Raw genomic sequence first — 72089 nt, 5'->3', positions numbered from 1 at the left:
GGCACACAAAATTTGTTCTCCAGAGTTGCTGCTAAGTGAAATCAAACAAATCAAAACACTATTAAACAAAAACGGTTACCCACAAGCGTTAGTTAACAAAACAATTCATTTACATGTAAAACATTTGGATAGAATAAAGACAATAGGACCGGAAAAATGTGTAGTTACTTTAAAAATTCCATTTATTATTATTTTATATTATCTATATTAAAAGCTCAGAGATGTTAGAAAAGAAAATTAGACAATTAGTAAGAAATACTTACTATGCAGCGAACCCTAGAATTGTTTTTATTTCTAAACCACTAATAACACCAGGTAGTAAGGATCCAGTATCAAAATGAAATTAAAGTATGGTAATCTACCAGTACAGTTGCTGTTGTACAGTAAGTTATATTGGATTAACAACTAGACATCTTAGAAAGAGAATAAAAGAATACATACCAATATGTGTAGAGAATTTTTGCCTGTCAGATAAGAAAGATGATATACCGATTAAGGTTTTAAACGCATCTAAACGTTCATCTATTTCAGAACATTTAGTTAGTAATCCAACTTGTGCAAACAATTATAATATAGATAGATTTAAAATTATTAAAATTTGTAGCAATGTTTTTGATTTGATTAAATTAGAAGCCATTTGTATTTTGTTAAGGAAACCTATTTTATGTAAGCAAAAAGATTTTGACTATACTGTTTCTTTATTTTCGTAACACTTTATAAGAATTGCTTTCATTTTATTTATGTTTAGTTTTACTGTAGATCAATTATAACGAAAATGGACTTATTTGGTTTTAACTTTTACTAATTGCTTTTGTCTTTTATTAATATCTTGATTACTTGATTACTTGGTTATTATATAAGTGTGTAAAATCTTATCATTTGTTATCATTTTACTCTACTGAAGAAAATTGATCGAAATATATTTAGTGTTTTTGAAAGTGTGTGTCTTGTTTAACTTATTGTAATTAACATTTGTATTCATGCCAAAATTAAAAGACGAACTTAGAGAATTTGAAAATGAAATGTTCAATTAAATTAAACAAGTAAAATTTGGAAAAATTAATGACAACTTCTAAAACAAACTAACAAATGATTTAAAAATGATAAATAAAACCAAAAACATAATAACCAGGGTTGCCACTCTTTGAGCCAAAAAATCTTCCCTGAGTGACCAAAAATTTCCCTGAGTAACCTTAAATTTCCCTGAGTTTCTCTGAGTGTTTTTCAAATCTTAAAAAAACTTTTCTCTTCTAACACAAATTATTAATACCTCATTCTCATTTTTCTTCTTTAATAATAAAAGGAAGGTTGTATGTGTATGCTTCTGCATTAAATTTATGAAAAAAAACTGTTTTCAAAAACTCAATCTTAAAAGGTTTAAACCAATTTAAAATTAAAAACTAAATTTTTGCACAACTTTGTGTAAACTTGTTAGTTAACTTTCTACATAAAAGAATAAAGTTTAATTTGTTTGACATTTTAATTGACAAAATTTAATTATACTATAATAATAATTTCACATGGAGAACTCACTTAAATGCATACATAATAACTTCATTATGACTTGTATGTCTTTCCTAGCAACTGTTCTGAATGCAGTAAATAAAACTTAAAAGCTTAACATTATTGTAAAAAAACCTGCAAAAAGAAAGTTTAAAGAAATAGCTAAAGAAACATCTCATATCAAAGTACAACTTAATACCTAACAACTGATACAAAATAATCTAAAATTAAATTTATTTCTATGTCTTTTAGATGTTCATACACAATCTATTTTAAATAACTGAAAACATAATTTTGATTTTAAAACAATTTCACATTACCTAATAAAAAAGTCTTAATACTGTTTTCTTAAGTATGCAATTTCTAAATCAATAGTTTTAATTTTATTTTCAAGTTTATTTGCGTTGTCCTTAGCAGCTATTCCTTTTGCTAATAATTCTTTCATTGCTTCTAAATCAGACTGTTTGTTGACATCTGGTTAAGAAGCAAGAATGGTAGTGAATAAAGTGTTATTATTATCGCAAGAGTTTCCTGACCAGTTTTCTTTGGTACACTTGAGAGCCCTTAATTTTACTTAAGTAAATATAAATTTAAAACTTAAAAAAACTACAAAGTTAATACTAAGAATATTGAAGAACTAGCCGCAAGGCTAGAAAAATTCTAAATAACCACTTAAATAATAAAAATTACTACTTTTGAACAAAATATTGAAACTGGATTAACTAAACCTCATTCTAGATCTAGAAAAAAATTTCCCTGAGATTTTTAAAAACTTCCCTGAAATTTAGAGAAAAAATCAAAACTTCCCTGAGTTTCCCTGAGATTCCCTGAGTTTCCCTGAGATTTTCTACAGTTTGAAAATTCCCTGAGATTCCCTGAGTTCCCTGAGTTTCCTGAGTGTGTGGCAACCCACTGCAAGTGTTAATTTATCTTTTTGTCTGCAAGTATTAAATACTTGCAGATAAAACCACAAATTTTTACAAAATCAATAAAAAGAATACAACAAACAATTTATTTTTAAAAACGATCACAAAAGAATACAAAAAAAGTGACAAAAACATAGTAAATAACTTAAACAAAGAAGCAAAAGAAATTTTAAGTAATATTAAACTTAAAAAGAAAATATTAAACCATCTACCAAACAAACAATGCCACATAACTTAAAAAGACCCTAAAGTAGACTTTACAATAACCCAAAAACAAGACTGAAAATCCATGTTACTCTGACTTAGGACAAATAAGTAAAATTATTATAGACAAAATCAACAACAGCTTAAGAAAAACAAACCAATACAACCAATAGAAAAGTACACAAGAAGTAATCGAATGGTACATATTCTAGAAATACAAAAATACAAACTAATGAAATTTACATTGAAAACTTTTATCCATCAATAACAAAAAGATTACTAAAAGATGCTTTTTATTTTATCAACAAAACCACACAAATAACAACACAAGAAAAAAAATCCTTAACGCAACAAAATCTGTTTTATATAACCAAGAAGAAGTATGAATAAAAACAAAGTATAACAAATATTTTTTAAAAGTTTATTTTCTCACCTGATAAAAAAATTAAATTAGTTCGATCGAAATAATTATACTATTGTTATACAATTAGAAATTTAAGAAAAGACGAATAATAAAAGTTACAAGTTAATTTTGTAAGCCAAATTAATTCAACTATTTTTTCAATAACTGTAAGCTTTTTTTAAGCTGTCAAACTTTAAAAACAATGAAAGTTTGAACAATAGTTACCGGATGTCACGTTTTTTGACGTTTAACTTGAAATTGAAGTTTACAAAATTATTTGTTGCTTTGACTTATTTCTGATAAGCTGAAATGTATTTCAAAACTAAACAACATGACTAAATAAATTAGTAATAAAAAAACACAGTAAATTTAAAGTTAACAAAGCTTTAAAAACTTAAAACATTTTCCTTGGCTGTAGAGTTGAAAATTTTGCTGGTATATTTTTTTATTTTTTTACAAGTTTAACTATCATTTTAGTTTTAATTACCATCTGATTTATTTTTATATTTAAAATTCTACAACAAAAAGTGAAAAAATCATAAATTACTTAGATTGAATTAAAAATACATGTTTCTTTTTTTGTTTTTAGTTTTAGATTAAACTTAAAACTAGTATATTAGTGTTATAAAAGAACAAAAAGTAAAAATTTTTTTGAAACACGTTTTACTTTTTTATGGAACTTGATTTTAAAATTCTGACATGTTTATGCATTGGCATAAATCAAAATGAAAACAAAAAAAGTTTTATTTAATAATAATAGAATAACTTTTGGGTTAAGTTTTAAACTAGAATTTAGGTAAAATATTTTTATGTATTTATTATCAAATCTTGAAATTAAAGATGATTTAAGTAAAAGAAGGCTTAAGTAAATCTTTTTCAACATAAGATAAAGTACATGTATTGAATTACAACATTAAAGCTTTAATACCACAAAATATATTTTTTATTCCTTTTGAAGTAAATAATGAGTAGAAATCTTAAATATTAGTTATAAGAATTGTTTTTATCTACAAACTAGTTCAAGTTTTTGAATGTTGTTTTTATTATTAACATCCTTTAAAGTTTAATCTTTATTATTAAATATTAAATTAATAGAAATAAAAAAAACTATTTTTAAGTTTTACTAATTTATTGATTTTTAATTAATTTACAAAACTATTTGTTTTGTAAAAAATTTAAAAACTAAAACCCACAAACGTAGACTTTATAAATAAAAATAAATTTTACTGAAAAAGTAATTAATATATTGCTTTGAAATAGAGTAAACGGTACTTTTAAAGCTTTAAAATAAGCTAAAATAAACATTAGTTTATAACTCCAACTAGCATATTTCAGAATTTCTCATTTGTTTAATTATTCATCTTAAAGTATTTTTTAAGTACTTAAATTAATTAAAAACTAAGTTTTAAAATAAAAAAATCCTCTATAAAAAATTATTTTAGTTTTTTTAGATATTAACTTTGAATAGTCTTATTTTTCAAGATTTGACTTAATTAGAGACCAAAAAAGATGTTACTGATAAAGATTTTACTCCTGTTTTATAGATTTGTATATTAGAAATATTAGTCTTAAAATATTAATGTGAATGAAAAAATCTCACAAATATTAAAAAATTAAAAATTTATAAAACGTCAAAGATTCATAAATATAAACAACTTAAGCTAGATTTAAAAAAAATTCAAAGAACTTTAAAACAAATTTTAGAATATATTTTTTTTTTATCTGAAGAATGTTTTTTATGTACAAAAAAAAAACATTTCACTCATTCTAAAATAATTAATTGGTGTGTTCGTTTTAATAAAATAAAGAGTCATATATTTTTTAATGGGTTTTTTTGCTAATTTTTCAGATTTGAATAAGAAATATATTCATCTAAAAAAATATATATAAGTCATAAGAGTTCTACAAGGCAATAAATTTAGGTTTTAAGTTCAATACTTAACATCAAAATGTTTTAATTGTTTGAACATTTAGTTTATTTCACAGTTTAAACAGTAAATAGTTAAATCTTATGATGAAATATTATTCTGTTATTGTATACAATTATAATATATTTAACTTGTACGTAAACAAAAGTCTTCAGTATTTTAAAACTTTCATTTCATATTAAATATTGTAATTCTTAACAAAAAAGTTTATATTTTCTTAATTTAGCTCAAATTGTTTATATTTCATATACTTGAAAACTAACGTTTTAGTCATAAGCCTTTATTTTATAATTGAAAACTTTATTATATTAAGTAAAATACTATATTTGTAAAGGTTTACTTATCAACTATAATTTCAAACTCATAGCTTTAGGCTAGAAAAATATTTTGCTTTTATTTATTGAATTATTTTAATTAAAATTAGCTTTTTTTATTAAAATAATCAAGCTTTATAAACGTAGGAAGAAGATACAGAAGAATTTCCACACGATTGATAGTTTTCTAGATACCCTACTAATGGTAAAAGTTATATTTAATTGTAAAAACTCGTTCAAAAAGTTTTATTTAGTATTTTATTAGTGAAAATACGTTGAAAATTAACTATTGAAATTATTAATATGTTTATTACACGAGTAAGAATGAGTTTGATATACTCTTTTCATTTAAAAAACCTAAACATTTTAAAGTATCCTATAAAAGTCTGCTAGAACAACATAATAACAAGTTAAGTAAATATAAACTTGTAAAAGTAAAAGTATATCATAGTTTTTTATTTGATTTTAAAAATATTTTTAATTTTTTTGATTTTAAATGTATAGGTTTTATCACTTTGTTTACTTAATACATTTCAAATTAAAAGCTGTTCCTAACAAGACTTTTGATAGTATTTGATCGATTCAGTTTATTTAAATTAAGTATACACACTATTAAATACATAATGAATACTTTAAGATTTCAAAGCTATATTGAAAAACATAGATATGTAAGTATATATGTTAGCAGCTTATTTTGAAAATATAATATGGACTTTATAAAACTGTTGATTGAGTACAACTTATTTTCATTAAAATGTGTTTTAGATTTTTCTTACACTTATAACAAACTTTGAATATTTTTAGAAAAATCAGTATATAAGCAATTTTTTTCGAGAAAATTACGTTATATTTAAACCCATTTCAAATATCGATATTTGTAATAAATAGATCATTTTAGTTTGCAATTTCTATTTCATAAAAAACTCACTAATCTAACAGCTTATTTTTATTCTTTTGTTTGCAAAACAAACTAACAATCGTAAACCTTATTAGCATTAAAGCTGTAGAGACGGTTATTATTTTATTTTCACAGAAAGCTTCATAAACGTTTTATAAATATAAAGTTTTACACCTTCTTAATGTCATATGGAAAAAGCTTTTAAATTAAAAAGTTGCCTATTTGATTATTAATCTTTTTTTTTAATTCGCACGTACTTAGTTTTCTTATATATTAAAAATTTGGTTATAGTTTTTTTGTAAATTTAATTTTATTAACTAGCTTTTTTTTTTCATTATCCAAATAACTGTTTTTTTTACAAAGTAATTGTAAAAGTTCAAAGTATTTATAAAAACCAAAGAAAATTAAATTAAATGAAAAACTAGCTTGTTATTAATTCTTTTTAATTGAAAATTTTTTGATATAATTTGAATTATTATAGTAGTATAAAGACTTTTTGGTAAATTAAAATTTTTATCGAATAAAAAGACAAACAAGTTTTTTTTTTTTATTTGAGTACAAATTTTTTTAAAATCGAACAACATGATGTCACGTTTTTTGACGTTGTTGCTTTGAAAAGGAAGTTGGAAAAGATTTTGTTGCTTCAACTTGTTTCTGATAAAGTGGAATATATTTCTAAACTTAAGCGCAAAGTTAAAGAATTAAACTTTTAAAAGAAAATTTCTACGGAGTTTTAGTCTATCAAAGTTTGATTTCACTTTTAAGCTTTAATTTGTTTTCTTAACTACACAACTAAAATAAAGATAAAATACATATGCCGTTTTTATGCATGTAATTAGTTCAAACAAAAAGTAGTTTTTCAACTTAAACATTTGATAAAGAATTTTACATTTGGTTAAAAGTACACACAAAAATAAGTTTATAATCTTAATTAATGCACAACTTCATATTTTTATAAGTAAAATAATTGTAACTATTGTTATATACTATTAATTGTTTTTGAAACGAAAAACATTTGATCAAAATATTTGCTCCTAGGACCTGGTGCACGAAAAAACCTTTCGGTTATCAAATTGCACTGTTAGATACCTTTTAACGTCTTGTCTAGGACGTTATTAAAACTAGAAAAAACAGAAAAAAAAAGTTTGATTTAAAAAGAAAGTTAATTTTAAATCTTGACTAAAACTTTTAAACTGTTTTTTTTTTTTTTTTGCAAAAAATAAAAAAAATTGTATAATCATTTTTTTTCGTAATTAATTTTTAAAAATTGAACTTATTTGTATTTATAAAATGGGTCAAAATAAAAACCAAAAAGATGTAGTTTAAAAAAAAATAAGAAAGAGTAAATTTAGCCTTAAGTTTTAGAATTATAAAATTGAAAAGTTATCAGATAATTTTGAATTTAGCTTGTATTATAGCTTGAAATTTGCTTATAATTTCGATAAATGGAGCTTTTTATAAAAAAAAAGATTTTTTTTAACTTTAGATATTTATATATATACTAAATTAAAACACTAAAATTTAGTAATTAAAACTATTTCTCATAACTTTTTATATTCATCTTGAAGTTTTAGTAAAAAAATTAAAAAATTAAAATTTGTTAAAGAATTTTTTTATTGTACAAACTAATTTAGAAATATAAATGCTTCTTTTATTACAAAATAGGTTTTCAAAAATACACTACATGAAATATTTTGCTTAACTAACGTTTTTTTTATAGTAACTTTATTACACATAAAAGAGTTTGTTTATTTTAAATAGGATAAAACACTATTTTTTAAATAACCAAAAGGACAACAAAAAATAGTTTTACTCACAAACGTTAACTTTTCAATTTTAAATAAAAATTATTGAAAGAAATCATCATATTGTTGTGATGAAATAGTGTAAATTGTATTTTAAAAAAGCTTTTTAAAAAGCATAACATAGGTGGTCAAACAAGCCAATTTATAAGTTTTAAAAAATTTGTTGTTTTGTCTTTCCGTCAAAAAATATCTAAAATACTTAAGTCTATTACATACTATTTTTGAAAACTTGAAAAGCTTTATAGAAAAAATAAGATTTTTTAATTTTTTTAATTCTTTAATATCAACCTATTACAGAATATTATTAATTTTTTAAGGTTTTACCTTATAATTGAAAACGAAAAATAAGTTTTTTGAAGAAACATAATAGCCATAAGAGTTTTAAAATTCAATAAAATTAGGTTTTACAACATTCAGATATGTTTTACTATTTGAGCTTTAAACTTATACTAACACTAGAAAAACAAATGATGCTAACAAAAATTACAAAAATAGAACAATACACTTTTTTCAAATGATACTGTTTTAAGGTTACAAAATATTATATTTATTTTTTTTAATTACCATTAATATATAAAAACAATAAAATTTCGGTATAATAAACCCTGTTTTTTTACAAGCTGAATTAACTATAAAATGTATTTTTTTTATTACAGTCTAACTTTTGGTAGTGCATATTAAGTGATTTACTTAGACAAGTTATTTTATTAATTCAATTTTTTATTGTTTATTTTTTATACATATTTGATGAATTCGATATTATTTTGATTATAATTGGAACACTCTGCTTAAAATATTTTTGATTATTAATTTGAATTTTTTTAATTTTTTTAAACTTTAAAATGCTAAAATAAATATACAAAGTTGTAACAAGTAAGAAAATAAAAAATTTAAAAATGTTTCTATAAATACATAAAGTAACTTTTGTTTTACATTTTAAATCAAAAATTTCTTATATGCTTTAAGTCACTCCTTAATGTAAATACGCTACAAGTAGAATATTAACAAGTTTCATTAAAACATTAATTTTGCAACCATAAGTATATTTATTATAACTTGTTAACATTTTACTTTATGTAAAAGAAGTTTATTTTTTGCAATTATAAGCATATATCTTATAACTTATAAACATTATATTTCATATAAAAGAAGTTTATTTTTAAAAAGTTTTCTGTTTTAAATCTGTTGAAAATTGTTCAAAGTATACATAAAAATTTATTAATACATTGAATTTATAAAATTTAACGCACCAAAATTGATTTTACCCACAACCGCTTACTTCATAGTTTAGTATAAAATTTATTGAAATCACAACTACATTCAATGTTACCGCAAATCACTGATTGTGATTTTAAAGCTTTTTGAAAAGCTTATAAAATAGTGATATTTTGATCTTAAATTTCTAAATATAATTTATTTTTTCTTGCTCTTAAAAAACATAAGTTTTTAAATGTATTAGCCTAACAGATAGTATTATTAAATCTGAAAATTTCTTATTTTAACAAATTATATAATATAATTTCTTTTAAGTCTTGAATATTTAATATAAACTGAATATAATTATCTGTTTGTTAAAGTATAAACTAATTTAAAGTTTTGTATGTTTTTTTGTTTTACTTTTAACCTATATAACCTCTAATAAAATAAAAAGTTTTTCAAAGCTCCTATACTTTGCATAATTTTAATTAAATTAGCTATAAATCATCATTAGTGAGTTTTTATTTTATTAAAGAAAAAACAGTAATTTTTTTTAACTATCTTATAACATTGTTTTACTATAGTGGTTCATACAATAAAAGGTTTAAGAAACATGTTGAAGTATATAAACTATTAAATATACAATAAATACTTTAAAAGTTTTAAAGGTTTGTTGAAAAACATTAAGAAGTATATATATATATGTATATATATATATATATTAGTAGCTTATATTATTAATATAATATGCATTTTATTAAACTGCTGATATAATAAGATTTAGTTTGCTGTAAAATTTATTTTCATAAATATATTTTTTAGATTTTTCTTTTACTTGAAACAAACTGAAATATTTTAGAAAAATCAATTTTAAATTAATTGTTTTCACGTTAAATTCAAACACATTTATCGATATCGATATTTGTAAAAAAATATTTATTTTAGTTTAAAGTTTCTTATTTAAAAAAGTATTTATAAGCATTAAAACTGTAGAGAATTTTATTATTTTATTTTCACAGAAAGTTTCATAAACGTTTTATATTAATAAAATCTTACAGCTTCTTTATATCGTATGGAATAAAGTTTTAAATGAAAAAGATTGCCTTTTTGGTTATCAGTATTTTTTTTTAATTTGCACGTTCGTTAGTTTTCTTATAAATTTGAAATTTAGTTTTAACTTTTTTTAAATTTAATTTTATAAACTAGCTTCTTTTTTTTAATTATCCAATTAACTGTTTTTCTTTTTTCTTTTAAAAATAATTCTAAAGGTTCAAAGTATTTATAAAAACCAAAGAAAATTAAATTAAATGAAAAACTTATTTGTTATTAGTTCTTTTTGATTGAAAACTTTTTGATATAATTTTGAATTATTAGAGTAGTATAAAGACTTTTTTGTAAATTAAGATTTTTATCGAGTAAACAGACAAACAAGTTTTTTTTAAAATTGTAGTACACATTTTAAAAAAATCGAACAACAGGGTGTCACGTTTTTTGACGTCATTGCTTTGAAAAGGAAGTTTGAAAAGATTTTGCTGTTTCAACTTGTTTCTGATAAAATGGAATGTATTTCAAAACTTAAACGCAAAGTTAAAGAATGAAACTTTTAAAAGAAAATTTATACGGAGTTTTAGTCTATCAAAGTTTGATTTCACATTTTTCTAATAAGCTTTAATTTGCTTTCTTAACTACACAACTAAAATAAAGATAAAATACATATGCCGTTTATATGCATGTATTTAGTTCAAACAAAAAGTATTTTTTAAACTTAAACATTTGATAAAGAATTTTACACTTGGTTAAAAGTATACACTAAAATAAATTCATAATCTTAATTAATGCACAACTTCGTATTTTGAAAACTAAAATAATTGTAACTATTGTTATATACTATTAATTGTTTATGAAACGACAAAAAGTGCGCTCGAAATAAATGGTCCTAGGACCTGGTGCACGAAAAAACCTTTCGGTTATCAAATTGAATACCTATTTGATACCTTTTAACGTCTTGTCCAGGACGCTATTAAAACTAGAACAAACAGAAAAAAAACTTTTTTTTCGTAAATAATTTTTAAAAGTTGAACTTATTAGTATTTATAAAATGGGTCAAAATAAAAACACAAAAAAGTTGTATATTAAAAAAATTTGAAACAGTAGATATAGGCTTTACTTTTAAAACTCTACTTTTAAAAAGTTATTAGTTAATTTTGCATTTAGGTTGTATTGTAACTTGAGATTTGCTTATAATTTTGATAAAAATACCTTTTTATAGATAATAGATTTTTTCAATTTTAGAAATTTATATATATACTAAATTACAACACTAAAATATAATAATTAAAACTATTTCTTATAATTTTTTATATTCATCTTGAAGTTTAAGTAAAAAAAATTTAAAAAAAAAAACTGTTAAAGAAAGTTTTTATTGTACAAACTAATTTATAAATATAAATATTTCTTTTATTACAAAATAGTTTTGGAAAATAACATGAAATATTTTTCTTAACTAAAGTTTTTTTTTATAGAACTTCATTTAACTTAAACAAATTGATTTATTTTCAATTATGTTACAAAACTATTTCTTCTTATAACCAAAATGACAACAAAAAACAGTTTTATTCACAAACGTAAACTTCTCAATTTTAAATAAAAATTAATGAAATAAAAACATTTTAATGTTGTGATGAAATGGAGTAAATTGTATTTTAAAAAAGCTTTAAAAAAAGCTTAAAATAGGTGGTCAAACAAGCCAATTTATAAATTTTGAAAAGTTTTATTATGTTGTCTTTCTGTCAAAAATTATCTAAAATAATTAAGTCTAACACATACTATTTTTAAAAACCAAAAAACTTTATATAAAAGAACACGATTTTTTTTTTTAATTCTTAACTATCAACCACTTACAGAATATTATTAATTTTCTAAGGTTTTACGAAAAAACGAAAAATAAGTTTTGTGAAGAAACATAATAGCCATAAAAATTTAAAAATGCAATAGAATTAGGTTTTTAGAACATTTAGATATGTTTTACTATTTTAGCTTTAAACTTATACTAATAAATGAAAAACAAAATGATATTAATAAAAATTAAAATAATAAAACAATACACTTTTTTCAAATGATACTGTTTTAAGATCACAAAACATTATATTTATTTTTTTTAATTACCATTAATATATAAAAACAATAAAATTTTGGTATAATAAACCCTATTTTTTACAAGCTGAATTAACTATAAAATGTTTTTTTTTTTTTATTACAGTCTAACATTTGGTAATGTATATTAAGTGATTTATTTAGACAAGTTATTTTATTAATTCAATTTTTTATTGTTTTTTTATACATATTTGATGAACTCGATATTATTTTGTTTTTAAATTGAACAACCTGCTTAAAATATTTTTGATTATTAATTTGAATTTTTATAATTTTTTTAAACTTTAAAATGCTAAAATAAATATACAAAGTTGTAATGAGTAAAAAAGTAAAAATTCAAAAACTTATCTAGAAATACATAAAGTAACTTTTGTTTTACATTTTAGTTAAAAAATTTCTTATATGCTTTAAGTTACTACTTAATGTAAATACGCTACTAAGTAGAATATTAACAAGTTTTATTAAAATATTAATTTTGTAATCATAAGCATATATCTTATAACCTATAAACATTTACTTTATATAAAAGAAGTTTATTTTTAAATAGTTTTCTGTTTTAAATCTGTTCAAAATTAAAAGTATACATAAAAAGTAATTAATACATATACTTAATTAAACTTAAAGCACCAAAACTAATTTTACACACAACCGCTTACTTCTTAGTTAAGTATAAAATTTATTGAAATCACAACTACATACAATGTTACCGCAAATTACTGACCGTGATTTTGAAGCTTTTTGAAAAGCTTATAAAATAATAATAGATTGATCTTAAGTTCTGAATATTATTTCTTTTTTTCGTACTTGTAAAATACATAAATTTTTAAATGTATTAGCCTAATAGATACTATTATTAAGTCTGAAAATTTCTCATTTTAACAAACTATATGATACAATTTCTTTTAAGTCTTGAATATTTAATATAAACTGAATATAATTATCTTTTTGTTAAAGTATAAACTTAGAACTCTAGTTTATTTAAAAACTTGTAGAATTTTTTACTTTACTTTTTTAAGTATATATCTAAATTTAAAATAAATGAAGTTTTAAAACTTAGACAATTAAAATTAATTTTTTTGAACTTATTAAATTTATTATCAAAATAACTTTAGTTGTTTAGTTATAGGTTTTATAAACCAAAATAGATATTATTACTTAATTAAGCTAACAATCTGATTTTTTTTGTTTACTAATAAATATTAATAAAATTCTTACTTTATACTTTTTCTAAATCTTGTTAATGTTGTTTAAAAAAACACTGTATACCGTACTTTTGAAGTTGAATCTTACTGGATTTTTTACTTGTTTAAAAAAAAAGATAGTTTATGTATCAATTCAAAATGAAAATGCTTATATACTTGATAGGTTCATTTATTAGTGTACATTTTACAACTAGCTGCAAATATGAAATACGGACTTTAAATAAAAACTTTAATTCTAACAAATTTAAAATATCATAGTTTTGAGTTTAAAATTTATTTAGTAGATATATACATAATAACTTTAAATTTAATTTGTAATAAGCCTTGTAGTTTTTAAACAAAAATGTACATAGGTCAAGTTTTAAAATCGTTATATATTTTGAAAACAAAATGACCAACTTACAAACTTTTAAAACTATAACTTTTGAAACCACAGCAAGTGTTTATTTTTAGTGTTACAATTTTCATGACTAATTAAAAGCCACAAAGTTTCGTTTAAGAAAAGTTTTAGTGTACAAGCTATTTGAAATCTTTAAAATGTAACTTTTGTAGTGGTAACTAGTTTTTGGTAGTAATTACTATTTGAATTAATTTTACTATTTAGCTTCACTACTTTTCTTAGAAATTTGAATACTAGGTTTATAAACCAACAAGAAATTAGATGAATTTAAAGTATGCAATAGTTTTTATTGATAATATTTAGTTAAATGTATAACAGAAAAAAATGTAAGCTTAATAAAAGATTATTATTTTTCTACTTTTATTGTTTTGTCAAAAATCAACCATTTAACGACACTCCACGCGTTTGTCGAAAGCGAATATTTTTCTACAGACGTTACAAATTTCCATCATTATCTCTGCCGTCAAGTACGTAATCTTCACCTTTTAAACAGGTAGCTTTTGAATATTCCCTTCCTGCGACATTTGAGGTAAAACTTTTACATTATTCGAATTGCTTTCATCAGTTCAAATTATATTTCTTATAAATTCGCTTCTTTTACAATCAAAGGAAATTAGTCATTCACACGTTGGTTGCAACATCCGTTTGAACTGTTTCAACTGTGTTTTAAGAATTTTTCTTTTCTGATTAAAACTTTGTCGATATTTTCACACATTCATTGTTTTCACTGAACGTCTAAAAGTTATTTAAAAGTCGATCCTGAAAAAAAAAGGAAGACGAACTTTTAGTGACGTTCGCTTCAAGTATTTTCTTTATTCTTAAATGTTTCGTTTCAGCCAGGCGTCGGCTGCGTAGAAAACTTCAGCTTCTGAATTAATATTCAGTTTAGATTTTTTCAGCTTCTTTTGCAGCGAAACCAGCATCCATCTGCAAAAAGTAAGGGTTTTCCCCTAAGATTGAAAAGCAACGTTCGACATATTTCAACGCAACATATTAGCTAAACTGTAAAGCATGAGAACATTAACATTGCATACGTGTACATTTGTCTTTGTGTGATCAACCTTTTTCAGCATTAGAGTGTTTGTACTCAAATTGATTTTTTTCTGTTTCTTGGTTCCATCTTAGAAAACTAAAGTTAATAAAAATACAAGACAAGAGGTTGTTTTAAATTTGTTTATATAAAAGTATGATAAATATCTTTAACAGACTATGTGATAAACAAACAATTCGGAAAAAATATAACTAGTTAAATGTTAATATATTTAAACATATGAACTATTCTGAATACATAAAATGAATCTTGTAATTTTTTAACACTATCAAAATAAAACAAAGGATAAAAGTATAACATTTTTGTGTTTAATAATATTTTCTCAGATAATCTTTCAGGGTTTTTTGTGGAGCAATGATGCAAAAACCTTTTGTTAAATTGTAAATTTTACATAAACGATCTCAATTTTTAAATAAATAAGATTCCTCTGTTGCACTAACTAATGAAAGCTAAGTTTAATGTTGTTTTAAATTGGTCAAAGTTTAGAAAACTTACCAAGTGTATCTTAAACACTAAATTCAAACTTTAAACTTATATATAACAAACTTGTGGTTTTCTGAATTTAATCTCATAAAACTTTCAAAACTGTTATGCTAGATTACAATTCAAGTTTACTTTTTTTGTTCATTACTTAGGTTGGGCAACTTTTGACGGTAAACCTGATTAACAGAAAATTCTTTCGTAGGCCGTACAAAGCAAAAATTAAATTCTGCGTAACTTTTAAATTTCATACAATATATTTTAAAAGCCATTAAAAAAAAAATTAACAGATCCTAAACAGCATGTACCTTGCACTAAAAAAAAATACATAATTTTTTTTATAAATTAAGGTCAAAAGTAAAAAGAACAAGGTTAGTGTATTTTGTTTGCCGCGTAAGAATTATGCGAAGCTAGTTAGTAAAGTATAAAAAAGTGAACTTATTAAAAAGAGTTTATTTAGTTATCTATATAAACTAACAATTTTTAAAGCAATATTTTAAGTATATAAGCTAATGTTAATGATGATAACCTTTGTAGTTTTTTCATAAATTCAAAACAAATTTAATATTTTTCTCTGCTATAGCTATAAATGGGCGTAAATGTTTTTTGCATCTGGTTATTAACTGATCATATGAAAAATACGTCATGGAAAGCAAACAACATTTCAAAATTTTCGAACAAAATTGTGAAACATTCAGGAAGTTATATACAAAAATCGAAAAGTTCCTGATTAAATTGTTAATTTTTGATTTTGTATGTTTTAGTAGTTTAAAAATTAAAAGTTTTTTTTTTTTTTTAAAAACAAAATGTTTTCAAGCTGTTGAAACTAGAATCTATTGTTTAATATTTACAGTTAAGTAGTGAATTTACAATTAACTAACTATAAAAGTTAGACATTATTATTGTAATTTGCTTTAAATTAAACAATATTAAAGTTCTCTACTTGAAATCTTTAAAATGACTAATCTTACTTTATCTTCTCAAACAGAATGAAAACAATGTATCACTTTGATATCAAAACATAAAAGATCATCAGTTGTTAATAAACTATTATTTTATCTGAAAAAGAATTATTTTAACAGCTGATGATCTCTTATAATTTGGTATAAGAGTGAATCATTGTTTTGTTTGTAATAATTTTTGACAATAAAGTATAAAAGTTAACAATAAGTGTAAAGTTGTTTATAAATAGACTTGATTCTAACAATATACCTAAGAATTTTTAAACTATTAAATACTTATTAAAGTTTTAAACAAACCAGTACACTCTTTTAAAATTTATCAAAAAAAAACTGTTACATAAGTTTTTGAAAATTGCTGGAAACATTTGATAACTAATTGGAATCTTTAGCTTAAAAATAAAGCAAAATAAAGAACTAAATTCAAGTTTTACATTTTGAAAAACTTAAATGTAAAATTTCTAGTCCATACATTTAAATTTGTAATTAAATTTGAATTACAAAACAGGTTGCACTCAAATGGCTGTTAATGACCAGCAAAATTAATATATATTTATAGAATCAGAATTACTGCATACATGTTTAAATTGTAACAAGGTTTCCATACACTCAGGATAACTCAGGATATTTAAAAGTCTTTTAAAATCTCATTTTAGCTCTTGATATTACAAAAATTTTCAAAAATTCAACCTGACTCTGGATAGTTTTTTTTAAATACAGAATAGTTTTAATGTTTAAATAAGATTTTAAAAATATCAGAATAGCTTAAGAATTTTTGTAGTGGTTTACTTTCAATTTTTTGTTATTCATTACTATTATATTGTTTTTTTTATGGTAATAAGCATCAGTCTAAAATTCTACCCCTTACAACAATAAATGTTTTCTGGGGAATTAAACAAAAATGTAAAAATATATGCATTTTATAGCTTTCAAAAAATTTTTTTTAAACAAAAATGAACATTAGGTATGTATAAGTATTTTGTACAAGCAAAATACTTTTTTAAGGATTTAAAAAAAACTCCGGATGACCTAGGATACTTTAAGGTCACTCAGGATAGTTTTTATCACACAAAGAGTGGCAACCCTGTTTTAATGTACAGCTTGGTTGGCTTTTAAAAAGTTATAGAATAATTCAATTTGGAAAAAAAAAAAAAAAAAAGTAAACTTAAATAATAAATAAAATGTTGTATATGAGAACCATGAGACAAGCTCAAGCTAACATAAAGGTTTGATCTTATTACTTGGATCATCAGACCACAACTAAACATGATATTTCTGGTCCATGTATTTTTTTGTAAAAAAAAAAGTATATCTAAAGGTTTTTAAAGTTTTTATAGTTTGTAGATGTGATTTACAGAATTTAAGCTTCTATATATGGACAAACTTAAATTTGGTGTAAAAAATATCTTAATCCCAAAAGCCTTAGAGTTTTAACTATTTCTATTAAATTAAAAATTAATTCATTTTTATTTTACAGTTAAGTTTTTATAATCAAACAGTGAAGAACACATCATAAAACAAATTTATTTTTGCTCGGTAAAAACTATCATAAAATATAAACTAAGAAGTTTGTTTTAGAACATAATTATTTTAAGTGGAACTCCCATTCCCAATGAAACTTTAATAGTAAATAGTTATTATTTTGACTCTTAAAACTTTGTAGTTGTGTATTTATTAAAAATGTTATACATCTACAACTCTTAACCCCTGTGTCTTTTAATATTGTTTTCTTTTAAGCATTTTCAGAAACTTTTGCTATAAATTTATAAAAAAAAGCTTAAACTGTGTCAATGTTTGTGTTAACACTTAACACAACATTATTAACAGTAAGACAGTTTTGTTTAAACAAAATAATAAGATAATCAATAAAATATCTTTTTTTATAATGTAAATTGAGTAAATATATATATGTAATTTAAAAATTAGTTTTAAAGTATACATCATTATTAAGTGTCTTTGAAATCAATTTTATTCAATTGTTTGTAGAAATCTATTGTTGCATTTTTGGCATAATGGGGTAAAGGCATTTGGTAATTCCCTAGGATGATGTTAGACCAACATCAAAGTGAAACTATGTGATATAGTGATATTGAAAAGTTCTTCATCTAAAATAAACCCTAATTTTAGAATGTGCTTATAACAGAATTAAATGAATAAATAAATATAAATAAGTTAAGAATAAAATATAATGTATAAATAAAACAAATTTAATTTAAAAAAAAATTGTATTTTGGGTATGTAAATAAACTTATTGTATGCATTTAAAAGTGTGTGTGCATCAATATCAAAAAGAAACTGTTTTACACTTTGATAAAGTAAGAAATAAAAAATATTTTCACTTTAATATTGGTGCAACATCATCCTAGGGAATTACCAGGCATTTATTTTACAAAAATTACCGCTAATTCCCTTTTATTCAAACTTATATTCTTAATTATAAGTCAGTTTATATTCAAAAAGGATTAAGATTTAGTCATTTTTGTAAGAATTTTTCCATACAAATATATGGACCTCATTTTTCACTATAAATTCACTCATAAATTTTATAACTCACAAAAAATCTATCTTCTTCATTTTTCAAGCTATACTTTAAATTTTTAGGAAGTGTCTTTGGCATTAAAAGAAAAAAATATTGTTAAAGTTTAGGAAAAACAGAATAAAAATTCTATAATCAAAAGTAGAAAACAAATCATTAATACTAATTTTTCTCAAGATAAATATATCTAAACTCAAAATTTTTGAAATATTTACAATAGGATTATTTATCATTACATAAGAAAAAGTTGCTTAAACTGTAGGAGGAGATATATTTTTTTAAAGCACTCTTTTATTTTTTGGCTTTTATAGGCCATAGGGGGGTCCGACATTTTTTTTTACAAAAATTAACTTTGGCTTTAATATGAAAGCTTTAAATACAAACTACAAGCCTGTTTTTATAGAATTTAAAAATATTATTTAACTTTTAAGATATTTTATTTTTTGTAAAAAGTTTCCAATACAAATATGAAATTTTTTGAATGAAATTTTGTATGTATGAAATTTTTTGTGGTCAATTTTCTCGGAAATTTAAAAATTCACTAAAAATCTATCTTTTCCTTTATTTTTCAAGCAATCTACTTCAAATTTTCAAAAAATGTTCCTTATATTAAAAGGAATAAACATTACTTTAGAATTTTACTAATGTAAAAAGATAAAATTTTATCACAAAAATTAAAAAAAAAAGTGTTTTTTTTTTTTCAAAAAAATAATATTATTACAACTTTTTTTTTAATTTCAAAGTAACGTTTTTTTGTTATTTTATAAAGATTGGACTGTAAAAGTTTGAAGAAGATTGATTGAAAAATGTAGGAGGAGATCGATTTTAAATAAAATAGTCTTTTTTTACTGTTTTAGTTTGCCCTTTCCATAGGGAACCTATTATGCGGCCCGACTTTGACTAGTCATATCTCAAAAAATAATTTGAATTTTTTTAAATGATAAAAAGCATCTTCAAGCTTAGAAAAAACTCTTTTAAATAAGTTCAACTTGTAAAAAACATGTCTTACCCCCTTACGGCCTTAACTGTGTTCTTCCATAAGGGTCTAATTCGACGCTCTAATTTTGTCACCACAACTTGAAAAATAATTTTAATTTTAATAAATGGTACAAAGCAACTGTTAGCTAAATTAAAATTCTTTTGACAAGATGAATTCAAAAAAAAAGTGGTACCCCTTACTTTAAAAACAATGATACTCTATCATTTTCACATACATAAAAATTTTTGTTAAACTATTACAAATAGTTTCTTAGTTTCAAATGAGTAAGTTTGATTTTTAACAAATATTGATTTATAAAAGATGTATATTAAAGATATAAGTATATGTACCAAGGTTAGATATGTATTATACCTAAATAAGTAGCATAGAAACAATTATTGTTTTCCAGCTTAAAGACAATAATTTAGATTCTTTTACAAGTATCAAGTATGAAAAATTGTATAAAATAGTTCTACAGCTGGTTTTTACTGTAAAAAAAAACACATTAAGCCCTGCCTAAAAAATGAAATGTTTACATTCAAGTTTAAAGTTGAAAATATATTTATATTTGTTTTCTTGGATAACAAGTAGTATATTTTCTTAGCAGTTTTGGTTTTCTATTTTATTAATTAGATTTAAAGATTGGATTTAAAGTTTTATTTATTTATGTAATTGTTATAATGAATAATTTTGATATTTTTCAGGATAAATAACATTTAAAATATGGATCGATGCTTACTAGCTGAAAAGGATATTGACAGGTTTTAAAATAATAGCTAAATAAAGTTAATCAATATAAAGTATTAAAACTGTTTGTAATCTTGTATTTAAGTTTTTGTTTTATAACACAGTTAGTATAAATGTAGCTTATAAATTTGAAATTCATTTTTTTGTGGCCATCTAGGTGTGGCTTTGAAAATCACAAATTGTAAAATGAGTTTAAATTTTTTGCAACATATGGCATAAGTTGTTTTTATTAGGAATGGTAGAATCCACCAAAGTTTACAACCTTCACATAAACAGGAACATGAACTGAGTAACAGGGTTGCCATACACTCTGTATACCGCAAGATATTTTGAAGTTTTTAAAAATCACAGGATGACTCAAGATATCATGAATTTAGTTTTTAAACTAATGATTTTTTTGAATTATAAAATTTAAGATACTTAAAAGGTTTTTAAAAATCTCAAGGCAGGTTTAGTTAAATTTATTGCAATAATTTTTTATTTTATGTAACCAGTCTTTTCCAAAAACTCTATTTTGAAATGCCCATAAGAATTTTTTTTTGCCTCATTGTTAGCTCACACTACATTTATAGTTAACATAGTAGCTATTGTGATAAATCTAAAAGTAATATTATATTGGTTTAATTTATTTAAGCATTAAAAAAGTCAGGATAACTCAGGTTAGTTTAAGGCAGGGTTTCCCAAACTTGTTTTCAAATGGCCCCCTTTAAAGAGTTTGAAAAAGCAATGGCCCCTTTCAACATATAGGTTACTCATAAACTCCGATAAAATACACATACACCTTTTTTTTTGCTCTTCATCTGCAACTCAAGCATATCTAGTGTAAGTTTCAAGTTATGGCCTCATGGCCCCCCCTGTGGCTCCTTTACTGTTCATTGCCCCCTGAGTATCTGTCATGGGGGCCACTTGGGGGCCGGGGCCACTTGGCCCACTTTGGGAAACCCTGGTGTAAGGTCACCCAGGAAAGTTTTTAATCACTAAGGGTTGACTAAAGAACTATGGTTATTATTGACTAAAGAACGGTAACCTTGGAGTAATCTTAATGTTTCAATGTTGAAATTATAATGGTATTACTTGAGTTATATTCTAGTTATACTCAAACTATTGTTTTAATTAATCTTATTTACTTAATTTTTTATATAAGTAGGTTTGAAGGTAGCTGTTTGTGATTATTCTTACATGTTTAAGTATTTTTACATAATTGAGGGTAGAATAATAGTTTGAGGATCAATACCAAGTTAAGCAAACTCAGAACTTACTGAGAAAGCTTTTCAAACTTGAGAGAAAACCATAAGAATAAATTTTTGACACTTATTGAAAAATTAAATGCTTAAAAATCTAGCCACTAAATCAAAGTAAAAATTCCAAGGTATCTATTAACAGCCTTAAGTCATAAATATAACCATAAAACTTTTCACATACTTTTAACAACTAAATTTACTTTTTGTTTTTATCCCCCCATCAAATTATATTACTTTTTTATTAACATCAAATTTTGCACAAACCCTGTTAAAAATTTATTAAGTTAAAGTTTAGCTATAAAAGTACTTTAAAAATTTAAGCTAAGCTCTTAGTTTTTATTATTCCCTAAACTGAGGGTTAGACAGTCAAAATTAACCTTGAGCTTTATATAATTTTGATGTAATTCCAGATTCAATGCAAAGTTCCAAACATTCAAAACGGATTATGAGGATGGTTTGAACATGATCATAGAGCGAGCCACCCACATTAGAGACAGCATTTTGAATGAAGATATTCCAATGACAGACATTCACGGGGTGACTTCTGAAATCACAAGGAGCTCCAGGGAATCTGTGGCAAGACTCTCTAAGGTTTTTATTGTTAATTTTATGAAACAAAATGTCTAAGAAGAATATTGTTTGTTAACACATAAAAACTTTCCAAGAATTGTATTTTAATCTCTGACAAGACTCTCTAAGGTTTTTATTGTTTATTATGAAATGAATTGTCAAAGAAGAGTATTGTTTGTTAAACTTATAAACTTTCCAAAATTGTGGTATAATCTCTGAAAAGACTTTCCTAGGTTTAATTTACACATTAATTAGTATATTTTTCTTAAAAGACACCTTTAAAATAAAAAAATATTTATACAAAAAAATCTTTATTTAAAATTTTGCTAATTTGTAATTGGCTGGTTTTTAAATCATTAAAGTTAATTTTTTAGTTTTAGAAAGTTTAATTTAATGCTAAAAAAGGGATAGTGTTTTATAAAATTATGTTTGTATAAACTTATGATTTTTAATTTAAATATTTTTTTTTTCAATAAAGCTTTTAAATCAGCTTAATAAGCATTGCTAAAATTTTGAGGTTTCTTATTAAGCATCGTAAAAAATTATACATTGTTAGTGAAAGTTAAGTTTTTGGGAAATATACCATTTTTAATTATTATTAATATTTATGTGCCACATGGGAATCTATCTCTGATGCTAAAAATATCTCTAGATATAAATTAAATATTTTGTTACAAATAACTTATAATTGAATTTATAGTTGTTTTTTTAAACAAAATCTTATGTTGATTCATCAAGAAGCACTATGACATGCATTGAGCATGCTATGGCTTCAGAAAATTTCTGACAACTCTGTAAAATTATCTCTATGAATTGGTAGACAAATCTATTTTATCTGCTTACTAATCAAGGGTTAGGGGTAACAGTGATAGTAAAAAATAAGTAAAAAATAAATGAAAAAAGTGCAAAAATATATAGAATAAATTGATAAAAAAAAATCAGGTGGAATTTAATAGTATACCGACTTGGTAGACAATCTATTTCATCTGCTAAAAACAGGGTTGTCACTTTGCCTGTAATCCTGGAAAAACCTGGAATTTGACAATTTAGGCAAAAAAAACCTGGAAAAACCTTGAATTTTGAAAAAAAAATTACTAAAAACTCGGAATTTAAACAATTTTAACATGTTCAGTAGTAAAATTTTGACTGGACTCAAAAAATCTATCATACAAATAGAAATTTTCTCATCATCAAAATTTTTTTTTTATTAAAAAAACACATTTAAAGTAGCTCTACAGTATATTTTCAATGTTTTGATACTGTTTAACACAGTTTCATACCTTAAATTTTAAACTAAAAATAGACGCAACAATGTGTACTTTTAAAAACCTAGAAGAAATTTGGAAAACCTGGAAAAGTTTTGGAAAAAAACAAGTGGCAACCCTGTTAAAAGCACGCTCTTTTTATTTAAAAATTTAAGTATATTTTTCAGTCCCACAAAGATCTGCACGGAATGTGTTCGAAGATAGGCAAGACGATCGACAGAAACTTCAATTCTGGCTGCAGCAGGGTTTACTTGCCTGAAATACTCAGGAATGAGGAATGCCACAAACTTTTCAACACTGCCATATGCGAGCATCTTTACAGAAATGGTTAGATAAATTTAATCAATAAAAATTGTTAAGTTTAAAGAAATAGCAGAAAACATTTAGAATAAAAAGCTTATAAACTGATCTTTTAACATTTTTGTGAAAGTTGCAAGTTTGTTTTAATTATTATTAGGCGAGAGTATATTTACTTTCTATCCAGGTGAAAACACAGCAGACATACTAATGAACGAATAAAAACATATCAACTGGCAATTACTATGCTTGAACTTTTTAGTAAAAGTATACTTATGAATTACAAAACTATGTCACTTTTAGAGGTGAGAACAAAGTGGCATAGAACCATAATATTAAACTCCCATATCTAGTATAAACATTGTAATATAATAAAATGAATTCAATTATTCTAAAAACTTTGTTGTATTTCTATTCAGGTGAGAACCATACAGCAGACATACTTATGAACGAGGCGGAACTTCAGAACAGAATAAATCCCAACTGGCACATCGACTTCAGCAACATCAACCGGATACTTGGCACCCTGAAGAACAGAAACGTTGATGAGGCATTGAAGTGGGCAGAAACCAATGAAAACAAGTAAATAAGTTACTAATAAAGTATGGTATATAAAGAATATAAATTGAAACAAGAAATAAAAACAAATGAAAACAAGTTGGTGTTTGTTTCATAAATCTGTTATATTGTAATGAATATGCTAATATGTTTTATTATTTAATTACATATTTAATAGTTAATTACTTAATTAACTATGGTTATATGTTTGATATTTTGAAGAACAAATTGATGAAGCTTTTGAATGGGCAGAAACCAGTGAAAACAAGTTGGTGTTTATGGTGTTTGTTTCATAAATCTATTTTATTGTTATAAATATGCTAATATGCTATAACATTAAGTTACTTATTTAATTATGGTTATATGTTTGATATTTTGAAGAAGAAATTGATGAAGCTTTTGAATGGGCAGAAACCAGTGAAAACAGATTTGTGTTTGTGGAGTATTTTTAATTGATGATGTCAATATCTGTTGTATATTTGTAATATTTATGCAACTAGAAAGTTTAGTGTTTTTTCATCTTGGACAAAAGTACAAATATTTAAAAAAGTCGAGAAAACATTAAAAATTTATGTCATTTTTTAAATGTAGAGCAAAATGTAGAGTTTTTAATTGTTTGTTTGAAATACCCAGCAACAACAAGTAATATATTAATTAACTTTAGCTTTGACAAAAAATAAACTATATATTTTTATTGTTTCAGTCTAAAGAAAGCAAACAGTTTGGTATTACTATAAAAACAAATTAAACTTTATGAAATAGTTTTAATTTTTGGTATTTAAAGTAGTATATTGTAAATAATATTTTCAGAGATAAATAAATACATGAAACTCTATGTTTATTTAAAATAACTTGCAATTAAGGTTTTGACTGGTTTTATGTATAGAAAAAAAATGTTTTCGAAATTTAGTTTTATTGGGTATAAATGTTTGAAAAAAAAACCTAAGTTAAACCACAATATTGTGCAACATTTGTCTAAGCTTGTGATTAATTGGTTGATCATTTTAATACTTAAATAATTTGAAATTGTCAAAATAAGTTTAAGTGTTTGTTGTAAGACCCTTTAAATACATTTTCCGGTTTCATACATTGTATTTTGTTGTTTTTATTTGTGTTTGATGTTGCTAAAACTTTTTTATTATTATTTAATACTTAAACTTGGTAACTTAGTTGGTTGTTATTCTAAGTTGTTGTTAGTTTATGTAAGTAATAAACCATCTACTAAAACTGGTTAAAATTTTAAAAATGTATAAAATACAAAGCACTAAAAATACAGCCAAACACAATACAACAAAATGCTAAATAAAGTAATGTTTCAATTATATTCTTTTGACTTTTGAACTAAAGAAACGCATTTAAGATGTTGTGGTTTTTATGGTTTTTGTTTGTTTCAATTAAATTGCCTTTAAGCTATGGTCTTAATATTTGTTTAATATTTTAGAGCTTTATTATGTAAATAGGTAAATTTAAGTTAATTTATTTTTATTTCAAAAATTCTGCTATTAAACAACAATATATATTGTTAAAAAATGCATTTAAATGCATTCATTTTTTTTCTCTCTACTTTAGTTAAATCTTTAAAGATTTATTTTAATACTAAATATTTTAAATATAACGTTTTATAGCTTTTATTTCAAGCTTACTTATCTAAAGGTATGCTAATTATTGTTTTTATTAGGCTTAAGCACAATCATTATAATTTATTTTTATCATTTTATATTTTTTAATGTATTAAAATTAAGATAATAAATTATCACTTGATGATTTTATCTTATTTTCTTGGTAATTTGTTACATAAAAGATAAGTTGCGGTTTTTTAATAACCTTGTGTAAGTTTGTATTATCAAAGTTTATTGTATTCATTTGTTTTTGTTTTCAGTATTTAGATAGGTGGAATTTGAGTTTAAATGAATTGGTTTGGTTTTGATTGAAAAGCTAATTTTCATAGTTTTTATAGTTCTAAACTTTTTAGTAAAACTTGGTAAACATATTTTGCAATTGTTTTTATTTAAGCTTATATATATAAACTTTGAGCTAACAAAATGTATAGTATTATGGTAATAATAAAAATATAAAGTTGTTGTTTCGATTTTTTAGCTGGTTTAGTTTTAAATTGCAAAACAAATTAAGTTTATGTCTAATAACAAATTACTAATATAATAAATTACTTTTAAAGTGTTCACCAGTTTTGTATTTTACAGAAACCTATCTAACTTAAATTGTAGTTATTTATAAAAAAACGTTATTTTCACTTTATATGTACTCAGCTACTAAAATAGTAAATGTAAATAATATCAAGATGGAATCTGAGCAAATTGATAATTGAATGGCCTTCTAACAAACATATCAGCTTGAAAATAAAACAGCTGTTTTATGTTTGTTTAATTTTAAGTTTTTTATTAGTTAACAGCTTGGCACTGGATGTAAAAATTAAATTAATCTTATAAAATTTATCTATTTAAAAGAATTTTTATTCAAACAGAAAAAAGTTGTGAAAGTTATTATTTATACTTGACATATTTATCATGAGATCAAAACATTCATGTCAGCGTTTTGGATTAGCTTAAATCAAACTTTTAAAAAATTGTAAATTACTGAAACTTAAATTGCCTTGAGGTAATAATTTAAGTGTTTTGTTTTGGATTTTGAAAACCTCAACATATTTTTAAAGGTACTTAGAAATGCTTATAAAAAATTAAAAACTAGTTTAAACATAAGATCGTTTAAAGAAATTAACATATTGACATGTAACGAAAAAATATTTCAGTAGCATATCAATTTATATAAATAAAATATTAACTATAGTTTATATTACATCCTTAAATTCTTTAATATTTTTATATAATCTTAAACTTCTATAAACTTTATGAATGTTTCTTTGTTGACTAGTATACAAAAATAGTTAATCAAAAATATTTTCTAAACAGAGTTAAATTGCTGAAAATAAAAAGCAACTTGGAGTTCAAACTTCACAGATTGAAATTTTTGTGCATTTTGGAGCAAGGTGATCAATTGCAAGCCATAAAGTTAGTTTATAATTATTGAAATTATTTAATCAGGGTAGCCAAAAAACCTGGAATTTGAGAAATTTTGAAAAAACATGCATAAACCTTTCAAATTTTTAACAACTTTAACATGTTAAGTAGTAAAATTTTGATTTGACTCATACAATTTATCATATAGTTTAAATGTTTTTGTCATTATAAATATTTTATTTTATTAAAAACACATTTAAAATATTAAAGTTTATTGCAAACAAAATACAATAAGAAGTACTTTTCGGACACGCTCTTCAGTATTTTTTCGTGTCAAAACAAGCTGAAATAATGATGTACTGATATAAACTAATAGAACTAAGTATTTAAGAAAACAAATTAAATTTAACACAATAGTAATAATTAACAAATTAAGGCAATTGTTTAATCAGAAATAATATAAATGTAACACAACTTTACTAATCAACTAATTTAAGTTCAACGAATTAAACAAAATGGTCGAATAAACAAATTTCTTTTGTTTACAGAGATCCGGCTTTAAGCTTAAAATGTATATAGCTTCTAAAGTTTTTAGGTGAAATTCATTACGAGCAACTGATATTATTTTGAAGTTTTCCACTTTATAGTTTTCGACACACTTAGGATTAGTAATCAGGTGTTGGCCAATCGCTGAACTACTATTTAGTTTTTTTAAATCATCAAATTTCTTTTCCTCGTTACATGACTTTATCTTGTTTAAAAGGTTTTTTGTAATATGTTGGTTAATTCTTGAAATCAAATTGTTACTCGTTCTACCCACGTATGTTTTTTTACATAAACATACAAATTTGTAAATTACATTGCTGGTGTTTAGGGTGGGTAATTTATCTTTGTTTTCAATCTGAAACAGTTTATTGGTTGAGTATACTATTCGTAAATTAACAGATCTATAGCCATTTTCTACTATTTTCTTCAAATTATTATGCAAAACTGTATTCTGATTGAATGGCAACTTAAGGTATACCGGACACTTTTTTGGACCAAATTTTATTGACTCAAACCTTGTCTTTGTTTTTTGTATTGTGTTCTTTATTATGTCACTAGGGGGTAACCTAAAGTCGCAAAGATTCTTTCCACATTTGATAATTCTGTTTCTAAATATTTTTCAGAACAAATTTTCATTGCTCTATATGTAAGGCAACTGATTAGATTTAGTTTTTGTCTCATTGGACTGTATGAATTATAAGGGACATAGTCCCCACTGAAGGTACTTTTTCTAAAAATGTTCGTATGGAACATTTGATTCTCCCTATTGACCATAACATCTAAGAATGCTAATTTGTTTTCAGTTGCCTTTTCCATAGTAAATTCAAGGTTTGCATGCATACTGTTCAATTTTAATAGAAATTCATCTCTGTCTTTATCGTCTGTAAAGATGGCAAACGTGTCATCTACATAACGTTTGTAATAAATGGGAGAGATATCTTTTAAGAGTTGTTGTTCATGGAAACCAACAAAAATGTTTAAGTGGCGACCCCATTGATATACCATTAATTTGCTTATACATATGATTATTAAAGCTAAATTCTACTCCACAACATGCTAATGTTAATAATTCTTTGAAGACTGCTGGTTTTAGGTATTTTGGAGCTAATCTGTATTTAAATAGTTCATTCACAACTAAATTAATGCACTCCTTAATCGGTAAGCTGGTAAAAAGAGACTTGATATCGAAGGAACACATACTAATGTTTTCCTGACTGATTTTTAACTGTCTAATATCATCAGCGAAACTGAATGAGTCTTTAATACAATAGATCGAGTATACTGATTCTAATGGTTTCAACATTTCCACACACCATTTAGCAATCTTATGTTGCGGTGAATTAATCATTGAAAGGACTGGTCTCAGAGGTACTTTTGCTTTGTGTGTTTTTGGCAACCCATACAGCCTTGGTCTGCATGACCCGGATGGGCGTATAGCGTCATAAACGCTTGCAGTGATTTTATTATTATTTTTCAAAGATAGTAATCTTCGTTGAGTTGCACTTTCTATTTTTTGGGTTTTATCACAATTATTCGCTGGACCCAATTTTACAAATTTATTGGTGTCCAGTAGGATATCATTCATTTTTGCCAGGTATTTATCTTTTTGGAGTAACACTACTCCACTGCCTTTGTCGGGCTTGGAAATAAACAAATTTGGATTATTGACTAACTGTTTTGCAGTTTTACTGAATTCGTTGTAAAAGTTGTCCAATTGAGTTAAAGTTTTGTTCTTATCTTTGTAGTTTAGCGCTATTGCCACCAATTTTGCATTTAACGTCTTTTTTGTTAACTCATTCAGTGGTTTGTGATGATTAAGTTGGCCGGCCAGAACTTCAAATTCACTGCAAATATCTTCAAATTTCAGTTTTTTGCTAGGTATGCAGAATTTTAAACCCAAATTTAATACAGTTTTTTCATTATCTGTTAAAATATGTTCCGACAAATTAATAATGTTATTTATCTTTTCTGTATTTATCATTCCAAACTTTTCCTTTTTTAAGAGTTCCACTATATTACTATATTTTTTCCTTTGAGAAGCATTAACAACAGAAACTTTCCTTTCTACATTATTCAAAATAAAAACCAAATCTTTACTTACAATGTTGCTAAGAATATCCATTACGTTGTTTAAAATCAATTTAGTTCTACTCAGCTGGGACTCCATTTTTCTTATATCGTCATTACAAAATACTCTTTCTATAGTCGTTGAACTTTTTAGTTTCGATTTTTTGATTCTAAACTGAATATATTTTGGTACTGTTTTTACATTATTTTTATAAAAATTTGCCATAAAAATTCCAAGGTTGGCGTTTATCATAATTTTAAGTTATATAGTAGATTATTAAAATTTAATACCTATGGCGAGAACTTTGTATTGCTCATTCAAATAAAGAATAAAGTATGGAAAGCATATTTAATAATTAAGGAAAACTAAATTTATTTAATTTCAACCTCTCTTAAAAGAATTCTAATGTTTATTGTTATGCACCCTTAGATATCAAATATAAGATTGCAAATAATTTTACTAAATCATCTGTTTTATTTTATTCATGTATTTAGCACAAATTCCTATGCACGAAATATATACAGTAACTAATTAATTGCCAAAAAGTGTTTGTCCTCTGATTGATTTTAAGTTTTAAGACACAGGTTTAAAGTAATTTGAAAAATAAAACAAAAATAGAACATCAACAACTTGGTTCAATATACGCCTCCGGTTTTTTATTAGAATTAAAAAAAGTTTGACGTTTTCTTTAAAAATTGTTTTTACAGTAATTAATTAAAAAATTGTGTTTGTTCTACTAGGTTCAGAAAGTGCAGAAGTAAATGATCAAAAGTTAATAAAAAAAAATTAAAATTTTAATAATTAAGTATCCAAAAAAAATAATTATTTTATACTTTAGACAATTTATTATAAACATTCTGAATTGAATTTTTTTCAAAAGAAAAGTTTTTAATTTGCATCTTAGCACACTTAATAAAACTTATTTATCATTAAAGTATGTGTAATGCTTTAGACTTTTTAAAAACTTGCATCTTTTACACCAAAAGGTTTTTTCAATATGTGTTAATACATACATTTAAAGTAAAGAATTTTATTATTTAATTATGATACACATATTTCATTCTATCCTTTTAACTCAGATACTTTGCAAGAGATCATATGTAACTGTTAATATATTAAAATAAAAAATAAACAAAAATAATTCATGAAAAACTAGTACTCATTACTGTTATAAACAGTAATGAGTACTAGTTTTTCATGAATTATCAAATTTTAGCACATATATACGCCTTGAACTATTCCAAGTACGTCACAAGCTTTATAATGATTTATTTATAAAGTTTAAAACATTTTATCAGAATTTACTTCAGTTTTTCACAATTATGCAATGAAATTTTCAAATATACTAGTTGTAACACCTGACAAATATAAAAACTCGTTATTATTTAAACAGACATATTATTTAATACATTATTTTAAACGCAACTAATTCTCACAGTACGCTTTAGGTCGTAACAAACAGAATAATACTTTCTAAATCTTATTTAGATAATACTTGAAATAAATTAAACAAAGCACTGACTAATAACTGACTTTTGTAATTAACACAAATATGCTCATAAAGATTTTGTCCTTTATAACAGATGTGCTAAAACTTTTAACCAATATGATCACTCACAAGTGCATGTGATAAACACATAATAGAATTACATATAAATTAAATACAATTTATTTCCAGAAACTTATAAATCAGACTTTTATTCAAAACAGACTATCCAGAAAACTTTCGTATACACTTAACATCATACACAGCAAGTACAAAAACTCATAATCTAACCAGACAAATTTATTTCAATTTATTTTCAGATAAGCTAGGAATTTTTTCCAACAAGTTCAAAAACTCATACTAATCTAAACAGACAAATTTATACAACAGTTTATTTTCAGGTACGCCAGGAAGTTCTCCCAATACGCCTCAGACCACACCCAGCAAGTGCAGAAGTTGATGGGAAGTCTCACTTACCTGAGAGTCGGGTTGAAAAATTCACCCTACTCCCAACTGCTGTCTGAATCAGTATGGGAAGACGCCTGCAAAACTTTTGTAAAGTTAGTTTTTTTTTTTTTTCAATGATTTATATACTTTTAAAACATTTTCTATTTGAATAAGATTTATTTAATCACTGACGAGGTCTTTGACCGAAACTTAGTTTGCAAAATAAATTCTTGAAAAAATAAATTTATTATTTCTCCCCCAGTATCCAATATCTCTCTATTTGTTTTCTTAAAACCAAAACATGTAATAATACTTTTAAAACAGTTAAATTTTAATTTGGTAGTTTTATTTCAAACCAAAACTGATAACCTTGGTCAGTAGCCACAATCCACAATTCTTGAGTGTTCCCAAAACTAGTGCACAAGTTTATTTCAACATTTTCAAGCTTAAATTAAAAACTGCTTTCCCAAAAACACTAAAACAACTTTAAAACAAACCTGGCAGAGACGCATGTATAACCAATTAATATTGCACAATATTTCACAATCAGTGTTTTCCCACTAACGTCCGGCAATGTGGCAGTATGTTGAAACTTACTGTTCTGTAACCTTGATTTCTTCAAAAAATCAAAAGTAAAGCAGTAAATTTTACCACTGAAATGCAAAAATGTGTTGTTACTTCTTGGGAATTCTTTATTTGAAACCCTTTTATCAGCAACGATTGCAAAATCAAGGGATGGCCCGTATCATTCCAACTATTACCAGGCTTACAAAAAACATAATATTTCATAAATACATTTTAATAAACCCATAAAATTTTTCGGGTTCGCATGGTTCATTGAAACACTTATAACACACCAAATTAAATAACCTAATCCAAAAAAATAAAAAACTAAATTAATTGATTATTTGATTAAGTTTCTATATATTTCAGGGACGCCTGCAAAATCAAGGGCTGGTCCGTCTCCTCCCCACTACTTTCCGGCTTCCAGGCCGGATGCCAAGCCCTGCCCACGTTTCTAGACGTTCGTGACGTCATAGAGAGCCGGATGATGACGTCGCAGAACATGATGACGTCACAGTGCCACGGCAGCGCGCTTAACCACGACGACGAGCTTCCGGTGGAGATTGAGCTCGATGACGATCAGAGGTAGGATTTGAATATAAGTTATTTGATTTTTATTTACCTAATTTAGATACAGGGTTGCCACTTTACCTGGAAAAACCTTAAAAAACCTGGAATTTGAGAAGTTTTGAAAAAAAAAACAGGAAAAACCTGGAAATTTGAACAAAAACCTCAAAAAAACTGGAATTTTAACAATTTTCACATGTTCAGTAGTAAAACCTTGATTTGACTCAAAAATATACCATATAAATAAAAAAATTTTAGCATCATCAAACATTTTTTTATTAAAAAACACATTTAAAGTAACTTTGCAGTATCTTTTCAATGTTTTTATACTATTTGACACAGTTTCTTACCCTTAGCGTAACTCTAAGTTATAAATAGACCATAAAATGTATACTTTTAAAAACCTGGAAGAAATTTGGAAAACCTGGAAAAAGTTTTGAGAAAAACCCTCTAGATAGATTAGTAAAAGATATTATTTTTTAATACAGTGGTTAATTTATATATAAACTGTTTAAAACAGTAATGATATTTTTGTTATTATTTTAGCTGTTTATTTATTTTAATATTTATTATTAATTTATTACATATTAAAAAAATAACTAATCACATTTATACTGTTAAACAACGGTAGGATTAAATATAAATTATCTAGTATTTTGTATGTCTATTTTTGTTTTTTACATTTATTCTGTTATTTAATTGGTCAGCGTCAAGGAAATATAAATAATATGTTTCGCTTTCATACCAGCTTTTTATAAGTTTTTATATTCGTTATTGATTTATTATATATTTGTAAAATTGAACCCAACGACAAAGTAGCTGTTAAAACTGACACTGACGTTGATGACCAGAGGGTTGATTCAATTGGTCAAAAAATATTTTATACAGAACTACTTAGATTTACATGGGAATTGTATAACATTTATTTATTAATTGTTTTTTTTTGTACCAACTAGTAATAACAAGGAAGAGCTACCGCTTGAAATCACGTTTAATGAAGAACACAGGTAAGATAAATTATTATTATTATAATGTACTTACTATTTGCTTATTTTTATTATATAGAAAATATAGGTTAATAGTTATTATGTGCTATCTATTTTATACCACCTGCCAAAATTAAATTTTATAACGTTCACTGGAGTTAAGGTGTAATAAATTTTATGAAAAAACATTATAGAACTAATTCATATTAAGTTGTATAACGTTGAGTTTAGTTAGACGACATAAAATTTAATTTATTGATTTATTTAACTTTATTTTATTGAGATTTTAATGAATTGTTTCGCTGTACGTCTGTCATGTTTAAAACGTTTCTTGTTAATGTATTAATAAAATAAGTTTATAGAATTATTATTAAATTAGCAGTTTCTAAATTATGTTTACTGATAATTAAACTAGTAGCTTTACTAGTTGAATTTGTTCAGTGTGATTAGAATTGACCTAAATAACTTAAGATTCTAACTTTATGTTATTACATTTAGAAACGTTATTATAATCATTATGTAATTTCACTATAAGTTTTGTAATTAAAATATATTTTATTTTGCATTTCAATTTTATCTACATATATCATTCATTATTCGCATACCCCATGCTTAAATATCAAACAACTGAATATCTAGTATTAATTTATTAAATATGTAAATATACATGCATTAAATAATATTTTATTTGTTAAAAACATTTTACATACATTCGATTTATTTGAACAGATATTACCAGTATTCCCTTGTCCCATATTAAAATCACCAACAACAGAATATATTTGTTCAAGCGTAAAGTTCAATAAGTACTATTGTTTATTATATATATATATGTTGAAGTTATTTTAACAGATACCATCCAGTATTCGCTACCTCCATATTGAAATCACAAGGAACTTAATAAAATTATAAAATAAAATATACTATAATTAAAATTTTAAATAAAAGTACAAGTGAATTATCATAAGTAGATAAATTTTATATAGTCTTAATAACTGGTATCATTCAGTATTTGCTTGTCCGGTATTGAAACCATAAACAACTGATAATATTTGTAATATAAAATATAATAAATTAACTGCAATAAAACAAGTTCAAGTATAAAGCTCATAATTATACATTAATATAATTCCAATTTATTTTAATAGGTACCATTCAGTGTTCGCCTGTCCAATATTGAAATCACAAACAACTGAAGAAAATCCACCAATGAAATTAAAGTGTGGTCATGTGGTAAGTATATATGTATATATGCTTTTAAGTATTTTGTAAATATAAATTTATAAAATGATCACAAGCTTTGAACATAAATTTCAAACGTTAAGAAATATTTTTCGCTATTCAAATTATTTAATAATTTTATGTTTGAATAGCATAAATATTTCAATTAGCATTTTTGTTAGAGACATTTTCTTAAGAAGTATTATTAGTGTATATACCACGAACTATACTATATTGTTATACAAATGATACATGTCTACACCTGTTCGTATAATAAAATGTTCATCAATTTACACCTTTTAGGTTTCCGATGATAATTTATATATTTAATACAAATTTGTTAAAACTATTTATTTAAGTGTATATATTGAAAACTTTTACAAATTTGTTTTCAGGTTTCCCACGACGCCCTACTGAAGCTGGTTCAGAACCACAAAGTGAAATGTCCGTACTGCCCCAAGGAACAGGGCGCCCAGGAAGGCAGGAGGATTTATTTCTGATGAGAGTTATGACTTTGAAGAGAAAAATAAATAGACTTTGACATGTTTGGCTTTTGTAGAGACTTTTTTGTTCTGTAAAAGTTTGAAAGTTTTCAATGATTTGTTTTAGATTGAAGTCAAAACATTGCGTTGCATAGCTTTGAGTGTTCTTAACACTCAACTGAGTATTTAGAAATAAGACATTCAATGTGTTTGGTATTGGTGCACTCAAGTTTAATAATATTCGGTATGAGAAACTATTTATTATGTTGGAAACTTGATAAGCATTAGCTGTAATGTTGTCTTTATCAGGGTCCAGTGTGAATTTTTGATAGAAGATTTTGAAATCTTCTTTTTTTTTGAGAAAAAATGGACCATGAATGAGAACTGTTGACGTTTTGACTGTTGTAAAACGCTGTTTTTATTTTGTGAATTTTTAATAGTATGTTTTAATTAATTAGTTAGAATTTAGGTGTTTAAAAATCTTCTTTAATTATAAATCGTATACATTGTAAACGCATTAAGCTAAAAAACATTGGTGGTAGTATATATAATACTTTCTACTCGACCTATATATTCAGTGTTAGACTATAGATGTTTCATTAAATTAATTTTGCAATTAAAATATAGTAAAAACTAGTAGATAGTTAACTGGGTGGTTATAACATAATGAAAAATTTGCTTAAAATTTTGTTTTGTAGTTTAATTCAACTTTTAAAATACAACAGCAGCTTTAGAAGTTGTTTATAATAATTCTTTCATGTAAATGTGTTGAAATTTGAAATAAGTAATAAAATTTGTGTTATCAGCTGTTATATAAAAGTGCTGACAATAAAACATTACAAAAGTGCTTGTAAAATAAAAAACGTTTTGTTGTTATTAAAACATGGTGACAATATGTGCAACCCAGTTAATTATTGATAACTTTTAAAAGGTCGTTTTATTGTTTATTTTTAAACTTTATTTGCACAAAAATACCTACCTTTATACTTTATAAATCGTTTTTTTTTGTAAATATTCTAAATTGTACTATTAACTTTTTAAATCATAAACTGTTGTTATTTTAAATAGATACTTGTATCCTTAAGTAGTTACCATTTAATTTTTGTTTAATTTTTTGTACCATTAAAATAAAAGCTTGTTAGATTAACATTTGTTAAAGTTTAAATTGATGATCATTTAATTGCTATAAGTTCGTACCTCCAAATTTTTTTGTTAGTTTGAATTCTTTCTAATTGATTTATTTCTCAACTTAAAAGCTTACTATTTTCTATTAAGTACATGTTTTAAAATCAACATTAACAGGTATATAGTTAAATATATAATTAAAAAATAGTTAACATGAAGAATTTCAAGTCCGTCTTGTGTCTATTACTAATAGCAGGTAAGTACTTTTATTTTTAAATAGTGTTTGTACTTTTGCTATTAAGTAAATGTTATAACACATATAATTTTTTTGTATATCATACAAATTATTTAAAGGTAGTTATTTTACTTAATACTAGAATATTTTTTATTTAGTTAGATTTTTTTAATAATAAGTAAAAATTATACCACTAATTATGAATTATAGTTAAGTAATGACATGTAGTTTTTGGTTGCAAAATACTTATAAAATGTAAAAAAAAGTATTCAATGTAGGATTGTATGAACAAATCTGTAATAAATTTGTATATTAGTTTTTATAATATATAAATACAAGTATGATAACATTTTTGTATGAATTAACAAAAATATAACTTTTACATTGATTGTTTAATTTAAAATAATCACTTGGTTAAAATTTGTGAACGTTTTAAAAAGTATAATTTCGTATGAAAGTAAATCTATTCTTTTGTAAGTGAAGTTATACTATTTATAATTATATGAAAACAACATTGCATTTTCAAGGTAAATTTCATTAAACAGTGAAATTTTAGAACAAAAACAAACTTCAATAAGGAAGTAATAAGTTACGTGCCAACATTTTGAAGTAAATAATTATAAAGAACGTTTTTGGTAATTTCCATTTGTTTCCTGTTAGTAACAAAACAAACGCTTTCAAAGTTTAAACATTGATAAGTTTACATTGAATAGTTAATTTCCTGATGCTTAAACATAAAATGCATTGGCATATTTGTTTTAATATTATTAAAGATTTTGTATGAAATACCTATATCAACAGTAATTTATATATAATGAGTTATTTTGAAATAAAATAAAGTTTAAAAGTCAGTTTCTTAACTTTTCGTTCAGAATACACTCAAACTCTAAGAATTTTATAAATTACAAACATACCCTTCCAAATAAAAGTTCGAATAAATTTCTATTTAAATAATCTGATAAAAAATACATGCGTATTTTTAATTACATAAATAATGTATTAGTTTCTAAAGCTATTTATTTAAATTGTAAAAATCTAAAAAAACATTTGAATAAAATTGAAATCAAACACTTTTTTATAAGTGCACATGACAAAGTAGAATTGCGTAAACACAAATTGTTTCTGTTTTATTTATTACTAACCTATAATTAATTGGGTGATACTAGCAATCTTTGTTTCAATTAATTATGTTTTCAATTGTTTTCTACTTAATTGTTTATGTTTTGTTTTCATTTGAATATAAAAAAAAAAGCTCTTTAAGCTATTTTTTGTGTGTATACATAAAAGTTATCACGGTCAATAAAGTTTAGCTTTTATAAATACAATATTAAAATAAATTACGGAAATTAATTAATTAAAGATTTAAGACTATTTTTTTAACAAACCACTTATACTAATGACAAACTTTTATACTAATGACAAAATTTTATATTGATGACAAAATTTTTGCACGGGTAGTCGCAGGTTTTACAGCAGCAGACAACACTACTCCTGCTGCACCCGTGACCACCAAACCTGTCACCACTCCGGAAGTCACCACTGCTGCTGCCCCCACAACTGCTGCCCCCACCACAGAAGCCCCCACAACTGCTGCCCCCACAACTGAAGCCCCAACCACCCCAGAAACCACAACTGTGCCTGAGACCACGACCACTGTGAAAACCACCACTCCCACTACTACCACCAAACCCACGACAACTACTACTACTACAGAACCAACTACTACCACCCCTGGTTTTTAACATGTTTTTTACATACAGTTAATGTTGAGATTTCTCAAACTGCTTACGAGTTACACTTTTGCACAAGTTGTATTTTTGTAACAGTTTAATTTTTTAATGCGAAATGTAGTAAAAAAGTATTTATAAATAAACGACCACTAAACCTACAGCAACTACTACAGAAGCAACTACTAATACTCCTGTTTTTGACATGTATTTTAAATACTATTGAAATTTGTATACCAAGATGTTTAGTTTTAGAAATAAATAAGTCTTGTTAGAATTTTCAAGTTTTGTTTTGGTTCTTTTTAATGGTAAAGAAAGTCTGGAATGTTATTTTACTAACCTGCACTACCTTGGTTGTAAACAAATTTTCTCAATTGAATTTTTGACTACCATTAACTTTTACTTTAATGTATCGCTAATGACAGATGTTGTTTTAGTTTTACTAACATGAACAACTTTATTTACAAAGTTTTAATTACAAAAAATTAAACTTTTACATCATAAATAAATTCTATCACCAACACTACAAGTATAAGATTTTTCAAAAAGAATATTAAAAATAGTGTAAAGGCTTATAATTTAAATTAACACTAGTATTACTATTACACAATCATTGTCTAATTGAAATAAAAGATTACCTAAACTATTTGATCTCATTAATGGCCCAACTCAGTGTTTCTTAGTGATATGTTTTTTCTCACAGTAGAATTTAGAAAACATTGTTAATACAATGGAAGCTTTATGTACGACGTCAATTTATATACATTTGTAAGATACTAAATGTTTTATCGCAGAAACACAACTTTTTACAATTTATATTTATAATATACTAGTTTATAGGTATTTAACAAGTTAAGTTTTTAAGTTCATCATTTTAATATGTTCATCAGACAAATTATTTTACCAATACAATGGCAACTCTTGGTTTAAATTTCTAAAATCTCAAAATAAACCCGTACATTTGATTAAATATAGTTATATTTATATAAATTCTTTAACATACGGCTACCACTACTACTACAGCTGCAACAAACATTACTTTTACATTCTTACTGTTTTATTATTGTTTATTTACATGTTATGTTATACAGCTACCACTACAACTACACCTACCTTTACCACTATATTCTTATGTATTTTTTATTATTACTAATTATTTAACATACGGCTATCACCACTACTACAGCCGCACCAAAGTTTACCACTACATTCCTACTATTTAATATATTTTTTTATTAATTATTATATACAGCCGCACCAAACACAACCACCCCTGTTGCCCCGACAACCACAACCCCCGCACCACCAGCACCCAGCACTGATGAGGTTGTCAAGAACTACACCGTCGTCAGTGGCAACGAGACCTGTTTGATCGTTTCTATGGCCGCTCACTTTGAATACACTGGTGCTGATGTAAGTTATTTGTGTATATTTGTATTTATATTTTTATAATAGAAAATTTAGTTATTTAAATATAGCAAGATCTTTTGTAACTACAAAAATATTGATTATAAGTGTTATTTTAAGCAAATTGAAGTTCTACAGCTTAGAATTAAACTACTTTATTGCTATCAACTGTCAATTTAGACTGATGTTAGTGTTTTCATATTTTTATTATATTTTTTAGTTTTCTATTTTAGTATTTATAAAAAGTTAAGTCTTCTAACATAAAAAACAAAAATATTTTCAACTAAAAACTACAAGTGTCGACATTATTAAAAAACTGAAGCACTGCAGCATATAATCAATGTACATCACAGCTACCAACTGTCCATTTAATGATATTTAAACTTTTCAGAACAAGACCGCAGTCGCAAACGTTACATCCTCGTTCAAAGCCGATCCGAAGAAATCTGATTGCAGCACCTTACAGATCACTGACGGCAGCAACTTTGTCAAGATGGTTTTTGATAAATCTGCCGACAACAAGACCTACTCTTTGAATGAAACAAGTGTCGGATTCAGTGAGGGTAAATTAAATTAAATAAACCTTTATTTTGATTCTTATAAATCATAATTGTTACAATACTTAGACTTCAGTTGAAACCAGTGTCTAATTTAGGTTTAGTTAATAAAATTTGTACGCATGTAATGCATTCATTATACTAGTAAGTGTTTTTATACTTTTAAATACAACTTTTATATTTTTTCTTACTTATTTAACAGAAACCGCTGCAAACATACATAGTTAACTAACATGACTAAAATGTTTTTTTACGTGCATAATACACTCATTGCTACCAAATAGTATAATTATACTATATACAATTTACACACAAGTAGTGATGTACCGGACCCGGACTATTTTTTCAAATTAGGATCCAGCCAGATCCGGATAGTTTTTTCAAATTAGGATCCGGCCGGAACCGGATCCGGATAGTGAGTCCGGTACATCACTACACACAAGTTAACTTAATATCTTTCTAATAGATTATAATTTATAATTTATAAATTTAACATATTTGTAATAGTTAACTTTATATCTTATTAATACAGAAACCGCTGCAAAGAAAGGCCTCCACATCGGCAACGTGGCAATGAAGGCGTCTTACGTGTGCAAGTCCGGAGAGACGGTTGCTTTTGACAATGGGGACAAGTTGGTTATCAAGGATCTTCAGTACCAAGCTTTCGTCGTTGAGGATGGTAAATTCGCTACAGGTTGGTATGAGTGGTTTAGTATGCAGTAATTGTTAATTCATTTGAAACAATTATTTATCACACAGCACTTATACTTATTTGTTCATCGTATTTCGTGCAGAATAAACTGAGAAATGTGTTGTTTTTTTAGCAGTCTTAAAACTTGACATAGATCCATTGTGTAAAAATTACGTTTTATTTTGATTTCACCTAAACGAAAATTAAAATTTTTCACTCTGCTCATTATTTTTTATTTTCTTCCAAACTTTTATATATTAGTTTCCAATCTGAGATAATCAACCTTTTAAGAAACCCTGCTAAAAACTAACACATTATCAGTCTATCTTGTGTATTTTTATCATGGGGTCTTGGGTTGTTTTGGGCGCCGGATTTAAATTTGGGTGCCAATTTTGTTACTTTTTGAAAAAAAAGTCATTTTATTCGTCAAAAGATCATATAATTTATAAAAAACTTTATTACCTTAAAAGTGTTACCCTTTTAAACCCTTAAAGTAGATCTATACGTGATCCTTTAAATTTTAATCAAAAAATCCTGTAAAAGTCAAAAATGGCGCCCAAACACAATCCGGCCCCCACATCAACTTATTCACCATGGTAACCACCCACATAATTACACAGCAACAACGTGCTCACAAGACGACTTCAACGCCATCATCCCCATCGTAGTCGGGTGCGTTTTGTCAGTTCTCGTGCTGATCGTTGTCGTCGCCTACTTGGTCGGCAGAAGGACACCGAGGCACGGCTATGAAGAAATATAAGATGGAAACTGAACATGGGATTGTTGTTATCAGTCGTAGCGACATATTTGAATTGGAATAATTCACGTTATTTCTGACTCTTTATTGATTTTTCTATTGGGGCATTGTCTTGTAGTTTTCTGGTTTCAAACTGTTATGCTCTTTTTTTTTCAAACTTTAAATTTCAGTTTTCAAGAGTTTCACATTGATTCTTTAAAAATGGTCTGATATTTCAAAATCCTGTATATTTTTTCATTTAGTTTTTTAATAAGTTTCTATATTGTATATATTAGTATTTCAAACCAAAATGATACCAAAAAAAATTTTCAGTCCTTTTAATGAACTATACCGCTGAATATTAAGTTTATTTGTAATTTTGTTTACAAAAGTTGAATTATTGCGTTTGTTTTGAGGTTGGTTTCGTTTATTAGTTTTATTCTTAATAAGTTTTAACTACACACTAATACATGATAGTTTTTTAAACTCAAAATACGGTTTTAGTTTTAAAGCTCTCATTCCCAGTAGTTATATATTAACTACCTATAGTTTTAGTTTTTCAAATGTTTCACGCAAAGTTTTAACAAAACTAATTGCAAATGTTTTTAGCTAAACGAAAATTTTAAAGTGATGAAAAAAAGGCTTCACTTAAAACAACTTAGTGAAACAGTTGGTAAGATATAATTTAAAGGGTATTTTAAAAGTAGTTTCTTTGTTTTTTCGCTGTGATTTTATAATTGTATAACAGTCCTTTTGGTTCATAGACTTTTGTTGATTTTCCACTAATAATTTACATCATTTTAAAATTGATTAATACACATCAAAAAGTCTTAAAAAATAGTTTTATACACAAATTCAAATATAATTCCATTAAAGTTTTAAAGGTGTTTGATATAATTTTTTTTTGTCTAATTGTAAGTGTCTGTTTATAAGTGTTCTTTAGTTTATTTTAGTGATTTCTTAGTTTTTTTTTCATTTATAAGTGATTTGTAGCAATTATTGAATAAAACGAATTGAAAAAAAATCTTAATTGGTATGATTAACACTTGTAACTTATATATTTGTATTTTTTTAATGGTTTTGGTAAGTAAATCAAAACTTACAAATAAAAGAATTTTACTTTTAATTTTGGTCAATTAAGTCAACAATTTTTATCAAATAGTAAAGTCGGTATTTTTTCTGTAATGGTTGAAACCTAGTTTAATCAATTTGGATATTGAAACATATTAAGATAAAAATAGTTTTAGTATAACTACTAAGTTTTGCAAATTATTTATTGTCTTTTTTTTTAAATTAAAAAATGTGCTTTATCACGAAATGGTATCATGAAAGATGGTAAGTTTTATTTTTTGTTCAATTTTGTATTAGTTTAACCTTGTCAACCTTTAATTCTTATTACTTTCTATCTTTGAAATATTTAAAGTGTTTTACAAATATAATTATAGTGCATTTGTTTTATACTAAGGTTTTTTAAATGTTTCTAAGTTTATTAGAGTTAAATAATATAAAAAAATTTGTTGGATATAAATATTCTTTATTTAACAATAGAAATGTTATAAATAAATATTTTGTAATTTGTATCAAAGTTTTATTAACTTTAATTTGTATATGTTTGTTTCAAGTTTTATTTATTTTAAAACTGCAACCAGTCTATTTACTATTATCAGTATTAAAGTTAGTTGTGTATTATCATGATAACTTAAAGTACTAAAAGCAGATATATTTATTTGTATACTATACAACATTATTATACAAGGTGACATCAACAACAGATATTAACATAAACAAACTTTCATTATTTCAGAACACATTTCTGATATTTATTAACACCATTAAAGTTTATCTTATCATATAATTCATCAACTTATTTACTTCAATTATAAATTTTATTAACAATACAATGTTTCACTAGCTTGAAACAAGTCAAACAAGATCTTCAGATGAATAAAATCTCGTTTGACTTGTTTCATGTAAGTGAAACATTGTATTGTAAATAAAATTTTAAATTTATAATCGATCAGTCTCCTTATATTTAAGTTGAGAACTTTGATTGTCACCTTAAAAGTATTAAGTACACAACTATTTTACTTTATAGTAATCACTAACTAATAATTACTTCGGTTGTAATTTTTTATAGGGCAACTACATCAAGCAAACAACCTTCATTCTTGTGTGATACTAGTTTGATATAAAAATATTACCTCACATTAAGATCACTAATCATACCATAAGCATCATAAGTATCACAATCACACCAACATATATAACTATATCACAACAACAAATTGTATATAATATTATATACTGAAATTAATGTTTTTAATTATTATTAACAGGACAAGTTTGCCAGACATATAAACCCCATTCATACGTCATAAAATCATTAAATAACACAATTGATAAAGTATATCACAATAACAAAGTAATTTTGTTAGTAAATAACTATTATACAATATACTAACAGGACAAGTTTGTCAGGCAGACAATCCGCATTCATACGTCATATAAACATAATAAGATACACATAGTATATATACATACACAATATACATTAACTATCTTATAATGGCCTACAATTTTTTTTTAAATTTAATATATACAACTATAATCTACTACTACATTTAAACAGGACAAGTTTGTCAAGCCGACAATCCCCATTCATACGTCATACAAGCAACATATTAAAATACATAACAAAACAATAACATAAACACGATAACAAAACACCATAATATACAACTATATCACATTAGCATAGTTTTAATATAACATTTAGTTTAACAAATATAATTCCCAGGACAAGTGTGCCAGGCCGACAATCCTCATTCATACGTCATACAAGCAACATATTAAAATACATAACAAAACAATAACATAAACACGATAACAAAACACCATAATATACAACTATATCACATTAGCATAGTTTTAATATAACATTTAGTTTAACAAATATAATTCCCAGGACAAGTGTGCCAGGCCGACAATCCTCATTCATACGTCATACAAGCAACATATTAAAATACATAACAAAACAATAACATAAACACGATAACAAAACACCATAATATACAACTATATCACATTAGCATAGTTTTAATATAACATTTAGTTTAACAAATATAATTCCCAGGACAAGTGTGCCAGGCCGACAATCCTCATTCATACGTCATACAAGCAACATATTAAAATACATAACAAAACAATAACATAAACACGATAACAAAACACCATAATATACAACTATATCACATTAGCATAGTTTTAATATAACATTTAGTTTAACAAATATAATTCCCAGGACAAGTGTGCCAGGCCGACAATCCTCATTCATACATCATACCGGCCGCAGTAGCCATCGCCTTGGTCGGATTATTGATCGTTGTCGTCATCGCCTACTGCATCGGAAGAAGGAGGATGGGGCATAACTACGAGGCAATGTAAATTTATCGGGATACGTAAGGATGCCTCGGTTACACGGATGTCACAAATTCGGTTATCCGTTCACTAAAGTTATCCAGACTTCTGAGGTTTCAAACGTTCACTGAAGTCATCCAGAGGTTTTCTGTTTTCTTTATTTGCATATAGATTCCTCGTTTATCCGTTAGTTCAGATAACCAATTTAATTATCCAGACAATTTTATTAGTAAATTAAAACACCTGAGATTTAATTGTCTGGATATTTTAAACTTGGATTTCAGGATTTTTGAGGATTTCTACATTTTTTTGCGTTTGTTTCAATTTGAGTTTTGCTGCAAAAGCTTGTAAAAATGTTTTTAATTTATTTAATTGAAAAGTAAATTATTTATGTTTATCTGGCTGATTTCTGTGAGCTTTATGTAGCGGCTTGAATTTTATTTTAAAACATTTTTCAGCAATTATGAGTAAATTAATTGGCTGATTTTTCTTACACTTTTTAGTACTAATTTTATTTAAAATATTTACATAAACTTTAACCAAAAGACTTTTTTTTCTATTAAAACCAAAAATAAATACTCTCTGTACATATTTTTTTTCTTTAAAAAGTTTTGTTATTCATTTCATTATGTGTTATTAATTTTCTTTACAGTTTTTTAGTGTTATTCACTTAGCTAATAAATTGTGTTAAAAATTGTGTTGTGTTTTTTTATTTTGAAATAATTCAATTTATTATGCAATCAGGTTTATGTGGAAATTACTTTAAACATATGTGCATTTAATTAGTAAGAAACAGTTTGTGTTGTAAAAAAACTAAGAACATGGTTTATAAAAAATTTATTAGAAAAAGTATAACATGATTTCAGTAGCAACATTTAACTACTTTTAACCTACTTTAAAAATTTTGCCCCTTAAATTATTCAAGATAAAACTAGTATGCAAATTGAAGTAGCATAAAAGATTTAAAAGTTGCATAAGGTTGCCTTTCAGTTTTTAATAAAATGGTTTTTATTTGCCATATATTTTTTAATAAGAAAAAATAAATAGAAAGCTCTGGTCTGAACATATTTTAAAGTCTTGAATAAACTTTGAATTTTGTTTGAAATAACAGCATTAACATTTTAAATTTTACACATAATATAAATTTTAATCGAGTTATTTTGTTTGTCACGTTTCATGAACAAGACCTTTAAAGTAACACTAAGCAAATAAAAGTTTCAAATCAGCAAAATACTTCCTTGTTTATAAAGTTTCTAATTAATTAATCTTTTTAAGATTACTCATTTCTTTGGTTATTGATTTAAATTTATTCAAATTATTTAGATTTATTTACTTTCAACTTTAAAGACCGCTTACAAAACTTAATAAGTTAAAAAAATTTAAATACTTGAAAAATAAATGAGTGATAAAGGTTTACAAGTTTTAACTTTACATTAAATTTGTTGAAAATTAAAACTTGTTCAATATTTAAAGCCACAATAAAAGTATACATGATGTAAAACTACGTCACTGTTATTAAGAGTAATACAAAATGTATTGATTGCTCATTAAATGACTTCATGATAGAAATGTTAAATTAAAAAGACATTAATAAAAAACTATTACAATATACTAATAATGTTCTCATGTAAGTTGAACTTACCAGAAATGTAAAATAAATTAAGTTATTTAAAAAAAGGTTTGTCCATGAAGAGTATACACTTTTATATCAAGTATTATAAAATTTTATTTATTAATATTTAAACGTATTTTAGTAATGCCATAAAATTCATATTGAATTATTGTGAAAGGTTTTGAGAGAAACAAATTAAAGCAGGTAGTTCAAAATAAATTGTTTGTTTTGAAAATATCAAACATTAACATACAAATGTTGTTTGTTCAAAACAACAGTTTATTTATAGTAACAAGAAAATACTAATTATATTTATAAAATATTACTGTAACAAATAGTTATAAAGAATTGGTATAAATTTTTGACTAATATTTTTGTTTATTACTAGTATCCAAAATTTACAAAAAGCAATCAAAGTTTGTTTTAAACACACAGTAATGTTGTGTGTGCAATAGTATTTATTGCATAAACTGGATGCAAATTAAAGTTATGTAAGATAAAATATCATATTGTGGTTTTAATGTATATTAAGTACTCCTTTTTATTGGGTAAACTTGTTGTTTTAAAGTTTTAAACCTACTTTTTTATTTTAATGTTTGTAAATATTAAATATTGTAACTAAATTAACAACTAAAATATTTTAAGCTGAATTACATTTTAAACATGCTATTTTATTATGTTTTAAGTTTAGTTTTAATTTAAAAACAGTGTATTATTTAAACTACACTTTAACAAAGTCTAGTGTAAAAGCAAATAACAAACACAACTAAGAGAAAATCTTATCATACTTCCTTAATTATTAGTATAAGAGCAAAGTCTAATTTCACTTTTTAAATGTTGCAATAGCTTAAAAACGTTTAATCGTGATATTATTTCAAGTTATTCGTGATATAACTACAAATAACTTACCAACAAATTGCAATATCCGTAAACTAAGTTTATTAAGTCGATGTTTTAGCATTATTTATATCTTTAAAATCAAAGAGATACTCATTGTACAAAAAATAGTTTATAATAGCCAACTATTTGTTTAACATTATACTTTCAGATCTAAATTGGACATAAAAATTCTCAACTTATGTAAACACAGATTAGGCAAATACTATATGATCAGATTCTGAATACAAACTATTATTTATTTGGATTTACTTAACTTATGACTGAAAAATCCTACAAGGCGAAATATTTTTTGTCATTAGAACCTAATTGTATGAAGTTTTGTCTGTTTATTTGAAAAGCAACTAGTATATCAAATTTAAGGCTATCTTATTTTAAAAAATAGATGATTTAAAATTATATGTTTTATAATAGTAGCGTTTTTATGAGGAAAAGTTAGATTTGCTGGAAAAGGTTCTTTGTGGATTAAATTTAAACTGCTTCGCTAAACATAGTTCTTTCTATTTTATTTTTAAAAATGTTTACATAAAGTAATCATCACAATTTACTCACAATTAAAAAATGAGCATGTTGTTAAACTTGTGTTGTTAACAAGCTTAAACTTGCTACTTTTAGAGAAAGTTTTACAACACACGGTCCATCAATAGGTCTTTTGTTCGCGGCGTTTTTTTAGTTTACTAACGGCTTGTTCAAAACAAGTAAAATTAAAAGTTTACAAAAAATGTCTTCAAGTGCACTTTTAGTTTCGTTTTTACTAAGATCTGTCCCCTAACAGCTAAAATCGCCCTTTATTAACGGTATTGTCCTTTTTGTAAACCCTGGTTTGTTTGAATGAAAATTAAGATATCATTCCCTTTAGCTATTCAAAAAGTGGTTTTAATGTCAGGAAACATACTTAAATTTTAAGTTAATTTAAGTGTGAAAAATACTTTGATGTTTAAATGTACAAAAACTACTTAATTTTCTTTTTCAAATTTGGTATTACAACCACTTTAGCAAAATCAAAAAGCTAAACTAAATTATTTTTTGAAAAAACAGCTTTAAACTTTGTAGAAAAACCTGAACTTCTACAAAAAAAGTGGCATCAAATTTTATACTTCTATAAACTATTGGACTGTCTAATAACGAATAGTGTAGCTCAATATTTTTATTACATAGCTAAAAAACTTACAATAATAAAGAAAAATTAAACAGTACTTTTTCTAATTAAACAAACACATGTTTCTAAGTTAACAAGTTAACACACTTCAACGAAGTTATGAAAAGTTTAGAAATACTATATCTAGTACTATTTCTTTACCTTTCATAACTTCGTTGAAGTGTGTTAACTTGTTAACACAGAAATATGTGTTAGTGTAATAAAGAAAGAGTACTGTTTAAAATCGTTATTATTATATATTCCAGTGAACGTTTTTCGCTAGGATCTTTATTAACGAACATTTAAATTTATCTTTTAAGTAATTAAAATACTTATATTCGTTGAAAGAAAAGGTTAGTTAAACATAAATCTTATCATCAAGTTAAATTAAGTAAATGCAACGACTAGGAAATTTTACAACCTTAGATGTAGATACAAAACTTCATACATTTGAAAGTTAAATTTAAATTTTACAAACAAATTTTACAAACAAATTTAACAAACTTTCAAATAAACTACTACAAACTTTAACGTCTCTTCAAAATTTCAATGAAATTCCGCAGCGGCTCTTCATAGATCAAATGGAGACACATCAACAGCTTCAATTACAACTGCAGCAACTACAGCAGCAGCAACTACAGTTGCTCCGGTAGATCCAACGACTCAGAATGAAACTACAACAATCGCTCCAACTCCCAAGGCCACAACAGCAAATGCGACTACCGTTCCTAAAACGACCCCTAAAGTTACTACAGCTTCGACCGTAGCTCCAAATACAACTGCTCCGACAACCACTAAACCAACAACTAAACCTACAACTAAACCTACAACTAAGCCAACAACCAAACCTACAACCAAACCAACAACTAAGCCAACAACCAAGCCAACTACTAAGCCAACAACCAAGCCAACTACTAAGCCAGTAACTACACCAGGTTAGAACACACTTTGTAAAAGCTAATCTAAAAGAGACATAGCCTAAAAGATAAACTCTCGTGATATCTTAATCATTCAAAACAGAGATTATTCTGATTGTTTTGTTTTTCACTTTATGTTATGTCATTTTCAAAATTCTAAAACCACCTAGAGTTTAAAGCCTAGAGTTTTAATCGTGCAGCTTTGTGGCCTATCATGTAAGCTATTTTAGTTTACTAAATGTTATGGAAGTAACTTCAGTAACATTAGGTATCTATAAAGAATAAAAATACTATTGAGTTTGTAGGTTTATGAAAGCTAGCAGTAATAAAAAACCTTTTATACAAAATATAGCTGATGTATTTTTAACATATTTTATGCATATGGTTGTCTGTTATAAATATTCCTAGAACAGCTTTGTTTATTAATAAGACAAACAAGGTTTTAACAAAATATTGTTTTAGTTAAACTAGACCAGATTTTTAATAAAGTAATTACGACAAAATTCTAAACCAAATACTATCGTTGTTTATGTCTATTATGTATAAAGTAATACTCAACAAACTAAAAAAAAAACAGAAACTTAGAAAATTTTATTCTAAACAGGACCAACACCACCACCAAGCCACAACTTGACCAGTTGTTAGTTTTGTAATTAATTAGTCTTATATGTAACTTGATAACCTTTTAACTTTTCTTTTGTTTTAGCTGTTTTAATACTTACAATATAAAACACTTATGCTAAAAATTTAAACCTCATTTAAAAGTTTTTAAACCTCTTCCGAATTAAATTGTAATTTGTCAAATTATAAAAAAGTTGAGGTATATACTAACTCTAAGGTATATTTTCAGACCATGTAATTATAAGGGACTTTAAATTAACTTTTTGTAGTTTCATAACTTATAAATTTCTTCACAGACTTTTGGCAAGTTAATGGGACTGGTAATTCATCTTGTTTCATTGGAAACTTCGCCTTAAGAATGGAAGTCCAATTTATGGTCTCAGAAGGGAACAAAACTAAATGGATGAACGTAAATTGATTTGATGATTATTCAAAATTAATTTTTTTTTATTATTTTTGTACTTATATAATAAAAAATTTAGACTTTTGTTAAAGTTGAATAAACATTTATCTAAATCATAATAAATATATAAACATTGGTTCTTGCTAACTGTGCATGTTAATAGAAATACTATATATTAAGTTAATTGAAAGCTATACTTTTAGTAATAGTTTTCATAAGTACTTACTCTTTTAGTATAAAAACTTTAAGAAGTAAGAAGCACTTTGATTCCAACAATGTTTTAGCTTTTTATAAGATAAAAAAATGTTAATTAAATAAGTTGTTTTTTACGTTCTAACTCCCATTTGAAACAGAAATTCTTCGATTATACGGATAAGGATATCATGCAGAACAGTTCGGTTTGCGGGAACGACTCGGTTAAAATGTTCGTATCTTCGAAATCTTTAAACCAGAATGTAACAGTCACTTTCAAGAAATCAGATGATTTTTATTCGCTAGTTGGCGCTACATTTACAACTGTGTTTAGCAACGCCACATTCCCCAACTTTACAGGTTTGTATTGAATTTTATAGTAAATCAAGTTCTATTATAAAAAAATTATGTTGAATACTTTTCCTAACTCAGCCGTATTGTATCTTATTTGAATTCTAAGACTTGAAGATAAAAAGTTTTGTAAAACAAATTTTCAAAACTCCTTACCTTGCCATACTCCAACTTGCTAAAACATTGTCAAATTTATCGAACTAGATTTCAAAAGTTTTAAAACTTAATTTCAATTTAGCTTGTACAGTTAAAAATGGGAGACTAGTTAAGTCAGTCACTTAGTTTTGTGTAGCTCTAGTTTTAAAAGTCCTATGCTTCTAAAAGATAAAAAACAACTATTTTGTTATAGAGGGTATGTATTCATATTAATTTCGAATATAAATTGCTCGTCATACAACTTAATTAAGTTTATACATTTCCAACTTGATTAAAAAGTAATTTAAACTATTTACTAGCACCGAACAACACAATCAACACTGAAAGTGGTGACGTCAACCTGATGAAAACAAAGATGACGTCATCGTACGCTTGCAGCATGGAAACCCAACTCGCTCTGCTGCCCACTAACGGTGAAAACGTTGGAATGTATTTGAGGGTGGCCAAGATTAACAAGATTCAGGCCTTCCCACAAGCCAATAAGTTTGGTAAAGGTCGGTTGTTGACGATACATGTGAAAATTCATTAAAGTAAAAATAAATAAAAAGACTTACGAAAAAAAAAGTTATAACTTTTAAGGTATTAAAAAAGTAATTTGATTCTGGTTAGCATAACGAACATATTTTATTGATTTTGTAGCTACAAAAATATGCAAGTTTTTGTTATTCTAAATGTATAGTTTTATAAATTTAATACATATGTTTTGGCTTGATAAATTATTAAATAAGCTATACTAAATTAAAGTTGTACTCAATAAAGTCTGATTTATGAGGGCATTTTAAACAACAATGTAACTAAAAAAGCATTAAATTATATATATTGAGTTGCTTTTGAACTGTATTTAAAAAAAAACTTTTTTTTTTCAAAACTTAAGTGAAAAAAATTTTTATTTCAACAGTTTCAAAATGTTTCCACGACCAGGCGAAACCTGAGGCTGATTTGGTCAAAATAACTTTGAAGGATGACAAAAATGCTACTTGTGCCAAATTTACTTCAAACATGACCTTGGATGTCATGTACCAAGATTACGCTCAAAACGTTAGTTTCTTATGCTCTATACTAAAAACCGATAAGAGTTTAGGTAAGTTGTTCCAAAGATTTTTTTGTTTTCTTACTTATTTCTAAACATTTAGTATTTTGTTGGTTCACTTTTCCTTAACAAAGTACACTTTTTTGAAAAATATTGTTTTTAAGACTTATACAAGCTAACCTACAAACTATTTGCAGCTTTTAAATACAACCCCTGTTGACACTTACTCTCTATTAAAAAAACAAAGGCACCTACATCGCTAACTAACAGAACAAAAATTAGTAACACACAAACAAACTAAAGAAACAGATTATAAAATACTAAAACTAATAACAAGTATTTTTGTTATGAATCAAAGATAAACTCTTAAAAAACAACTCGAATCAACACTTACTAACTGCTGGAAAGCAACTAGACCTAGTACAACAACCTTATAAAAAAAAGCGTATTTAAATACTACCATTAAAAAAAACTTGTTTTAATATTTAACTAAATGCTATAATTTATTCGGCGACTCACTACAACTAAGCCTGTCGCGCATAATTAGCAAGCAACCGTAGAAAAACAAATATAGACTAAAAATAACAATACATTATTAACAGTGGCAAATGGCGACCATACCAGTCGACACATATACCTTACTGGAAAGCAACTGCACCTCCAACACGACCTGGTTCACAATGAAGTTCGACAACAGCAGAAGCAAGATGAACCTCACTGTTGAGATGCAGAAGATGACTGTGACGTCAAAGTGGCTGTACGATGACGTGGAAGATTACGCCATCACCAAGATGATGCTGTCGTTCGACGGGGACAACAGATACTTTCAAAATATCGACGGTCGGTTACGATGTTTACTTTTTTGGGCTAAAAATAATTTAATAAAACTTACTAGCTCACAATACAATAAAGCTAGTTTAACTAATTATTTTTGTTTTTCTACAATAAAAACTTAAAGTAAAAAATAGTTAAAAACCAAACAAAAACAACACAGCGGTTAATTAAAAAAAATTATAATAAAGAAATAAAAAACAACTAGTAGATTTTTCTCCGTTTTACTGAAAACAACTACCACAGGTTACAGCAAAACCCACCAGATTGGTTCCGACAAACTGAAGCTCCACCCAACGTTGCTAGGTTACTCGTACCAGTGTGACGTCATGGATGAGCAAACGATCAGTGACGTAATGAACGTCACCATGGTGACGACTCACTGGGAAGCGTTCGGCATGAATGGGTCCGATGTATTCAGTAAATGTTGGTAACTTTTCTTATAGTAAAAATTTAAGGTTTTTTATTTTTAGTATGATTTTTTAAATTTTTAACTTTTGAGTTTTGTTCAATATATTTTTTTTTATTCGGCTTGCATGGTTACGACGTTTTCAATAAATGTGACTCTATGTTGTTTTTTCTGAGGTTTTTTTTTATTTTATAGAACTTTATAAAGTTTTTCTTATAATTTTTTATTTTTAAATTGCATTGTTTTCAATACTAAAATTAGAAAAGTTACGTGTATCTTATATATATATATATATATATATAACTTTTCCCTGTAACAAGTTTGATAAAGTAAATTCATGTGTATGATTGAAAGCATTGTAAATAAAACATCTAATTATACGCCTACGAACTTTTTCCAATCTTTTAAGAAAGAGTTTAAATTTAATAATTTATTTTTTCAGCTCAATTTTGTCCGGCTCAGCAACAAACGACTACAGCTCCAAAAACAACTGGTTTGTTTGTTTAATATAAAAGCTTAAAGATTATTAAATTATTGATTTGTTGTTAACCTTTTACAAAAACTAAAAACTGATTTTAAATAATGTTTACTTAACAACTTGATATTAAAAACTTAGTTGTAGATGCTCAAAAATTTAAGCTTTAAAAACTATCTATTTCTAAAACCGTTCAGACTTTTATTAGTGGTAATTACCTAAATTGTAACTTTTATTAATTGTGTTTTAAATTTACAACTTAATATTCAAACCTTAGTTGTAAGATGCTTCAAAATTTTAGCATCGTTTGCTTGGTGTTGCTTTATATTCTCAAACTGTTTATTAAACTTTACCTGACTTGTAACTTTTATTATTTTTAATTTACAGTGACAGCCACTACAGCACCAGTTGTACCCGATGACCCGACAGTCTGTTAGTAAAACTATTCATTATTAATTACGTTTGTAATTACGTTTATCATTAAAAGTAAACTTGAGATTTTTTACTTTAACAATTTGTTAGTTTTCATATTTACTATGCCTAGAACATTTCAAACCAAAAGTGAGCACTTTTTACGAGTTTTCTACTGAAGTAATTTTTCAATTTTGTTTTGTGTATATATTTTTAAACAAAACTTTATACTTAAACTGATAATTTCTTACAGCGATGGTCCAGATAAACGACTCTACTACTAATGCTTCCTGTTTTATTGGAAACATTGGTATTCAACTCAGAATCAATTACGAAACTAACAAGAACGCCACTGTGGTAGGTTGAACCGTAAATTTGTAAAACTATTGAAACTTTAGCATATTTTTATCTAAATATATATGTTATATGTTTAATATAATCTTTATATAATTGCCTTTATACAATCTTAGAATAAAAATAAAAATTTTAGAACCATTTTAAAAGTCTGGTGTGGTTTTAAGTACTAATGTACGTAACAATGCTACATGCTTAAGTTTGGCTAAAAATTATAATATATTTCCGCAGAGTACAACTTTTAAAAGTATTTTAATTTATTAGCCCAAAGATTAAAACGTCATACGGAAACAAAAATTACAAAACATGATAACTTACCTAACATTGAAACTTCTTTTAGTAAATCTATATAAAAACAAGTTCACAAAAGAAAATGCCTGTTGGCTACTTATCAAAGCCATCAATCTGTTTTTTAGTTGAAAACAATTAAGTTTATCTAAAAATATTTTAATTTTTTAAACATTGAAACAGGAAAAGATGGTGAACTTCGATTTGTCAAAGCAATCCACGATCAACCAATCACATTGCAACGCCAACGGATCCTGGTTCAGGATTGGTCACCCTTCGTACAAGGAGATGTACCTGCAAGTTCAGTTCAAGAACTACAGCAAATCAAATTTCTTGAATGAAGTTCACTTGGTGTACACCTTGGATCACATGTTCCCAGATGCTAAGAATAAAGGTGAGAAACTTATAAAATTTAAAAGTTTTGAGTAATCAGACAGTGTTACATGTTTGTTTTTTTTACTTTAGAGGAGTTTTTGTCTTATCAAGTTGACCCTGTTAAAAACGTTTAATTATTTATTAATTAAATCGACTATACTATATGACAATACTATTTTAAATAATACGTGCTTAAGAATAGTGTAACAAATCTGATTAAAGTAATAAAAAGCATTTCATATCAGTCCACAAAATAACATTAGGGAGGAATTAAGGTTTTAAAAAATTCAAAGTTAAGTTTTGAATGACAAATAGTTACTTCTTACATTTTTACTTGAAACATAACAGTTTAAACTTACCAAAATCAAATATATTATACTGTACTAATAATAACTGTACTAATATATTTCTTTCAGACAAGAACGTTAAATTGGATTTGGTTGACTTGGAAGCGATGAAGATACCGGATGCCCACTCATACTCCTGTAATGCCAACGAGACAGATTTACTGGTATCCAAGGATCAGGACTCAGCTGTTGTCAGGTTGACATTAATTTTATTATAGTTTGTAATAAAATTTATTGTTTTTTTTTAATATGTTTAATTAAATTAAACTGTCAGGTTGACTGGGCTGCAGTGGCAAGCATTCGGTATCAACGGAACCAAGTTTGGTAACAGTAAGTTTAGTTTTTGTTTTATTGATTTTATGTCTATATATAAAATGAAGTAAAGTAATTTATTTTTGTTGTAATGTGTCAGATAGTTTCCTGTTTGTATCGAAAGCAGAAAAAAGTTTTATTAACTTTCTGATCAATTTATTTGCTGCAAAAAATGTACTTTGTTTATGTAGATTTTTAATTCAAAATTAAAGAACTACAGTAGACTACCGCTTAAGTACGCACTTTTTTTGGTACGCATCACGCCTTAAGTACGCACTTATCAAGAAAGGTAGAATGGCCAACCTGCTGAGTTAGCCTAAGACTTTCACAAATTTTAAATTAGGGTGAGTAATCCTGAGTAGTCTAAGTGGCCAATTGTGACAGTCCTGTTACTAAATGTTAATAAACAAAATACTTATATAGTAGCTGAAAAAAACTGAAAAAAATAATGTTATTTTAGCTGTAATGCTATTAAATTAATAAATCTAGATGACAAAGCTAAAAAACCTACAAATACAACATAGTTAAGTCATAACTTAATTTAAATGTTAAAAAATTGATGTTTTCAAAATGTTTGGCAAACACAATGTAGTTTGGTACTTTACTTCTAACAAAACAAAATATGGCTTAATATTCTTTTTTATACCATTGACTGACATTGACTTTCTATATTAATAGTATGTATTAATTATGTAGAAACTTTTTATAGACAAAATAATGTTTTTTAAATCTAATAAAAAGTTTAGCAGATTAGAATTATGTATTAAATGTTATTTAAAATAAAAAGACTTGTTTATTTGGCTTAATTATTTGGTGGCTAGTTTTAAGAAAGTAAACAAAAAACTAAAGTTTATATTATACTATGTCTTTAAAAAGTACGCACTACCCGTGCTAAGTACGCACTTTTTGGTCGGGTTCAATTTGCGTACTTAAGCGGTAGTGTACTGTACTAATACCAAAAAAATGTCGTCTACAGAATCATCATGTTTCGGAGACACTCGACCAACGAAAGCGAATGTAGGAGATTGGAAAGTCAAGAACTCGACAGGAGCTGTATGTGGTAGATATATGATGGCAGTTGAAGCCTACGTAGGATATACTACCCTTATTAAGGAGGTAAGTACTGATACTAGGTATATTGCTATATTGGTACATATGAGCTGTATGTGGTGTATATATGATGGCTGTTGAAGCCTACGTAGGATATACTACCCTTATTAAGGAGGTAAGTACTGATACTAGGTATATTGCTATATTGGTACATATGAGCTGTATGTGGTGTATATATGATGGCAGTTGAAGCATATGTAGGATATACTACATTGATTAAGGAGGTAAGTACTAATATTAGGTATATTGTTATTTTTGTTGTAAGCATATGAGCTGTATGTGGTAGATATATGATGGCTGTTGAAGCTTATGTGGGATATACAACATTGATTAAAGAGGTAAGTACTAATATTAGGTAGATTGTTATATTTGTTGTAAGTATATGAGCTGTATGTGGAAGATATATGATGGCTGTTGAAGTCTACGTAGAATATACTACACTTATTAAGGAGGTGAGTAATAGTATTAGGTATGTTGTTATATTTTTTTTGTAAGTATATGAGCTGTATAAGTAGATATGTTATGGCAGTTTAGGCACTTTACATAGATTAAAGGAAGTGAGTACAAATTAGTATTAGATATTTTTTATTTATGTTTGTGGTATATACATGATGGCTGTTGAGACTTACGTAGGATATACAATTCTTTTTAAGGAAGTAAGATATATAAAAGCTATTAGGCATTTAACAATTTCTGACGCCTGCGATAGTAAATAATAGTAGAAGCTTTTCTAAGGCTGCATTAGTCAAGAAGTCAAAACTTTAAGTTGTTGTTAATATTAATTAAGGTATGCTGCTACTAAACTGTTTTGACAGAAACATTTTATTAATTAAAAATAATATTTAAACACATGAATTGTTAAGCTTACAAAATGTTAAATTACACTAATAATTCACAATTCTAAGTTTTATTGGTACCAATGACCAAAAAAGTGCTAAAAAATGACCAAAAAAGTGCTACATAACAAAAAACAGTTTAATAAAACTAACTGACAGATTAAACAAATGTCTGGTTTAAATAGTTATGTTGTCTCTTGATATCATAACAATAGAATTATATAAACTATAAATAAGTAAAATAAAAAAAACTTACACACTTACGTACATAATAATACATTTACTTATTATTTCAAGGACCAAGTAGTAATGATCCCACTTGACAACACGACCCTGCCCTCATCCAACAGCAAGTGCGGTAATGTTACAAACGACGAAATGTCCATTTTGGACGTATCAATGGATGGCGGGAAAATCAACTTCACGTTTTCGTTCAATTCAAGTGGTGATGATTACAATTTGCACGTGGTTGACTTCAGTTATGATCCTACATCCAAATATTTCCCCAATCACGAAAGTGAGTTCGTTTTGTATGTATTTTGTGATGGAAAACGTAAACAAAATTTTTGGTATCTATGTATAGTTCTACAAAAGTTAAGTGTAAAGTTCTGATGATTATTAATTTCCATGTTGTTGATCCTGCAAAATCTTACCTAACCATGAAAGTTTATTTAGTTTTTGTTTTTTACAAAAAATTAAAAATTTTTTTCTAACTACTAGAATAAATTTAGTTAAGCTTTGTAAAACTATTAAGTTTAAAAATATTTATATAAAGTTTTATAAATTTAAACAAAAAAAACTTCACAAGTCGGCATAAAACTTGCAGAGTTTTATAATTAATCTTGCATAAGTTACACAACGTTTACCTTAGTTAGAGTTAAAAATGATTAAAAACGGCTTGTTTTAAGATTCTGCAAAAAAATTATTGTAAATTGTACGGTAAGTTATCCTGTTATTAATGCATTGAAAAAAAAAAGAAACGATTAACAAAATTCAACCTTGTAAAAATCACAAATATGTAATTATTTATTTTGTAGGCGCACAAATACTAATGTTTATTTAACACAAGTGCTATCTAGTCTCGTGCTGTTTGTTTTGTTTGTAATACCACCTGTTGAAATATAATAAATAATATCAATGTAACCTACTTCATACGCTGCTTGTTAATTAAGAAATAATTAAAGCGTTAAGTCTAAACCAGGAACATTTATTATATAAGTTTTTTTGTTAAACTCAATAAAAAGACAATCAAGCGTTTGCTAGCAAATAAGTTCGCTTTACATTTTATTAGTGATAACATTACATATTGTTTGTTCATTACAAGTGCTTCATTAGTTCCGTGCTGTGTACTTAAATTACAAAGTATAGTGTTAAAATAAAAACTTGCGTAGTTTTTATTTAAATTAGTGTATCAGTGATGCTAGTTTTTGAAAGTTTAAGGTTATAATTTTAAATCTACGTCGATTTGCAATAAAAATATACAAAATCTAAAAAAAAATAATTTATACTTTTTGTATAAACTGTTACTCAAACTGTAAAAGCAAAATAAACTTTAATAATAGTAAGTTTTTTTTCATAACTACCTTAATTGTGTTAAAGCTAGAAACAATATGCAACTTCTAATTTCCAGTGAACGTTTTATTTTTTTACTTTTATGAATTTTAAAAGTAACTAGTTTAACTCTTCAACTAAATTAAAATGTTTTCATTAACTTAGTTAAAAGTTATGACTAAAAATAAACTTCAAAATTGTTAAAGAAAAAATGTTTTCTTACAGGTACAAAGGTGGACCCAATGTCTAACAGCACTTTGGATCTTTTCTCAACTCCAACTCAAAACTCATACAAGTTAGTTTCTTAAGATGTTTATATCAAGTAGACGGGAACAGATCAAATAAATACGAAGTTAATTTTGCACAAAAGGACATTTTTGCATTGAGGGTCATTTTTGCACAAAAGTAAAAAAAATAAATAAAAATATTTAGAAAACGAAAAAAAAAGTTATTAAAAAGACAACAAAAATCTTACCAACCGAGGGTAAGAGTTAGAGGTAACAATGGTAGTAAAAATAAAAAGAATTAACCAGTGCAAGAGTGTCTTCGTGCAAAATTAAAGCCGTGCAAAAAGTTTCGTGCAAAAGTTTTCCTTCGTGCATGTTTGAAACCTGCTCAAAGTAGACATGTTTTATGTTTAGTTTAAATCTTAAAAAAAAAAGTTTTAAGTCCGAAACTGGTTCAGCCATAAAGCAGTTTTATTAAAGTTTCAGCTTTCAAAAGGTTTACTATTTTCGTTTCCAAAATGTTATAAAACCACTTTACTCGATATTGTCCTTAAAAAAAATAAAACCAGTTTTTTTTATTGATTTGTCTTTCGCACGTTGCTTGTGGTTGGTCTGATGGACCAGGTTGGCTACGGCGTGAAGAGTGTGGGTCAACACCCCTTTTGTTGATCCCTCTGTCAATGTTACGTTGGCTACAGCGAGTTTCGGGGTTGTTGACCTTGTCTAAAGTATGATGTATGTTCTCTTTAGAGAACATACTATCCTTTTTGGGGGGCTTGGATCTATTACTCATTATGCTATACCAGGAGTTAGGTATGGCCCACTAGTTTATTTCAAAATTAATTAAATTTGATTTGTAAATTTCAGAGATTATTAAGAGCACCAAAAGCAGCTTGCTTCTTAATTAATTATCCACAACAAAGCTTATTTATTCAATTTTATGTAACCAAATTACAGATAATTTCAATATAATTAACTATTAACACCAAAGTTTATTTATTTAAATTTATGTAAAATCAAATTACAGATAATTTCAATATAATTGACTATTAACACCAAAGTTTATTTATTTAAATTTATGCAAAACCAAAAGTACAATTAACTTCAATTTAATTTTATCAACAGCAGAGTTTATTTATTCAAATTTATGCAAACCAAAAGTACAATTAACTTCAATTTAATTTTATCAACAGCAGAGTTTTTTATTCAAATTTATGCAAACCACAGTAAAATTAACTTCAATTTAACTTTATTAGAAATTTCAATTTAAGAGAACTAAAAAATAAGAGATTAATAACAATACTCACAATTTAGCACATAGAAAGTTCAGCTTGAGCTGCCACAAATCTAATAATCCAAATCTAAGGCGGCAATTTAGAAAGTTAACAAATTAATACAAAAAACCCCTAATTAGAGAAAAATCTTTTACTGAATTTAATTTATAGCCAGAGGCGTTACATTTTCCCCTCTTATTAAATATTTTTAGAATTTTAACTTAGGTTTTTTAGATAAATATTAGTTTTAAGGTGTTAAACGTTTGTTAAACTGAAAAAAAACTTTAAATATAGTCCAGGTGAAAACCATTATACACTAAAGCACTCAACTTAGAGATATATAAGCATGCAACATAAGTTTATAACTTTCTTTTTGTAATTTACATGTAATAATCAGAAATAATATTTTAAGAGATACTTATGATCATCAACTTTATGTGCTAAAAGGTACTTGCATATAACAACATTTTTGAGCTAATTCAAAATCTGGATTTAAACACTCTACTAGCTATTTTTAAAGTAAAATTAAAACTATAAGTATTTAAATGTAGTAAATGCTTAAGACACTTTTTAAGTGTGGTAAAAATGCTTTTTTTAACAAAATAAAAAAGAAATTCTAAAGAAATTGTAAAGAAAAGACTTTTTTTGAATATAAATTTACAAATTCCTAATTACAATCATGAGTCAAAAGTTTGTTTAAAAGTCAATGTTTACCGTTCATGATGATGGTTCCTTACTCTTACACTGGAGGTTGAGGCTCGGCCTCTTCTTACTCGCCTTCTCCTCCTCTTCTCTGGTTGCTCCAGCTGCGGCCGCTCTTCTTGTAGCGGTTCTCCCGGAACTCTGGCGGGAAGTTTGGCTCTACTGACGTCCTTTCCGCGAATTAATCGCTGGCGACCTGGCGTTGTTCACCATCGTCATCAACGCCAACGGATTTGAGGGTCTGCTTGACATCATCAGCAGACGGGTTGGCATTGCCCCCATGGGATCCGAAGGTGTGCTGCCATGTATGCATTTCCAGACGAATCGACATCGTCACTACAATTCTGCTGTACGTAGTGGCAGCTTGTTCTTATTAGAATGGTTCATTCTGAGGTCTCTGGGGTGTGGCAGTTCGACTTACCCCACCAAACTAGATGAGTGAAAGTTACTGAGCCATGATTTTTACAATTTGCTTGGCAAGCTTTCCCAGTGCTAAACAGGAGACAACCAAAACTCAATGCAATATAGAACATTTTAGATTTTTATATAAAACATCACACAGTACCTATTTTAGCTAAGATAATTACAAAAAAAAATACATGTCTATAAGATACCAATTTTTAATGGTTGTACAAATAAATATAAAATCAAAAACCCCATTAATTTTAAAATTAAAAAAATTCTTAAAGTTAAGTCATTTAACAGTAATATAAACAATGCAAGCAGCTTCTAGGTGTTGTACAAAATAATCAGTGAAAATCAACTGTTGCTTATTTGAATAAGCCCTTAAGTAGTATTCATCTAAAAAGTACCAAATATCTTTTTATGCTTGTACAAAAAAAAAAGAAGAAATCTTGGGGTTTACCAATCAGAACCAACGGTTCTCCATTGTAGCAGTTGTCAACCAGTTTTGTAATTTCCTAGTTTTCGTCGCTACTGCTTTCTTCCTGGCAGTTAATTACTTTATCCCAGTTAATCACTTTTTTCCTTTCCCTTAAATTATATCTGTTTTCGGGAATTTCATCACATTTACTCTCTTCCAATTCCTCTCTTGGGTAATATGCCTTAACATTTCTAATTGACACTTTTACTACCCCGCCGTTTTTCTGAATGAACATTGAGTGTTCAGAGGCATGAAGCACCCTGTATGGCCCATGGTATACTGTAGACAATTTCTTTTTGTTGGCACGCTTCACCCAAACTTTCTCACATTGGAATAGGGAGGGTTCGTAGTATTCCTTTCTCTCTTTGTGTCGTTGGTGTTTACGAGTAATACCAGACATAATGTTGAGGAATAACCTTGTATCGAATGATTGTACTCAAACTTCCCATCTTCAACCTTTTTGTCAACAAAAATCTGGCCAGATAGGTTCGCACACATTCCTAGAGCGTATTGAGAGGGAGTGTATGGTGAGCCTTCAATGGAAATTAACTTCAATTTAACTTTATTAGAAATCTCAATTTAAGAGACAGAACTAAAAAATAAGAGATTAATAACAATACTCACAATTTAGCACATAGAAAGTTCAGCTTGAGCTGCCACAAATCTAATAATCCAAATCTAAGGCGGCAATTTAGAAAGTTAACAAATTAATACAAAAAACCCCTAATTAGAGAAAACTCTTTTGCTGAATTTAATTTATAGCCAGAGGCGTTACAGATTTCTTAGTCTAGTTCACCACCTTTAATAATGTGATAATTCTCAAATATTTTTATTTATTCTTAATTAATTTCACAGGTGTAACCAGATGTTTGTTGTATCTTTCAACAACACCTACAACCGAGTCGATATCTCTCAAATTCAGGTGCAACCATTCGGAGACTGGAAAGACGTGAACGGAACATTCAGTGATGGTTTGTTTTTAATAATTTTTGTTGTTTTGTCTCAGGGGCTTTACAAGCAGAGGAACATACATAAAATTACTAACAATAACATAACAAAAGTTAGTCATGCTTGCAACGTTTAAATCCAAAAAAAAAACGCTTAAACTTAAGAATTTTGAAAATTTGTTCAATCGTTACCGGCATCTCCAGTGACTTCAGGTTACAATCCAAGGGAGCGTATAAAACTTAAGAAATAAAAACTAGCTGCTGTCGGCACAGTTGTCATAACTTAGAAATTGTTTATTGTGAAATAGTATGTAATTTGCATAAGCGCAAATAATAAAAAAATTACGAAACATTTAGTTGTAGGGGTTCTATTTTTTAAAGGTCTTTACAATTTAATGATAATAACTTTAATATTTTTTTGTTCTAGTTTTTTTATTTTTGTAATTATAAACTGTCTAACTTGATGCACTAAATTTGTCCTGGTAAGTTAAACCCCTGCTTGTATGAAGCCCCTGGTAAGTTGCGTTCAAATACTGTACGTACATCATTAGCAGACACAAAAACTGCTGTAAGAAAGTCACAATATGTAGACCGCTGCTTGTAAAATCCCTGGAACGTAAACAAAAACAAAGTCAGTAAGCATCGATAAGCCTCATCGAATTTTTTCCAGCTCGAGAGTGTGCGGCAGACACTGACGATGACGGCTGGACAACAAGGAAAATAGTTGCACTAGTACTTGTTATTGTGATTGGTTTGATAATTGTGACAGGGCTGACTGTCTGTATCCGCAAGATGGTTAAAAACAAGAGAAAATACCAGGCTGTTATCTAAATCTTTTAAAGATGATTGGAAGTCATATATATAATTGAATCTTAAATTTTCTTGGATCTGCAGCTTATAATAGCTTTTAATTGCTTTAAAAAAAATTAACTGAAAAACTTTTCTTTAGCAGCTTTTACAATACTTTTTTTAAGCTTTATTTGTTTAACCTTTATTAAGATATTGAATTTTTTATCATTTGTAGAAAACCATTATCAAGCTTATTATTGCTTTTATCGCTTACTTATGCTACCTTTTCTTTACTGTGCAATGTACTGTAACAACGACGTAAAAACTAATTACTTTATTATGTAACGAGTGATCTTATTATGACGTAACAAATCAATTCAGCGCAAGAATGCACCCAAGATTCCGTCGACTTCAACATGCTGATCCCAATAATAGTTGGAATTGTGTTGGCAGTGCTCATTGTTATTGTGTTGGTGGCATACTGCATCGGCAGGAAAAGATCAGCCAACCAGAACGAGTACTCCACTATATAAGAAGTGGCGCTAAAGAGCTGTAAAGTGTTTTAATTTTTAAGAGCAAAGATGAACTTGCTTTGCAAAAGTGATTTTGATGTATTTCTTTATTTTCGAAGATTTTTTTCGTGCAATCAGTTTTTAAACAATCATTCGTTGATTTTACAACAAATTTATAGACTGAATAAAATGATTAAAAGTTACTTTGTTTTAAGTATACATAATACTTGAGCTGCGTTTAGAAAACTTTTTGTATTACTTTCACACTATAGATGGTAATATTGTATCATTTCTCATTTCTTGAAAGTAAAAATTAAAGTACCAAATAAATTTTATTTTTACACATATTTACATAACATAGCTGTTGAAACAATTAATTTTTTTTTATCAAAAGGTTTAGCTTAAGTTATTTATCTAAATTAGAAAAAGCTTGTCTTACTACTGATTTGTAAACTATGTCACTTTTTTTCAAAATGAAATTTTATTGCTAGAAAATTAAAAGCTTACCTTTAGTTTGAACATTATATTTAAGTAAGAATGATTTTAAGCAAGAAAATAATTGAAAATATAAAGTATTATAAATTTTATTGTATAATATTAGTTTTTAGTAAGCATCGAGTTTGAAAAATGTGTAAAATCAGTTTTTATTAAATATAAAACATATTAGGCATTTAAAAGAAACAAGGTTTAAATTATTGTTATAAAAACGTAGAAATTCCTGAATGAGAAAAATACATATATTAAAGTATTTGTAAATATACGAATAAAATTTTATCTCAAATACAATAAAGACGCCTTTTATGCATGTTAGGAATGTAAACTATTTTTCTTGACATTTTTACAAAAAACAGGTAATACAAAATACATAAAGCATTGAGAATAACTTAGGTATGACCTTTTAGTTTATTGAGGTCACACCTCAGTCTATTGTAAAGTTTGAACGGTTTGAAAATTCTATAAAAACGGAATTTGACAAAATTTTTAACTTAAAGGCTTGATAAATTAAAATTTAGAAATACAATACTACTTGAATTTTAGGTTACGTTACATCCTGTTATAAATAATTATGTTTTTAAGCGAACTTTATAATCAAAGCTTTTTTAAAAAGATTTTCTGTGTTTAATAGAAGTTAAAGTTATCAATAATAAAGTTATTCTTTTTGCTTAATTTGTAAAAAATACTTCTGTACATTAGACTTTACTTGCACCCAAAGAAAAATTAATAAAAATATCAACATACTGGTTCTTAGACAACATTAGAAAAATAAAACATTTAGGTTATTATTCTTTTAATTTTGAGAATGTAAATTTAAGAAATAACGTTCAATGTTTAAGTTATAGTATTTCCACACAAAAAAAAGTTTTGTTTTAAAATGTTAAAAAAATAGTTTTAACGCTTAATTTGTTTACAAAAACAAGCTAAATTACAAACAAAATAAATTACAAACGCTGTTTATTTCTCATCAACAAATTATTACTTATGATGTCATAGACATTGGCTGAGGTGTTTATAAAGTCATAGAAAATCTTGAAATTAAAGTAACTGTTGTGTATATAATGGTTTTTAATATAATAAATAACTAGTTTGAACTACTTAAACGTTTTATCAACCAATGCTTGAATATTTTATCTTCAATAACTAGTTTTAGTTTAACAATACAAGACTTTTTTGGTTATTTAGAAATATAGTATTTAATAACTTCGAATGTAATTAGTTTTGATTTTATTAAATAAATTAATATTAAGTATACTTATAACATGTATTATAAACTTAAAAATATTTTTTGAAAAAATAATTTTTTAGCTAACAAGAATAGTTTTGAGCTCTTAAATAGTTGAAATTTTTGCATGAAATTTTTTAAAGCCGATTACATATAATCATACTTAACATCTTCTTACGCAAACAAATGTAAAGAGAACACAACTTCATGATTAATTTGAACAAAATTTTATGGAGAAAAAGCTTCCTTAACTAATAAAAAATGTGTAGAATTTAAAAGCGTAAAATTAGTCAGTTTGCAATTTGAAAGGAATTTTAAGAATTTGTTTAGTAAACTTTGTAAATTTTTAACATCAAATTTATGTTTTACTTGTAAAAATTTGTTTACGAAGTAAATTACAAACAAAAGTAAAGCTAAACACTTTTATAAGTGTGTTTATAAAGCAAATGAAATAATAAGTTTCATACTTAAAAAATAGCTTATAATATTTACAATTTATGCTTTAAGTACACAGTTTTCTATTTAAAGTTTAAAAGATTAATATGAAAAATAAACAATTATGTTGGCTATTTTCAACAAAAAGTTTACTTTAAAGTTTTTGTAGTTATGAATTAAATTCAAAAAGTTAATTTAGTCTCAAAAACTATTTAAAGTTAAACTAAACTATAGCATGTGAATTATAGTACTTATACAACCATTGTGGGTTTTTTGTAACTTTGCTTAAACTTTCTAAAACCTAAATGTACTACTTTACTTAGTCTTAATTCACTAAAGTATAACTTTTAGTGTATTATTTTAGAAGTTTAATGTTTAACTTTATAAAACGATAGTTGATTACTTTTAAGAGCCAAATTTTTAAAAAATATATCGTCATTTATTTTTTGTTCTTCCGTGTCGGAACTTTTAGCCTACATTGAATATAAATTTATAAGCTTTTACATTTAAACTTAATTTCAAATAAAATATAAAGAAAAGTGTTATAATGGGAAATAATTTTTTTTATACCATGAAATTGAACCTTAACTAAAACTAAAAAGCACACTTTACTTACTCATTCAGAAAGATTACTTCATAGCTTCCTTTAAGACAAAAGAAAATTACAGTTCAAATAAGTTTACAATTTGTTTCCGTTTAAAATTTTTTTGCGTTCATTGAAGTATAAGAGTTGACAAATTGTTAATTGCTAAAAAAAAAAGCAGAATTGTATATTTTTGATTAGTTAGAGTTCTTATTTAATATGATTTAAGGAGTAAGAAAAATAAAATATGGTGTCATATTTTTAAAGAATTCTGTTATAAGAGTTGTTTAATTGACCTGGACAAGACGTCAAAAGGTATCTGTGGTGTGCGACTCGATAACCGAAAGGTTTTTTCGTGCACCAGGTTCTAGGACCAAATATTTTGAGCAGTTCTTTGTCGTTCAATAAACTATTAAGAAAATATTTCACTTTATCAGAAATTTTCAGTTATAAATAGATTCTTGTTTAATTAGATTTAAATATAAATAATAATTTTATAATAACTAAACATCTTTAATAAATTAAAAACATTGTTTTATCTTTTACTATTTAATATTTGTTTAAATTGGTTGAATCAAAGTTTAAAATTGTAATGTTCTCAACTTAAATGTCATATTACAATATAAAGAACAATACAAGTAATATTTCTTATCATCATTTTTTTTACATAGTATGAACTAAATAATTGTCTACACAATAAAACTCTTAACGTCTATAAAAAGTAGTTATAAGTTTACATATCCAAACTTTAATAAATCCTTAATATTTTTTCATTTTAGCTTATAATACAGCTTTAAATTCAGTTCAAATAGAAGTTTATGAAGTAAAGCGCATAACCAAGCTCGAATAAAAAAAGTTAATGAAATATGAATTAACTAAAACTTGTTGTTACTTTTATTTTTAACACCACAGGAGGTGTTTATTTTAGTTATTTCTGATTTTAAAATTAAAAAAAATCTTAAATTAAAAAAGTTAAGTTCTTAAAAAAACCATGAATAAGTAATAAACCACAAAATTCCGGTCTTAGAAAACTTTTTACCGAACTATTTTAAACTTTAAAGCTTGACTTTTATTTTCAAATTAAGTTATTAAAATTGAAACACTTTATTCATAAATGTTTTTTATTTCATACTTTTGATCGGTATTAAAATCTTAAAAATAAGCATGAGGTATTTGTGTGAATAGTTTAGAGATTTAGTGACTAACTTAAAAAACCACAGAATTCCGGATTAGGAAAACTTTTGCTGTTGAAGACAATTTAGACTTAATTTTTTCAATATATTGTAGATTTACGCTAGGTAACATAATAAATTATCTAAAGTAATCTATATGTTTGTTTATAATTTTTTAGATATTTAAAATTAGCTTTATTGATTAAAACAAAACGAATTAGTTAACACAACTAACAAAACAAATCTAAAAGATTAAGTGTGTTTTAAACTATCTAGTTGAAATAGAAATAACATATAGTTAAGTAAATGCAATACAATCGAAGTGTTTAAAAATAAAATAATAAAATAAATAAGTTATTATAATGATTGAAAGATTTTTGATGCACTAGGTCTTATAACCAAATACTTTGAGCGCTTATTTTTGTCGTTTAATTAACAATATGTACAAGCACAAAAATGTTTTAAAGCTTAAGCTCACAAAAGGTAAACGTAAATTATTAAGTAATTTCAAAAACAAGTTTGCATAAAAGCATTGTGTGTTATGTTTTAAAAAGGGCTCTTGGTCTATAATATTTTTGATTGTATTCGGATTTATTAGACCAAACTTTTAAACATTAGTGTAAAATTGTGATTTAAAACTTCAACTTTTATTAAGTTATATGTTTTAATAAAAATATAATAAATACGTAAAAAAATAGTTTTCAAGTATATTACTTACCACAAGGTAAGTAATCTTGTTCTTCAAAGTTTTGATTCAGAAGTATTATACTTACAGTTTAGGGTTATCTTTGTTGGGTTAGTTAAGTTATTTTATTTGGTTCGCATTAAATATTACTAAATTTTTATTACTTATAAAAGCTTTACGTAGCACAGGTAGTTATACCTTATAGTTTTTACTGTCAAATATAACTCCTAAAAACTGCAATTGGTATAAATTGTTATACTAGCAATAACAGAACAAACAAAATTATAAAAGTAATACTTATAAATAAATTAAAAAAAAGGTAATCTTTTATCTCATTGTAATGCTAAATATTGTCTCAGCGCAAAAATAAGATATTTATTTCTCTTCAAACACATCACATATGAAAAGTTTTAGAAAGTTTTTACCGTAATCAAAAACATAGTTTTTTTAGAAACTTAGAAGGTTCAAAACTTTCCATACAAGTTACCAGCAAAAATAAAACTTTTAATTTTAATAGGTTCAAAAATTTCAGATGGTTGAAAATACTTGAAAAATAAAGAAAATAATTTATTAGTTAACATGACGTTCAAAAGTTTCTGAATGTTAAATACTAGTTATTCTTAAGTTATACTTTTAAATACAATTTATAATTTTTTTAATTATAAAAACATTTGTATTATAGTAAATGTAAATCAAATAGAAAGATCTTAACTACTGTGGTAGTACAGTATGGTATTTAAAAAAGTCGTAGTTTATTTTACAGACCAAAGCTTTTTATAGTAATTACATGAGTATGATGCTAATTAAAAAATGATTATTGTGTACAGGTATAGAAACTGTGTTCGTGAACAACTTTTATAGCTAATAAAAACTCGTTTTGAAACTAATTATAACTGTGTAAAATAATCTAGAAAAACATCAAAAAAATAATTTTTTTTTACATAAAATCAGTATTTTCAAAGGTTATGTTCCTACCACTTTGTTTAAATATGAAAAAATTGAAGATATGTGCATGATATTGTATAAAAGTTATTTATACATTTAAAAATAATTTGGGTGTTTATTTTTAGTTTTCCTTTAATACTTAACAACTTTTATTTTTATTGAAATAATTGCTACTATGTTGTATTTCGTAAAATTATAAGTACAATCTTAGAATCTTAGTTATTAAAATAAAATTGAAATAAAATTGAATTCTAAAGGTCACCCCTAAAAAATTAAATCTATATAAATTTGTCACGTGAAAAATTTATTAATCATATTTATATATAGTTGACAGTTTGCTTTTTTTATAAACACAACTTTGAAACACACTAAGTTTAACAACTTTGTGATTAATCACATAAATTGATATTAGCAAGCAGTTAGATACTTAAAAATAACTTCTTAAATCAAAATATAATCAGTCAAGATATTATATCTGTTTATTTTATAAAGTTTAAAATTGTCTAATGATTGTTTTTATTTTCAAAAACAGTTAAATCATTCAATTAAATTTTAAAGTTTGTTTTAAATAGTATATTTAAAAGTTTAAAAACTAGTTGTACCAAACTAGTGTTTTTATGAAATTAAATACCAACTGAATTTTGTACGAAACAAACCTTTTTGTGTTCTGAATAAGTTCCAAAAATGTGTGTTTTATTTTTATTTAAATATATATTATAGTTGTGTAATATTTGATAAACATTGTT

At 25.6% G+C, this 72089-nt stretch overlaps 2 protein-coding genes across 4 annotated transcripts; both read left to right on the top strand.

Annotated features, from left to right (window-relative positions):
• Positions 1–20640: 20640 nt before the first annotated feature.
• On the top strand, positions 20641–37153 carry LOC145841982 (E3 ubiquitin-protein transferase RMND5B-like). Its single transcript, XM_082949309.1, has 9 exons — positions 20641–20699; positions 22337–22517; positions 23929–24088; positions 24478–24640; positions 27544–27642; positions 32093–32251; positions 33072–33287; positions 35404–35488; positions 35872–37153. Exons 1-9 carry the CDS (start codon positions 20662–20664, stop codon positions 35974–35976), a joined length of 1206 nt encoding a protein of 401 aa, XP_082805435.1. The 5' UTR covers positions 20641–20661; the 3' UTR covers positions 35977–37153.
• A 104-nt stretch (positions 37154–37257) lies between these two features.
• On the top strand, positions 37258–46542 carry LOC145842012 (lysosome-associated membrane glycoprotein 1-like). 3 transcript variants are annotated; one of them, XM_082949357.1, is made up of 6 exons: positions 37258–37339; positions 38777–39052; positions 40298–40458; positions 40844–41015; positions 41542–41703; positions 45738–46542. In XM_082949357.1, exons 1-6 carry the CDS (start codon positions 37297–37299, stop codon positions 45878–45880), a joined length of 957 nt encoding a protein of 318 aa, XP_082805483.1. In that variant the 5' UTR covers positions 37258–37296; the 3' UTR covers positions 45881–46542. The 3 variants fall into 3 exon arrangements, with proteins under 3 accessions (XP_082805483.1, XP_082805485.1, XP_082805484.1); XM_082949359.1 differs by lacking the exon at positions 45738–46542 and adding an exon at positions 45234–45304; XM_082949358.1 differs by lacking the exon at positions 45738–46542 and adding an exon at positions 42321–43450.
• Positions 46543–72089: the final 25547 nt, after the last annotated feature.

The sequence above is a fragment of the Thalia democratica genome, chromosome 8, assembly GCF_965202585.1.
Source record: "Thalia democratica chromosome 8, ktThaDemo2.hap1.1, whole genome shotgun sequence".
Taxonomy (NCBI): Eukaryota; Metazoa; Chordata; class Thaliacea; order Salpida; family Salpidae; genus Thalia; species Thalia democratica.
Note: the sequence above shows the minus strand (reverse complement) of the source record. Positions and strands in the feature narration are given on the sequence as shown.

Coding starts and splice junctions, on each gene's coding strand:
- LOC145841982 (XM_082949309.1), top strand. CDS start 20,662: ATGGATCGATGCTTACTAGCTGAAAAGGATATTGACAG. Junction 24,641..27,543: donor GCAGAAACCAATGAAAACAA/GTAAATAAGTTA, acceptor TTTTCTAAACAG/AGTTAAATTGCTGAAAATAA. Junction 35,489..35,871: donor AATTAAAGTGTGGTCATGTG/GTAAGTATATAT, acceptor ATTTGTTTTCAG/GTTTCCCACGACGCCCTACT.
- LOC145842012 (XM_082949357.1), top strand. CDS start 37,297: ATGAAGAATTTCAAGTCCGTCTTGTGTCTATTACTAATAGCAG. Junction 40,459..40,843: donor TTGAATACACTGGTGCTGAT/GTAAGTTATTTG, acceptor TAAACTTTTCAG/AACAAGACCGCAGTCGCAAA. Junction 41,704..45,737: donor GGATGGTAAATTCGCTACAG/GTTGGTATGAGT, acceptor TATAATTCCCAG/GACAAGTGTGCCAGGCCGAC.